The sequence below is a fragment of the Mustela lutreola genome, chromosome 5, assembly GCF_030435805.1.
Source record: "Mustela lutreola isolate mMusLut2 chromosome 5, mMusLut2.pri, whole genome shotgun sequence".
In the NCBI taxonomy this organism is placed as follows: Eukaryota; Metazoa; Chordata; class Mammalia; order Carnivora; family Mustelidae; genus Mustela; species Mustela lutreola.
In genome coordinates, this window is record NC_081294.1 from 2,017,968 (window position 1) to 2,089,520 (window position 71,553).

Sequence of the window (71,553 nt, forward strand, 5' to 3'; positions counted from 1 at the left end):
GCATTTAAATCAGTAGATGAGTAAGTACGGACGGTCCCCCCCAGGGTAGGAGGGCCTTGTTCCAGCTGTTGGAGACCTGGAAAGGACCACAGGCTGCGTGACGGAGCTCGATCTCTCGGCATGACTGTCTTCAAGCTGGGACGTCAGCCTCCTCATGCCTTCAGACCTGGGCTTGGGCTCGAACTGGGCTCTCCGCCTCTCCGCCCTGAAGGTTGGATTGCAGAGAGGCCGCTGGCTCTCCTGGGCCTCCACCCTGCCAGGTGAAGACGCTGGACTCCTCCGAGGTTGTGGGAGCCGACGTAATGGGACCGAACCCTTCGTGTAAGGACAGACAGAGTCCGTACGTCATTGCTTCTCCGGAGAGCGGTGACCCCCTACTCGGGTCACCGCGCTTTATAATCTCGGCACATGCACCCTTCCCTTGTTTCACGTTTTCATCTTTTAAGTCGTCGTATAAATAATTTGCAATGATAAGCAATTTCAATCACAAGAAAAGACTTCTTCAAGATGCAGTTTCATATTTCGCCCGCGGATGTCTATAATGTCGTCCTTGGTCCGTTCCCAAACCTGTGTCGGCATGGAGAGGGCAGCACACGATCCTGCTGCGTTTTTCTTCTAGTTAGGTTTCGAAGAGTTGTTTTCCCAACACGAAAGAACATTTTTCTCAATATATGTAACAAAAAATGAAAACCTTATGTGTATTGACTAGTAAATAGACACATTTTATTTTTTTATTTCCACATTTCACAAAAAGTTTACAAATAATGGTTTTTATTTTTATTTTGTTCACCTTGAAAACATTGCCTTGGTGACCTAGTCTGATGTAATGCTGATTGCGTGTGGGGTCGTTGAAAGTCGGTCTTGAAACCGAGTCTTCTGCTGCCGTCTTGTCGATGTGAGGAAGCGCTCGCAGTTTCGCGTGTTTACTGTTTGTGCGGCAAATACTAAGCCAAGGGATCGAGTAATCCTGCTTGTGCACAAACCAGGAGTGACGAGTTACTGTATACCGCAGGGTTTGCTGATCTTGCTACAGTCTTTGGTCGTGTGCACGTAGGGAAGTCACATGGGTCACAGGTTCTATCTGAGTCAAGTTTCGAACTGTAAACTTTGCGACGCAGGGTCTTTACCTAAGAGGGCCAAAGCCCTGATACTGTTCCTGTGCTCTGAAGACAATTGTAGGAGTTCTGTTCTTCTGATATTAAAAGTTACTTAATGCTTGTTTCCATTCAAGAAAAAGAAGAATTTTCACGTAGCAAACTCACATTTTGATTCCATGTTTTCCAAGCTTCAAGGTCTATACGCGAGTAAACCCTCTGAGTGCGCTCTCCGCTCCTACAGCGCCTGGTGCGGATCAGGGATGAGACTCCCCCGCAAACACTGACTTCGGACTGTCGACCCTCCTCTGGCCCCTCCTCGCTTCCCATCACCTGGTGTTCAGCTTGTTGTCTTTGTGTGGCACACGCCCTTCAAGCGGTTCTCCGCTTGTTCAGAAGTTGTCGGCAGCTCTGTGTTTTCAGAGTAGGTAGCCCTCTGCTTTGCTCCCTCATGGCAAGTAATTTTGATTTTCAGTCTTAGGGCCACTCGTTGACAGGATAAACTGTTTTTTCATTTCCACACCCTCTATTTCCTTCCCGGCATTTTGTCACTTGCCTACTTTTGCCAACTTCAGAACAATGTCAAATGAATTTAGGACAAGCATCCCGGCAGCATCGCAGCAGCTGGGAAGACTCGATCATGGGTCCATGTGGCAGGACAGGAAGCTGAAGGTCTGGTCCCTGCGGATCGTGGGGTGGGGATTCTCCGCTGGACGGCTGCCCCAGGGAGAGCCGCATGTTTCCTCCTCGTGCGCGGACACAGGACTTGTGACAGATTCTCAGCTCTAGCTACGCGGGGGCCTCTGCACCGGTTCTGAGGTCTCAGAGCTGGCGTCTGTGGCCCATCTCAAACAGACTGTTTGCAAAACAGACTCCCGTTTCAGTGCTCTTCTGTTTACCGCTTGGGGCAGAATCGGAAAAACTCCCAAGTATCCTGAGTCTTTCTCACATCCCCGGAACGGTGGTCCAACACTTTGGTGATGCAAAAAGCCCAACGGATGTCGAGGTGAATGACGAGACGTGGATTTCATTGCTTCTTATCCTGTGGGTGACCCCATCACCCCCGCGTTCTGATCGCGTCGGGTGTCCTGAGCAGCGCCGGAGACGGTGAGGACGGACGGAATCATGCCTGGAACGCTCAGATGGGGCAGGGCGTGCGGACACAGGGAAGCGGGCCCTAGATCCGGCTTTGGTGTCAGACTCGCGGAAGCAGCCCCGTGGCCCAGACAGTAACAGGAGGTGGAGCCGTCCCGCCGGGCTGACAATGGCAGTAAGTGCTGTGATGACGGACAGTGCAGCTGTTTCTAAATAAGTGTCTTTTCCTTTGTTCTGTGGGGGACCTGTCGCGACCACCGGCACTCCCGGACAGGGAACTGCCCACGGAAACCCACTAACGGACTGTGGGTGCATGGACGCTGGGGGCCCTGCGGGCTCTGAGCTCACGGCCCCCCAGGCCACTGTCCTGAGAGAAGCTGCGCTGGTTCCCATGTGAATTTTAACATGTGGAAAGCTGGGAATTGCTTGAAACGAAAGACGGAGACCACGGCCCGGGCGTGAGGCGCTCACCAAGGGCGGTCAGACGGGAAATCACCATCGCCACTGAAAACACGGCCCGTGCGGCAGTCCCTCGGTGCTGCGCCCGGACACCGAGTCCTCCGTGACCAGTTTTCCTGCGACCTGAGCCCAGGGCCCCTGGCCTCCAGGCCCGCCTGTCCACCCCTGCAGGCAGGACAGCTACGCCTTGCAGGGAGCTGTGAGCGCAGACCAGAAACATCTCACACTCTGGGATGCATTTGGTCTTAGTTGCCTTGTTATTGAATCGAATGTCAGCTCCCTGATTAGAAGCTGAACTCTGAGACAACCCACCACAGCAGCAGCAAAGAGCCCTTCATTCAATTTCTAACTCAGTGAGGAAAGAAAGACAAAAGACTTCTTGCTGGTGACACATGTGGCTCCCGGGTCCCGGCGACCCCCAACAAGGATGAGCCAGTGACAGCGAGGGAGCAGGCAGGGTTTCGGACGGGGCCGGATGGCATGGCACCGGCCTTTACAGCCCACAGGACCCCGGGCAGCGAGGAGGGGAAAGCAGAGCGGCCGCACGCAGCCTTGTGGGTCCCAGACCTCCGCGCCATCCTGCTGGTGTGCGCCCCTGCTCTGGTATGACAGGGCCCCCACGGCTAGCGTATACACAAGCAGTCTGGGGCGAGAAAATTGAGAATGTGACCCAGTTGTGCCAAAGAAATATTCTGGATGGGTCTCCCATTTGCTCCCATATAGCTCTGAATTCTGTCTTGTCTTGTGGGAGTGATGCCTCGGGGACAGCCACTCCAAGACATCGTGAGTTTAGCCTGAATTGCTTTTATGAATCAAGGAGCAAAAACCAGAGAGAGAGAGAGACAGAGAGAGAGAGAGGGAGCGCTAACATGTTGTTTTTATTAAATTGAGTTTAAAGGAGCTTCTTTCAAAGATTCATGTTTACCCACATAATACCGGGCGTTAAGACCGCCCTGCCGAATGGACCACCTTTGGAATTAGTATTCCTGGAGCAGAGGGCTTTAGCACCAGTGCGTCAGACTTTCTGGCAATGCAGTGCTGCTGAAGGGTGAGTGTCTTTATTCTTTAGGGCAGGAGCAAAGAGGAATGAGGTGGGAGCCGTGGGCATCGCGGCTGGGCTCCCAGGGCACTTGCAGGGCTCGTCCTTGAGCTGCGCTCCGCGTGCGGGAGACCGTCCCGGCAGCCCGGGTGATAGCCACACTGGAATAAACACTGGCTTTATGTGGAACAGAGCCGGAGCCCCCGCGACGTCAGCGACCCTTGTGGCCCTCGCACACCCGGCACCTCGCCCTCAACTGCAAGCTCCCACAGCCACGAGGGGCTTCGTTCTGGTTCAGTGAACAAAACCTTCATCTCAAAGTGATAATGCCTACATTTGGTTTACGTGTAACTTATCTTTTCTGATAAGCACAAACAAGTCATATTACTTTAGCATTAAAATAACGATTGTTTTATGTGCCTTCAATTCATTGTTTTATAGCATAAGCCCACACTGAACCGTGGGGATGCTGAACTTGTATACAAACAAACGGAACAACCATTTACTTCTCTGGGCTCCTGCTGTTTCCTTCTGGGTGTGTGTGTGTGTGTGTGTGTGTGTGTGTGTGTGAGCCAGACGTTACCCAAAACGGACAAAACAGACCCACATAATTAAGTAACTTATCATCTTGTATAATAAAATAATAAACAGGTTTATTTAGCTGTATTAATCTTTTATTTGTTCTTAAATGTGGTGTTTACATTTAATTTCAACAAAACATACAGCATGTAATTTCAACAAAACGTGTAACAGTAACATTTTAATTTATAAAATAAACTTTGTTGATTTTGTCTTTCTCCTGCCTGTTCTCTGGGTGCACATCTCTACCCATACCTAGATCGTGTATATGTATGTGCAGGTACATGTGTGTCTGTAGGGGTGTGTGTGTGTGTGTGTGTGTGTTATATGCAGATGGGTAGGTAGACAGATGGACAGAAAGACAGACAGACCAACAGGCAGACAGACAGACAGATAGATAAGCAGACAGATAGGTAAATAGGCAGACAGGTAGATAAGCCCCTACCCTCACCCGTACCTACACCGCCGTTCCTCCGAGTACCCTGTCAAAAGTGTTGAGCATCTACGCAGAATTACTCAGTTACCAGAGTTCCTGTGTTCGCCTCGCGGGCGTCATAAACAACCAAATACACTTTGCGTGCCTTTTCCAGGGTTTCAGAAGAGTTGCGCTGGGTTCCTAATGGAAGCCACTGTTTGCTCAGATAAAGCAAATCACTCTGGGGCTTCCCAGTGCCCGGACAGGGCACGGTGCAGACGTTAAAAGATAAAAGAAAATGGAGCTGTTGGCCGAGCATGTCAAGCCTGATGCTGTGCAGATAAGGTCTGGGTTCTCTACGGGGTCTGAAGCCAGCCTCGTGTGAGGAGCTGCAGCCCACCCCTCCGGCGCCCCCCTGAGCCCCATCTCTGCCGAGCCCCGTGCGGTTGCCGGACGACGGGCGTCGGCTCTCTAGTACTTGCCGGTTTTCCAGGCACGGCCGGTGCACTTTTACTGATCACGCACTCGCTCAAAAAGCTCCTTCACTGAACCAACAAGCCCCTGGGGTGCGGCTTCACCTTATGTACACAGGCCGGCCCTGGCAGCTCACCGTGGTCTCCACCCTTCTCTGGCGGAGTGAGTCGGGTTCGGAACTCATCGATGCCAGGAGGGCAGAAGAAGTCAGCGAGCATTAGGTCCGGGTCTGTATCCACAGGTGGGTCATTGTCACGGAGTCTACCGTACAAAGCTCCCGTCATAAAGCTGATGAGAACGAGACTCAGGAGAACGTGGCTGTATCTGCCCAGATGTCACTGGGGCCGTCCAGAGAAAAAAGAATTATGTGTCAGGATAGTACCAGCTCCTGCCTGACCCGCCAGCCTGCAGGCCTGTCTGCCCTGTATGGTGCAAGCTGTCCAGGAAACCTGGTCACCCAGAGGAGAAACGTGGTGTACCTACGGAAATTAAGTGGTCGCAAGTCAATGTACAACAGAATAATTTACATACAAGGAAACACAATGAAAGTACCGACATCCCCGCCCCAGAAACACATCCGTAGGCTTTCCTTATGGACTTCAGACTTGCTGGCTCCAGCACCGTGAGAGCCAACTATTGAAAATGAACTTGTTTTTCTAATGAAATCATATAGACCCCATAATGTTAGATCTGTGTGTATCTAGATATATAGAGAATACATAGAAATGTGTAATACATACAGATATAACTAAAGATACAGATACCGCATGGGTCCTATTTCCCTGGAGAACTTGACTGAGGGTCCTCCAAGGCTACAACTCCGTCCCTGGTGGGAAAGAGGGGTCCCAGAGGAGAAGTGGAGGTTCCTTACTGCTCTCAGACAGGTTCTGACCAGTTACAGTGCGAAGTAGCCTGTGGACTTCATAGTGGTCAGTCAGGACTCAACGAGGCCCAGGGAGAGCAATAAAGGCAAAGATGACCCATCCTCACGTCACCGTGGGCATCGACTAGATGACCCATCCTTCACGTCACCGTGGGCATCGACTACATGACCCATCCTCACGTCACCGTGGGCATCGACTACATGACCCATCCTCACGTCACCGTGGGCATCGACTACATGACCCATCCTTCACGTCACCGTGGGCATCGACTACATGACCCATCCTCACGTCACCGTGGGCATCGACTACATGACCCATCCTCACGTCACCGTGGGCATCGACTACATGACCCATCCTCACGTCACCGTGGGCATCGACTCCATGACCCATCCTCACGTCACCGTGGGCATCGACTAGATGACCCATCCTCACGTCACCACTGGCATCGACTAGATGACCCATCCTTCACGTCACCGTGGGCATCAACTAGATGACCCATCCTCACGTCACCGTGGGCATCGACTAGATGACCCATCCTCACGTCACCGTGGGCATCGACCATGCGTTTTCATCAGACAGAGCCTGTGAGGACAGAGGAAGTGTAAGCAGAGCACCAAGTGCCACTTCCATCCTCACAGACAAACAGGAGGCCTGCAGTAATGTCCAGGAGCCTCCACACATCCCTCCCTCTTGAGCTGGGATGCCTCAGAGATGCCTTCACATAGGATGAACTTACGGTTGACCAAAGGACAGTGTCTCCTTCCCCGTGTCCTCATTCTGGTGCACTTGCCTGGGCTTGTCAGGCTCAGCCCCCCAGGAAAGGGGCGTCTTGCCGTGAGCACCAGGGTTGACCTCCGGACGCGCCTGGTTCACACAAGTCAGACGGGTCTGCCGTCTCAAGCCTGGGCTGGTCTTACCTCACACACCTGAGAGGAACTGCAAAGGTATGGGCGAGTTGTTTATTAAGAGCAAAACAGTCACAGTGACTCCAGTTTCTGTGGCCGCTGTCACAAATGAGCTCAGCCTGGGTGTCTTAGAACAACAGAAGTTGTTGCTCCCACAGTTCTGGGGCGCAGCAGTTTGAAATGAAGATGCTGACAGGGCCACGCTCCATGCGGAAGCTCTAGAGAAGACCTCCTCCTCCCTCCACCTTCTGACGGCTGCTGCCATCCTTGGCACAACTTGGCTCGTGGACGTGTCACCCAATTCCTGTCGCGGTCAGCACGTGGCTGTCTTTTCCCTGAATGTTGGTCTTTTCTTCTAAGGACATCACTGGACGAGGGCCACCTAAATGCGCTACAACCTCATCATAATGGGTCATAACGGGAAAGGATCTGTTTCTAAATGACACCACATCCTCTGTTCCAGGTGGACATGACTTTGGGTGGGGGCAGGGACACTGCAGCCTGGAGAGCCACATGCAGTTTCCATAATCCCTACAGTGAGCGTGTGAGCCCAGAGGAAACCTGAGCACTGGGGTTCCTGCTCAAGCAGAGCCCTCAGTAAGGACAGGATGAGGGGCCAGTCGCCCAGTCTACCAGAAGTGAGGAGTTGCCAGATCATGGACTTCCAGTGCTAACCTTACAACCTGAAAATCCCGTCACCTGCAGGGCCCTACTTAAGCACACTGGCCACAGGTGAAGCCACCATCCAGCCCAGCTCTGCCGTCCTGCTCTTTGGGAGAACGTGTGCCTCTCAGACTTGCTCTCTCCACTTCTTGGGTCTCAGCTTTTCTCAGCCTTGGGTCTTCTCCGTCCACCGCCCAGAACTCTCCCACATTGTGCTTATTGGTTTTAGCACTTGATTTCCTTCCCACAGAATCCTCCGCCACTGCTGGGTTTTCTCCGCCCTTCTATCGTCCTACCAGGACATTCTTTTTCTTCAGGCTTTCTTATTTCCTGAAGGAAACCTGGACCCTAGAGTTTACAAACAATGGAGCTGGAACAGAACACAGTCTCTCAAGTTCGATACTTCAGTTTTTGCCTGTTCTTATGGACACTCCAGTCTCCGTCAATAACAAATTCCGTATTTCTCAGACATCCAATGTTTGGTGGTTCTAGTATAGACCATGACCAAGACCTCATTTCATAACTCGTGGAGCTGGACCAGAGCACCAAGAACTCAATGAGCCCTTCTCCTTTCCCAGAAGACCTTTCGAGAAGTCCGAATTTCTGACAGGTTCAACTTTCTGATGAAAGTGAGTTCCTACTGACCCTAGTTACTCTTCTGTCGGGAGAAGACATGTCCACCCCAGACCCTAAGTTACCACATTTGAAAGGACGACGTTGTCCATCTTTCTACACCAACCATTGTTGAGTGTGATTCATCCTTTTGTGTCTAAATGTGTGTGAGTCTGAGTGTGCGTGCCCAAACCCATGTGTGCATAGAGACCAAAAGCTGAGCCTTTACAGAAGACTCACCCTTGAACCTAAAAACAATAGTGATGAGAAAGTAGAAAGGACTGGACAAGGTGAGTTCACCCCCACGGTTCACCCAGTACATTGCACACAGGGTGTTGGTGGGTATTTTGCACTTGACCCCTTGGTCTAAAGGTCAGAAGTCAGGCCTGCCCAGGCTCAGGAACAGACTCCCTCCCCCAGCCCTGATCTGCTACGGCCCTCCTACTGTCAAAAGACTTGGCCAAATATATGCATTTTGTGCCTACTTTTCTGCATATAACTGCATTTTCTAAATTTAGACCGGCCTTCTGAGATTTAAAGACAGCTTTGACATTTTTATCTTACTTTTGTCTCATTTCTACTAAGTTGTGTAAAATATTACAGTGAAACACTGAGTGTCGCCGTTGAAGGGCTGGGTTGAATTGGCAGTTCTAGAAATGAGTTTGTCCTTTTGGGGAAAGTCTAATTATTGAGGATTAAATGCTCTGCTACTTTCTAAAAATACTCAGCAAGGATTCAGAAGGCAGATTCCCAGAGTAGTATGACAACAGCTGACAGTGGAACCGAGCTCTCCCTGTGTTCTTCAAGGCGTATTCTCATTACAGCGGGGCCTCGCGGCGGAGCGGGGCACAGACGCCCGGCACCGTGGTAGATGCGACTCAGCAGATCCTCACGAAAACAGAATATTCTATGGAGTTAAAAATCAATAGATTTTAGCCAGTCTTATGCTAATGAACTACTCAGTTTTCTTTATCAGTCTCTCGGGGGTTTGAGAAAATTATAACAGCAAACCTCCCCCGAAGTCAGGGTCAGCACTTTTGCCGGTGGGTTCTTTCTAATGCCCCCTTTCGAACATGTGCCGCGGCGGATAAAGCCTGGATGCTCAGTTATGCCGTATTGATTTAAAGACATATTTGTTCTCGTCTGTTCAGAAAGAATACCGAATCCAAATGCAGGATTCTTGTAATTGGATTCAGCATGTTTTGTATTAACTAATTAGGAGTTTCGCCTTTTCGAGCTTGCTCCTTTTTGCCCGCTCAGCTCTTTTAATCCTCTTTACTCCGTGAAGCTAGAACGTAAGATTCATGATTTTCTTTTTCAATATTTGATGATGCACTTTCAGCCAGATCGGGGTGACTAGGGATACATTAAAAGAAAAACTGATCTAATTCCTCCTTCCCTTTTGAATGTCCTTTTTGTAAACTTTCCTGTAATGTTGCTGTCCCTCCCCTGCCTCCGACACACGCACACGCACATGCAGCTCCTCCTGACCTCGGAGCTCACATGTGTGTGTCTGAAGGCTCCGATCAGATCTTTAACAGATAATCTTGTGTTCCATTAATACAATGCCCTGGATTGCAAGAGAGAAGGTGGCTGGCCCTTGGTGCAACTTGCTGGCTACACCAGCCTCAAATTAAACCCAGTTACTGAATGGCTGTATTTAACTTAGCATTCCAGAGGCATTTGATCTGAGTGAAGCAAATTTTCTGGAACCAAGAAATCCTGAGTCTGACTCTGCATCGCCTTTGTCCTGGCTGAGTTCCCCGAGCCCGGAGCGTCTATTGAAATCCATGGGAGCCCTGAGCCTGGGCCAGCTCTGCAGAGACGGGCAGGGAGGGGCGAGGCAGGCCGTCGTGGGGGCCGTGGAAGAGGTGAAGGACCCCTGCGACCGGGTCATGCAAGCCAGGGCAGGGGAGCTGAGCTGGGGGAGCCGTGTGGGGGCAGATCGGATCGAGCGGACTCAGCGAGCTTTGCCCGCCTGCTGGACTGTACCGACACGGCGGACAGTCAGTCTTAGACCGCAGAAATTACAAAAGCGTTCCTCCCTGTAGGTTATATCCCTCAGTCCTTTCTGACAATTCTGACCTGACGTGTTCATTTTAACTGAAATCTGATAAGTGGTTCAATTCGGGGCGCCCTGTCAGCAACGAGCCAAGACGTGGCTTCCTGGCGCCCCGCGGCCCGTCTCTCTCCAGCAGCAGGACGCGGCTTCTCTCCGGGCGGGCTGAGTGGGCAGCAAGCACGGCTGTGTTTTCATTTTGGAAGTTTAAAATAATGCACTTTTTAAATCAGACAGCGTCCATCACCACACCTCATGGATAATCGAGAACACGGGCCTGTGGGCGCGTCTGTGGTCCCTAGAGGTGGGAAGCAGGTTAAAGGTAGGCTCCTTGGGCCGGGCCTCCCCGCGCGGGCTCATCTGCCAAAAGGAGGAGATAGCGGGCTGCCTTCAAAGGAGTGGCACGGAGTCGTGCAGGCCTCGCTGTGCCCGCGGCGTCACGTCCGCCAGGCTTCTCAGCTCACCCGAACCTCGTACTCAAAGCACTTGGGACCAGACCCGTTCGGACAGCTGTGAGACACCGTGGTGTCCTCTGTCACCTGAGAAAGTGTCCTGGGGTCAGAAGACCAGCATGCCGGGGAGCCTGCTCAGCGCCTGTGCTGCCTCGTCTTCTGGAGCTTTCGAGTAACAGAAGCACCAGACATGTTTCTCTCACTTCCAAAAACCCACGTTGAGCAGCGTTTCGTTTGTCAGATACAAGGAAACTCTCCCCTCGTGAGAAGCCATCCCGTCTGCGGACGGCGCTCTTTGCCGGGCTTGGCTGCCAGCCGCCGGGCTCCAGGATTTCTCCTCTCAGCACAAGGTAGGTCGGAAACGGATTTGCTCCATCTGGTTTGTCCGCTCCGTCTCCCTCCTGGGACGGCGCCGCTTGCTTCTCGCGGGAGTGTCTGCGGCTCCGACCCCGAAGGCAGGGCCCTTCCCAGCCTCCCGGGAGGTCACCCTTGCTCTCTGGACCCCACTCTCTGGACCCCACTTATCTGGGACCCGGTCGGGTCGCCCTGTCCTGAGTGCACCTGTTCTGCTTCACTTTGAGCAAAACGACGCACGACCTCGCGGGGTCCCTCGAGCCCCGGGTCATGTGAGATCCCAGCGGTCCGAGGAACCATGTCGGCCTGGCTGCTGGGGCCGGAGCGGTGGGAGGCACGGAGGCCGGGCCGGCCGTGTCGGTGTGCCGTGAGGACATCGCATGTCCCCCAGGCTCTGCGCAGGGGTGTGAGTGTGGGTTGTGGCAATGAGCATGCCTCCGCGCATTCCATCGTGACGTCCTGCCCACGGACAGCTGAGAATCATGCTGGCCGGCTCTCCTTCGGCCCGGACCCTCCCGTCCAGGGCGGAGCGCAGAGAGGCACCGACGCCGACTTGAGGACTCAGCTGTGCAGGCCCCAGGGAGAGAGCTAGCTCTGGCCAAAGACCTCAAACTCCTTGCTCCTCCTGGTCCCAAGTCCCTCCGCGGGGATCATAACGACATCCTTTGCCCAGAGTTGCTGTGAAGGGCAAACGTGGTGACGCGGCTAGATTTGCCCCGTGTGGTCTCTCGCACAGAGCACATAGGCAGTAAATTTTGGCTATTACTGTCATTGCGCTAGAAGCTGACCTGCTTACCTCTGTTTTACTGGGAATTTTCTGGAATGGGAAGGGGGAGAGGTGCCCTCTTAGCCTCTTATAACTGTTTTTAATGATGTTTCTTTCTGTCACCCGATTCTTCCCTATGTGGTCCTTCTCTTGTCCTGAGAACACAACGTAAAGCATATATGAAATACTCATCCTCGCTCTTCAGCCTGAGAGAAAAAGGAAGGAAGGAAGGAAGAAGGAAGGAAACCCTGTCCTTGGCAACAGCACGGATGGACAGAGGGACATTGTGCTGAGCGAAATAAGGCGGACAGACCCAGACCAGCACTGTGTGATCTTACGCACGTGGGGAGCTTATGGAGTTGAACTCAGAAGCATGGGGTAGAGCGGGGCTTCCCGGGACGGGTGGCGGGGACAGCGGGGCAGGCTCGGACGAGGTACAGTCTTCTGGGTGTGAGATGAGTCCATGCTCGGGACTGAGTGTGCAGCGCGGCCGAGGTAGTTAGCAAGGCTGCTGTACACCTGGAACCGGCTGAGAGCGCAGATCTCAAGTGTTCTCACCACACACACACGCACACATGCACACTCTTGCGCACACTGGCACACACACGCACACACACTCACGTGCACGCACACACGCCGTGACCGAGCGAGCCGACGGCTGTGCTGACCCATGCGACTCTGGTAACTATTCCCTGTGTGTGTGTTCGCGCACATGTGACGGTCATCGCACTGCACACCTCGAATATATGTGATTTTATGAAAAAACAAGAGAAACAGATCCCATTCCTTATCAAACCCCGATGTCTAGGCCTATTTAACAAAATCCCAGCCAGGAGGTAAGACAGGAGGAAGACAGCAGAAGGTCCAGGTGGTGACGCGTGGGCCTCCGGCAGCTGCCACAGCCTTTGCCTTCTCGGGGCCCTGTGCTGGGGCGCACCGGGCTTTCCTGTGGGCGGGTTCCCAGGCGGGGGCCCTGGAAAGGTTGCCTGCCTCCTGCTGTTCCGCTTCCGCTTTGGGAGGTAAACGCCACAAGGCAGAACCAGCGTCTTTGTGTGTGCTTAACCTGGGACTGAAAACACGGACGAATCAGACGATAACAAAGTACAGGGACAGGGCCGGGCTCCCTGTGTAGTTCGTCTGTCTGCCAGGGAGGACGGCCTTTGCAAACCTTCTCCAATGGTCATGCTGCTGCCCCTCAGGGGCCTTCCTGTCCCCCATCCTTGGAGGCCCTACGTCCGTTCCCTGCACCTAGTGGCCCCGCTGGGGTCGGACGGGAGAGCTCGCTGCCTTTGCGTCCCTCTGTGCCTTCCTTCCCCCTCCCCACGTACACCCACAGGCCAGCCCTGTGCACATGGCCACTTCTGTCCCCGCCTATGAGGACCCCCCCATCTAGTGCAGGACACACGCAGGGAAGTGTGTCCTCATGACGGCAACAGGATGCAGGTGACAATCCAGACGCAGGACTCAGGAGCGGAGGACGGATTCCCCCGCGGCGTTACAGTGAAGGTGCTTCCGACCCGACTGTAAGGAAGGAATAGTAGCTTGACCGTTAAGGGGCAGGAGTAGGTGTGTGAAATGCCAAGGGATGAACCAGCACGACGGATGCAGGGGTACATGTGACCAAGTGTGTGCCTCGGGTGTGTACGGGAACAGTGAGCTGTCCCAAGCTTTCAGAGAACACAGAGCGAAATACAATACATGTCCACTTACCTACCAACTAAAGTTACCATTCTGTGACAGTTCTCCAGGGAGAAGAAGGCCGATGAGGTGTGTGGGCTGAGGTGTGCATAAATGAAAATTCCACGCTTCTCTGCTGAGAGTATCCGCGCATGAAGACCACTGGAGACAACCTGGTTGAGGCTCATGGAGTCAAGGGGTTCACCCAGCAACGTCCCTCTGGCAAGTCCATCTCAGTGATCCTGGCACAAATGCCCAGAAGCTCATGAAATAAGATGATAGGACTGGGTGAAGGCTGGCCCAGGTGAGTGAAAGGAGCATCGTGCCAGGCAGGTGGAGGAGGTCGTAGGACTTGCCTTGCTCCTTGTCTGGGAGAGCTGGCAGTTTCCAGGAAGGGCATGGCTTGGTCACATTTTGTTTTTAGAAGATGTACCAGTCAGGTTGTGCTAAGTTCAGGTGTGGTGACAAACATCCCCAAAAGCTCAGAGCAGGACAGGATGGTGGGGAGGCTTGGAACATGCCGGATCTTCCAATGGAGTGTCCAAACTCTCTTTAATCACTCCTAAGTTCTGTGCAGATTTTCCATCTTCTTTGTTGTCTATCCCGCACTCCCCTCCCTAGACACCCTTTGTGCCCGAGGCAGAACCGTCCCCTGGGAACTGACAGACCCTCGGGATCTGAATTGTGAGAGGTGTAGGAAGGAGCGGGGTAAGAAGGTTGGGGTCAGGGGTTACTTAAACCTTCCTGATCCTCACACGTGAGATCCAGATTCTACTCAAGGTCTAGATATATATACCCATTCACTTTCGAACTGCATCTGAAGGAGTGATCTCACTGTGCTTTAAACCCAGCAAACAGGTAATAATGATGTCCTCTAGAAGTGAGTGTGACTCCAGGGAGAACCTTCCACATTTCATACCGATGTGTTTACCACGCAGAGGACGCTAACAGGAAAGCCTCGCGCAGGTTGGAGCCGTGTGCTCCTATGCCAGGAAGTGGCCATAATATACCTATCTAGAAGACAGGGCAATTTTAAAGTTGATCTGAGGAGATCTTACTTTTGTGCAAAAAAAAATGAATTAATGTCAACATACTCTGAATTAACATCAAACAGTGAAGCAGAGGTATTAATGCAAAACCAAACTGACTTCTCAAAGGCTCAAGAAAGCACATACATTTTTTAAAAAAAATGTTTTATTTAATTATTTGAGAGAGAGAGAGAAAGATTGAGAGAACCAGCGGGAGGAGGGGCACAGGGAGAAGCAGGCTCCCCGCTGAGCAGGAAGCCCGATGTGGGACTCCAACCCAGGACCCTGGGATGATGACCTGAGCCGAAGACGGGTCCATTCTTCACCCCCATGAGTGCCATCACCTTCACCCAGTGTGTTTACCCACAGGTTTGCACTCCCACACGGAAGGGAGGAACATGCCGGACTGCCTCAGGTGTCCTGGGGAGCACCATGCTCGGCAGGAGAGGGAGCTAATCACGCTGACTGACTCAGGTAAGGTCTTGAACAGGTGTGTCTACTGAAGTAGAGCCAGGATATTTATGCAAATTCTTAAAAGGTGTGAGATGCTTATCACTTCTAATCCACCAAATGAATCATTTAAATAAACTTTTCAGCACATCGAAGAAGAAACAGCTCAAATGACAGCCAAGATTCAATGTACTCAACAGATTTCTGCCAAGTCAATCAACCAAGAGGAGAAAAATGTATTTACTCTGACAGAATGTCAGGAACGGGTTTATGACGTGGCTGCTTCCTGCTCTGCACCTTTTCCACGACATTTGCACAGAGGGTTTGATGGTCGAGGAAATCATTTCACAGATTTCATCAAAAGTGATTATCTAATAACATCCAATACAACTAATGACTTTAAAGGGGGCCTCATGTAAATGTATTAGCTAATACATTAGCTAATGTATTAGTTAATGTATTAGCTTAAATTAGTGAATTTAAGTGGAAATTTACTTAATATTATGTGCATATGTAAACATGAAGCCTCACTAGTTTTTCATAGTAAAGCTAAGACAATGTGCATTGTCATGAAATCTGAATTAGAGAATATTTGGTGATAATTTTTTGTTTATTTTATACAAGAATGTGTTTCTTAGGGACTTTGCTTTAATAATATATAAGAATGACTAAGAATGTACGAATTAAGGTGAATGAACTAATATTTCTAAATTAAGGGACTCTAAGTTATTTATTTTACTAAGTGCTTCATAAACTCTCTCTGATCTTATGTGCATTAATAATTTGTTGAATAAATTCCTCCTTTTTGTTGTTGTTGAAGATGGAAAACCCACCCCCTGACCACACCACTCTTTGGCGGGCTCTCAGGAAGAGGGGGGCTCGGGCGCCAGACTGCCCAGTGGGCGCATCCCTGGTGAGCTCCATGATGGCCAGTCCTACTCTGGTGGCCAGCTGCTGGTGGGGCAAAGACACTTCCTGGTCCCAGGACTGCAAGCCTTGGTCTCTGTGGAAACTGCCCTTTCTCTATCACAAAATCAGATCACTTTCCACCTTAAGGTTCCACTTCACTTCAACTGAGGGAAGACGGCTTCGACCCCGTTACGGGCTTCCTTCCTGTCCTCCTTGTCTGGGTGAAGGATCACAGTCCTAAGGCCTCCAAGCATCACAGCATGAGGAAAGCACCTGGTGACCACCAGTTCTGAACCCTGGCTCCCTTTCAAGGCATGCCCCTGTGTCCCCCAAGCCTGCTTTCTGCTTCAGGGAGAGGGACAACTCTGAACATCTCACCTCCATCTGGCCACCCGCGGTGCCCAGTGTCCCACCGAGTGCTTCATCCTCCCCCTCTACCCACTCAACAGGGGGCAGTTCGGGACCTGCACACCCTTGCTGGCAAGATCTTCCAGCCTCTTCGGGAGGACCGAACTGGCTCATCACCCTTTTCCCTGGGTCTGCTGGCTGGGGCAGGAGGGTGACCCCAACCCAACCCAATTATTGAGGATTTAGGCTGAAATCCAACAATGCAGAGAGCTTTACCTGTCACAGCTCTTATCTCTGGTGCGAATCTCAGAAGCTTACTTTGGAACTCCTAAAGCCCCGCTTTGTTATCCCTTCCTGAAGTGTGAGCCTGGAACGCCTCCCCGTCCGTGGTGACTTCTAATGGGGAAAAGGGCCAGGGGGTAAAATAAATTAGAGGGTATGAAACACCTTAATTCATACACTTATCTCTCACTTAATTTAACAACTTCGGCTTATTTCTGAAAATTCTGCCCTTAAGAGAAGAAGCAACAGATTAAAAAGAAAAAGTTTTCATTAATTTCAATGAGATTAATGATGATGTGTCCAAGCTTAACCCAAAAGACTCAAAACAACATTCACAAAGAGGAAAAAAAAAAAGTAGTTGAACACCAAATGCAAGCTTATGTAAACAGTAAACAGCGACGCCGACGTAGGTCCGTCCAGTTTGCACATAAAATACGATAGATAAATGTACACATTTTTCTTCTTCCTGCCCAACATTCTTTACCAATTTAAAAATCTTTTTAAACTCATGGTTATATTGCATTCAACATGTGGTAAAAGCAAAGTGAGTGCAAAAAACCACTTGTAGGGGGTCATAAACTGTCAACACAAGAGCAGCCTCCACACCAGTGGACACAGGCAAGTGAGCCACGAACCCAGCAGCCTTCCAGGAGGGTCATCTTCACCTCCCGCACCCATAAGCGGAGCAGTGGTCCCCGACATGAGAAGGAAGGTATCTCCGGCATGTCTGTGTTAGGTAGTCCCAGCTGGAGAGCATGGTGCTCCCCAGAACACTTGTTTCTTCTCTGGAAACTCAAAGCTTTCGTGTCATCTTCCACGTGAGAACCCATCCAGCACCTGTTCACCAGCTTTCCCTGTCCTGGGCAGAAGCACCCGTGCCTACCCCACGAAGACAAGCATTTGCTTCCTGAACAGGACAGCCTTTGATTCTCTGGATGAGGCCTTTTCATTGCAGTTAGTCCACAAAACACAGTGCGCTTACGCAACCAGAGCGACCTTCCTTCAGGAGAGCTCTCCACTGTTGTGAAAGGCATTCTGATTTCTCTTGGAATGTCAAGTAAACTGGCAAGGATTTCTATCTGAGAACATACCATGAGATGTTACTTTTCATAGCACACCTATTTTCTGTGTTTTCTGTTGAAGGTGTCACTACATAAGGGTCGTTATCCTGAGACCCTGTTGGGAAATGGTGCTACCCAAACACTCCTCGTACCAGAGAAGTGTATATTCAGATGCTCGGGGTTGCACTGGCAAAGTTGTCTTTCTCTATCGCCCAGTTCTTCCTGCTCTAAAACATACCCTTACCATTCTGCTTAAGTGAAGCAAAGACCTAGTCTGACCATCTTACCCACTTATACCATCGTATTATGGTATAAAAATTGTGTTGAGATACAAGTGAGGACAATTCAAATAAATTAATTGAAGTCGTTGCTCTTGCTTGAGTAAAGAAACCAGTATTTCATGAAGTCAGTCTTCAGACCACACCTTCACGGTCAGGAGATGCCTTTGCAAGGACCACTGCTGGAGACGTCCACTCCCGTGTGGAGGGTGTGGCACCATCAGCCGCACCACGTGCTCACAGGAAGGTTCTCGTACTACATACGTGGTCTTCTTGTCCAGGCAGCATCGGACAGCTAGGAGGACACACTGTGCTTTATGCTGAGATGAACATATCACCTAGCCACTTCGTCCTAAACTAGTCCTAACAGTACATATCTGAGCGAATGAAGTATCCATAGGTATGGGACAAACACAGTTTGGTAATGCTAGCTAGAAAAGCCTAAGACCCCGGCTGCATTTCGACCATTCATAACCGTTTTCCCAGGAGCGGTCCTTCAGGCTCTCCAGTGACGCCAATAGGCAGCTCAGCCCCAGATGAAGAGCTTTGGGTATGTGGCTCTAGCTCAGTGAGAAGGAAACTGTCCCCACAGGAGGGTTAGGAAGCAGAAGTGCGAGCAGTTCCCAAACTCCCTTCTCCAGGCTAAGCAGCCAAGTGTAGCCTCGGTTATGATGTGGGTGGGATTATGCACCAGAGCCCTGGTCTAAGCCCTCCAAAGAGGGTCTGGATTGCTGGGCCCTCTCTTGAAGCACCTGCCCGATGCCTGGGGCTTAACCACGGCTCGGCTGCTGTCGGCATCCTTGTCCAGGTGCAGAAAGTCGTTCTCATTCCTGAACACAAACCTCCCAGAAACAGAGGCAGCAAGCCACGCTGTGGGAAGCTTCATGCTAGGAACTCCTTTGCTAACATCCTGTGAGCCATGTTCTCCTCTATTCACATGTAAAGAGGCTAACACAGCAGACAGCAAGTGACTTACCGTGGAGAGAGGGTCTCAGAGCAAGGCTGGAACACTGCAGCTCCTCTTGACGGTGCTCTACCTACATGGCAGCAATTAGGGGGATAAATCCACTTGTGGTGGACTAGCTAATCGAGGAATAAAGACCCGCCAACATAATGAAGAACTTGGGCATTTCCAAGAAATTGGATTAACTCGTCATAATACAGAGCTTGGCACTTATGCAGTGACTGTTCCAAAAATTTGAAAACGAGCCACAGAGACACACGTGGTGTCACTCAGCACAGAGCATCCTGGGGGCTGGGGAGGAGGAGGCTGCTATTGTCACCGCTTTGTGTGTATGGGGTGGCACTGAGGCAACTTCACTAGGAACCGACACACTGACTTAGTCAAAACTGGATCCTGTGAGCAAAATCCGCTCTCTTTAACGTGAAGTATCTCATCATGTCATTGCAAATAAACTATTTTTTTAAGATTTATTTGTTTATTTGAGAGGGAGAGAGAGCAAGCAGGGAGAGGGGCAAAGAGAGAGAGGAAGAGAGAGAGAGATGGACCCCCCAATTGAGTGGGGATCCTGACGTGTGGCCGGATCCCGGGACCTTGAGGTCAGGACTGGAGGCGAATGAAAGAGCTGGATGGTTAACCAACTGAGCCACCCAGGTGCCCCACAAACAACTTTAAATCATTTAATGCATTTTTAAAAGGCCAATGTCATATTACACTGGAAATGTGGTTGGTAATGGTGGTCAGCGGAGTTTCCAGAGATGTACCTTGTTGAGGATGGAATGCAGCTAGGTCCCGTATGATGGTAAGTCTTGAGCATCCTAATTCCAGTGACCTGTAATGAGATCAGAAAACAGAGGACAGGATCATAAGTGCTGTTGTTGGAAAGTTCTGGAGGCTTGGAATAAGCTGGGCTGTTGGGATCTGTTCTAGGAATAGGAGACTTAAGCAAACAGAAGATGAAATAGTTTTTTGCTGACTCATCAAACTGGAAATTTTAATGACACAAGGGGGTTATCGTGGATTATTCAGAGGGGCCCAGTCTAGGCCCTAAAGGTGTCATAACAAAGCACAACTTCCTGGGTGACTTTAACAACAGGAATGCTTTCTCTCATAGCCCTGGAGACTGTGGGTCTGAGATCAAGGGGTTCACAGGCTGGATCCTCTGAGGCTTGGAAGGACCTCTTGCAGGCTTCTCGCTGGCCATCCTTGGCATTCTGGTGGCTGCTGGCCATCCTTGGTATTCTTTGGCTTGTAGAGGCCCTCCCCCAATCTCTGACTTCATGTTCACATGGCATTCTGCTTGTGCGTCTGTGTCTGCGTCCAAATGCCCTTTTCTTGTAAGGACTCTCATCGTATTGAATCAGAGCCTGCCCTATGACCTCCATCTTAACTCAGTCATCTGCAGAAGTCCAATTTTCACATAAGGTCTCATCCACAGGTAATGGGGTTCAACAACTTTTGTGGAAGACGGGACACACTTCAACCCATTACAAGCCCCTAAAGCAGAGGACTTTCTCTGGCTGGCATCACAGAGCTGTCGTAGAGCGGAGGTGAGAAGGCCAAAGTCCAATGCGGGCCTGATGCACGTTAGTCCTAAAGACAGAGGACGCGGACAAGGAATGCTAGTGAGGGGAAGGTGCTGGGGGTGACTACCTCCTTTGTGGTAACTTGCCACAAAGCAAGTTAGTGTCAACCCTCCTTCGTGCAACAAATTAAAAGGTCCACGAGAGGCTGAAGGCTTGGGGAGTGCCGAGGAGCCTGCTAGAACCGCAACCTGAACTCCCTTGTACTTCCTCCTCGGCCAGAGCCCCGGCAACACGCCCGACCCAGAGTCCCCAGTGGAGTGGCTGGGTTTTGACGGATCACCTCTAGGAAGAAAGTGTTGCTGAAGGTTGCCATCCTGGGAGATTCTGGAGTTGGTAAGACATCACTCAAGAACCAGTATGTAAAAAAGAAATTCAGTAATCAGTACAAAGCTACCACAGGAGCAGACTTTCTGACAAAGGAGGTGATGGTGGATGATAGACTAGTTATGAAGCAGATCTGGGACACAGCAGGCCTGGAGCGGCTCTAGCCCCTCAGTGTGGCCTACAGAGGCGCAGACTGCTGTGTTCTGGAGTGTGACGTTACTGGCCCCAGCACCTTCAAAACTCTCCACAGCTAGAGAGATGAATTCTCATCCCAACCAGTCCCCGGGATCCCGGAAACTTCCCCTTCATTGTGTTGGGAAACAAGACTGACCTTGAAAACAGACAAGTGGCCACAAAGTGGCCACAGGCCGGGTGCTACAGCAAAAACAACATTCCCTACGTCAAGACCAGTGCCAAGGAGGCCATCAGTGTGGAGCTGGCATTCAGACAATCGCACGGAATGCACTCACACAGGAAACAGAGGTAGAGCGGTACAGTGAGTTCCCCGAGCTCATCAGACTGGACAAGAACGGCCAGGCCATGGCCTCAGTGGAGAGCGGCAGGTGCCGAAGGGGCCGTGAGAGCAGGGCAGAGTCCTTCGGCAGACAGAGAACACACTTGGGCCCTTCCAACACAAGCCCCTCTCCTCTTCCAAACAAAACATAATTCGTCTCTCGAATCCGGCTGCCTAAAGAAGCCCCATCAAGCACACCCTTACACACACACACAACCCTGACGCAAGCAGACAGACCCAGCCCAGGCCTGTGATGCGTCCATCGGGGTCTGCCCACCCACCCCATCAGCCCTCGTACGGCAGCGGGACAGGCAAGCCGTAGAAATCGTTCTGGTGTGCAGTCGGCATCGGAAGATTATTCTTTTCGTCCACTGGGGAGAGGGAACTGTTTACAGTTAATCTGTGTCGAATCAGTTATCCGATTTTTTAAATGGTCTTGTGGTCCCTTTACCCCCTCCCTACCCCCGTCCCATGACGGCTACCACCCGGGAAGGCTGGTGCCCCGCGCTTCATTGCGGGCTCACACCCCACCTGGCCAGGCGGAGTTTTGTCTGTGTCTGTTGACGCTTGTGACTTTTAACTGATCAGGTTTTCTATAGTGCCCATTTATTATGTAATCCTTCTTAGAAAAGAATCTTATACTACATTGATATCTGCAACCAATTAAAAATGTATAAGTTATTTCACTCAGCATCATCTCCTCCAGTCCCATCCATGTTGCTACAAAAGTTGGGCATTCATCCTTTCTGATGGAGGCATCATACTCCATAGTGTATATGGACCACATCTTCCTGATCCATTCGTCCGTTGAAGGGCATCTTGGTTCTTTCCACAGTTTGGCGACCGTGGCCATTGCTGCTACAAACACTGGGGTACAGATGGCCCTTCTTTTCACGACATCTATATCTTTGGGGTAAATACCTGGTAGTGCAGTTGCAGGGTCATAGGGAAGTTCTATTTTTAATTTCTTGAGGAAAATTAAAAATAGCCTCCAAAGAGGCTGCACCAACTTGCATTCTCACCAACAGTGGAAGAGGCTTCCCCTTATTTGTGGAGCATAACAAATAGCATGGAGGACAAGGGGTCTTAGGAGAAGGGAGTTGGGGTAAATTGGAAGGGGAGGTGAACCATGAGAGACTGTGGACTCTGAAAAACAATCTGAGGGGTTTGAAGGGGCGGGGGGTGGGAGGTTGGGGTACCAGGTGCTGGGTATCAGAGAGGGCACGGATTGCATGGAGCACTGGGTGTGGTGCAAAAATAACGATACTGTTATGCTGAAAATAAATAAATTAATTTTTAAAAATGTATAAATTAGTGTAAAAAAAAAAAAAAAGGTCCACTAGACTTAAGGCCACAGTGTGCCACACCAAGTCAGCCTCGTTGTTAATTATGTGGACAGCTACATTTATTGAGCACCTACTGTGTACCAGGAATTAAGCTCAGAGTTTGTTTCACATTATTTGATTTAATACTTTGAGAACATGATCCTGCCTCTAAGAGCTACACCACTTCCTCTTTCTGTGCAAATACTGGAACCAGACATAAGTCACTCGGCTGTTTGTGCTAGGAAATACCTGCTCCAGGAAGATATGACCATTAAAGCAGTTTACTTATCAAGGCTGATCAAGACTTTTGCTCTTCAAGACCTCCCATTGCTGAATGGATCAACCAGACTATCAGTTGCTGCCTTCCAGCTCTTCAGTCTCAAAAGAGGGTGATGGCAGATAACTCCCTCACTGACAGGTGACGCCATGGCCCCATTTCACAGAGCTGGAAACTGAGGCAAAGAGAAGAAAGTTGCTCACAAAGGCAGAGCCTCCTTCTCCCCGACCTTATACATTGGTTTCTGTAACTGGGTTCTTGTTATTCTGAGCCCCTCTCCGATGTGTGGGTCTCCGTGTGGATTCTCATGCCGGGCTCTCTGCTGCAGACCTCAACGGCTGTCCCCAGGACTTGAGTCTGCCTCTGAAGCCGGTGAGAGGGCCAAGGACCGCATCCTCTGGGCCTGCAGAGCGAGTCCCCTGCCTCCTCACCACACTTCCTGGGACCGATCCCTTCACCTTGTCCCGCTCTGGGGTCTGTCTGCACCCAGCGGATAGCCTTTCCCAGCCTGACCCGTCCTGCCCCAGACCAAACCTTGGTCTTGATGTTCTTCACCTCAAGTGAATCCGTATTTAAAACACTTGAAAATATTCGCTCTCTGGGTCTCTAATCAGATTACCTCGTGCCATCAATGACAAGAAAGTTCAAATTGTTTATATATCCTTAAGTTAAGTATTTCAGGATGATTTCCGTCTTATGCTTATTTTGACCAGTCGTTCACTTTTGTGTTGGTGCTAAACAAATCACCACAAAGTCAGCAGCTTTAAATAACATGGTTATTATCCCTCTGTTTCTGGGGATCAGGAGTCAGGACATGACTTAGGGGGTCCTCTGCTCAGGGCCCCCCCGTGCATCACCCAGGATGGGCTCCCACGAGAGGCTAGACTGGGAAGGTCTCCTTCCGAAATCCCCAGCCTGTTGGTATAATTCATTTCCTTGATGCTATAGGATTGTCCTGACTGTGTTTTCTACAAATATATTTGTCCACTGGGCATCCATTCCTCACAGGACCAGCTATGCTAACTCTATTTTCCTTTTTTCTTTTTGGGGGGCTGGACTTATTTATTTATTTGAGAGAGAGAGAGCACAAGTGGTCTCGGCATTGAGCAGGGAGCCTGATGCGGGGCTCAATCCCACGACCTTGTGATCATGACCGGAGCTGAAACCACGAGTCAGATTTTCAACGGACTGAGCCACTGCGGCGCCCCATAACGATATTTTCTATATTCTTGATACTCTGGAGCCCTTCCAGGTCTGGGCAGGGACGGGCTCTCCCAGGGCTGATCCCCGGACACAATGACTTGTCCAGGAGCACACCTTGCTCTCCCAGGGCTGATCCCCGGACACAATGACTTGTCCAGGAGCACACCTTGCATTTGCAAAGCAACCCATCCCAGGCCGGCAGCCCCAGCGGCCTCCCTACCTGAGGGTCACACAAGAAACTAGAGTTTCCCCATCCCAACTCAACCAGGGACAGGTATCCGGCAAAGGAAGACACTAGGTGACAGCACCAAGGCTCACCGAAACCGCTCACACTGGCCTAAGCTGTTCATTTCTCGGTCGGGGGACCCCGAGAAAGGCCCTGGCCTGAGCCTGCCTCCTTCCCGCTTCCATCCCTGAGCTCTGCGTGGCCGGCGGGGTACGGCAGGGCCTGCCCTCTTCCCTCAGAGAATCTACGTAATGGGAGATGCCTTCCAAGGGCCTCAGCCTCTCCGCATCATCAGCGGTCATACCTCCATAAATTAAATCCCAGCTAGAGCTTAGAACAAGGACTTGCGGCCGCTTGCTTCTTCCAAGACAGCACCAGGGAGACAAAGGCTCCAGAGTGAGCCCGTCGGAGTCCTATGCAGAGCCGTGCTGCCCCGAGCGACCCCCTCCCCGGCTTTCACTGCTTAGACGTCCTGCTCACAGGTCCTGCCCCCACTCGCGGGGAGGGCGCACTCGGCTCGAGGGACCACCTTAATGGTTGCCTGCCCTCATTGCGTTCCTAGAAAGACCACGGGAACTGAGGTAAAGAGAAGGCGGAGTGATGTCTACAGTTTACCAGCCAGCACTTTTCCCTCTTAGTGACAGTGGCTCGGTAAATATGAGCTCTGCTATATTGTGCAATCGTCGATTGCTGGAAATCCACGGGAGCTGCGGGAGCCTGCAGGGTGGCGTGCCGAACCAGCTGGCACGCCCCGCTCCGTGGGTCTTCACTGTGATGGAGCAGATTAAGTGTCTGATTCAGCAGAAAATTTGTGTTGTGTCAACAGGTCATGATGTATATGGCTCAACTGGTGATCTATTTCTTTTTAGTTGGTGTTTGTTTTTCCTATGAATGATTTATCTGTGCTAGTATGAACTGTGTCAACTACTGCACGCGGCAGATTAATTTCCGTGTGTTCTGCAAACATTTCCTTGGTAATATACCTTATTCCGTCTTTATTTGCTCTCACTGGCAACATCATATCCTTTCTTTATTTGAATTAAATAGCTTTTTCAAAGTAGGCTATTCTCCTTGGGGATGGGGAATGCATAACACATGAAAAGGTAGTTTTTGTTAAAAAAAACTTTTTTTATTAACTTCTGCATGAGAGTGCTTAACACATTAAACATTTTCTCCAAATAGTCCAAGAGAGGCTGTCATTTAATTCCATAAAGCTGGAATGTATCTTTTTCTGTAGTTACAATAAAGATATCATATTGGAACACTAACTGAGTTTTATAAAGTATTTAGAAATAACCTCCTAACACAGCATGTGGCTTAATGCAGTCGGGGGTGGGTCAGTATGACTGTTCACATTGCAGAGAGACAAATGTGGTTTCCCAGATGAGGGAACAGCCACGGACAGAGATGCCAGGTGGGCTTGTCCGAGCACTGGTTCTCTTCCATTGCAGAGAAACTCTCTGGCTTGCTTCCCAATGCTACCACGTGTTTTCCAGATCCTTACTCCAAAATCCACAATCATACTGGGGCTCAATCCAGAACCATCAGTGCGTACCAGGGTAGTCCCTGGTCTGGAGCCATCACTGTGCACCAGGATAGCATCTGGTCTACAACCATCACTATAGTGGTTGTTGTGTCGGTGATCTCTCAGAGCAGGCTAGTGTCTGGTCTGCAACCATCACTGTACACCAGGTTAGCATCTGGTCTGGAACCATCACTGTACACCAGGCTAATGTCTGGTCTGGAACCATCACTGTACATGAGGCTAGCGTCTGGTCTGCAACCATCACTGAACACCAGGTTAGCGTCTGGTCTTGAACCATCACTGTATACCAAGCTAGTGTCTGATCTGGTTGCATTTATGAAACATTAAAGGGGTTTTAAACTGTTTGAAAATAGTCTTGAGGGTAGTCACCTCACTTTACCACTTTTACCACCTCACTTTACCACTGACAAATGTAATGTAATGTAACGTAACGTAACATAAGTAACAACAGAATAGTGTTGGACCCAGACTATGACTCTTCACAAGACAGTACCTGGTCCAGACCATCACTGAATACAGGGTAATGCCTGGTGTGGAACTCTAGCTATACTAGGCTAGTGCATATGTGTCTGTGTATGTAATTTTATAGTATAATATGCATACATGAAATGTTCAACTTTAGATGTATCATTTAATCAGTTTTTGTAAATGTATTTCAAGACACAGAACACATCTATCACTCCAGAAAGTCCTTCCCTGCTCCCTCCTGGTCAATGCCCTTTTCCCTGGAAACAATCACGACCCAGCATGAACCACCATATGCTAATTTTGCTTAGTCTAGAGAATTTCATGTGGGGGGAGTCGTGGAGCACTGACCTTTCTATGTCCAGTTTCCTTCACTGGGCTTCCAGGTCTGATGCCCGTCCGTGCTGTTGCACGCATCAGTATTGTGCTCCTTTGGACTCTGAACCATCTTCTGTTGTGTGAATACAGCACAGGTGATGTACCCACCCTCCAGGAAATGTTCTTTCTGGCTTCGATACCATAGCATGGATTCTTGTAGAAGACTTTTTGTATATGTAATGTCATTTATCTTAGACTAGTCCTTAGAAGTAGGACGGCTGGAGGGACGGCTTGGTGGCTCCGTCAGTTAAGCATCTGACTCCTGGTTTCGGCTCAGGTCATGATTTCGCGGCCGTGAGTCCGAGCCCCACCCTGGGCTCCCAGCTTAGGAGGAGTCTGCCTAAGATTCTGTCTCTCCATCTCCCTCTGTGCTTATCCTCCACCCCATGCTCCAAGGTGCTTTCTCTCTAAAATAAGTAAATAAATCTTAAAGAAAAGAAGTAGAACTGGTAGATCATAGGACAGATCCATGCTTAACATTTTAAGAAACTACCCCAAAGTTTTCTAAAAGATGTTTTAGCATTTTAGGTTCCTAACACCAGTAAATGGGACTTCTGGGTCTTCCCTACATTCTCCAGTATTTTGTGTTGCTAAACTTTTTAAATTTTAGCCTTTCTAGTATATGTATAGTTGTATCTCATGATGGTTTCAATTTGCATTTCCCTGAGAATGACATTAAACACTTATTCATTCACTATTTTTATATGTTCTTTTCTGAAACTCCTGTTTCGGGCGTCTGGGCCTGTACTGGGCTGTTGGTCTTGTCTTTCTGTTGAGCTCCGGGGCTTTCTCATACAACTAGACATGGGTCTTTTCTGATACTATTATTTCAGTATTCTCCTCCAGTTTATGATGATATTCATGGTAGTATTTTCTGGTGAGAAGACATTTTTAACACCGATGAATTTTCATTTATCAAAATTTTACTTTATAATCCAAGCTTTTTTTTTTTTTGTTTTGTTTTGATTTTTAAGGAATCTTTACTTGCGCCAAGATGTAGAAGCAATTTTTCCAGATCTTATTTCATTTCATTTCATTTCCAGAAGATCATTTCATTTCATCTGTACAGTCTCTCATGACTTCACCTCTCTCATTCCTGTTATTAGTAACTTGTGTTTTCTCTCTTTTTCATTTACCAATCTTGCTAGAGGTTTGTCAGTTTTATTTATATTTTCAAAGAAATAAATTTGCACTTTTTGTTTAGGTGTGATCTGCCTTCAGTTGATCTGGGGCACCTTGTAGGACAGGAAACAAGGCTATTCTTTTAGTGTGTGGATATTCAGTCATTCCAGCACCATTTGTTGAAGAAATTTTCCTTTTCCACTGAGTTTCTTTGGCACTTTTGTTGAAATCATTTGATGTTATAAGTGAGGACCAAGTTCTGGATTTCTTATATTGTTCCAAGGGTTTAGTTTTAATCATTACTGTAATACCACACTATTTTAAGGAGGTATAGTATATATAGTGTATATATATATATATAGTATATATAAGGTATAGTAATACCTCCACAGCAAATCTTGAATTCAAATAGATTATATCTTTCATTTATGTCTATATGTGTACTATTTTTCTTCCTTCTTCTTTTTAAGTTAATTTCAAGTCATCTTGTTAATTTCTAGAAAAAATCTGTTGAAATTTTAATTAGAATTGCTTTGGTATAGATCAATTGAGAGAAAATTAATATCTTAATAATACTGAGCCTTCCAAAAAACAAACGAACATAATTGGATCTTCCAACATATGAACATGGTACATCTCTCCTTAACTTACATATTCTTCAATTTCTCTCTTTAGCACTTTATAATTTCCATTGTAGAAACTTATACTTCTTTTGTTGCTACTACAGTTGATATGTTTTTGTGTTCTTATAAGTGATATAGGCTTTGCAATTTCATTTTCTAGTTATCCATTTCAGGTACATAGAGATATAATTTCTTTCTTTCTTTTTTTTTTTTTTAAAGATTTTCGTTTATTTATTTGAGACACAGCGATCACAAGAAGGCAGAACAGCAAGCAAAGGGGGGGGGCAGACTTCCCGCTGAGCAGAGAGCCCAACTCGGGGCTCGATCCCAGGACCCTGAGATCACGACCTGAGCTGAAGGCAGAGGCTTTAACCAACTGAGCCACCCAGGCGCCCAGAGAGATATAATTTCTTAAAATTGAATTCTGCAATATTGCTATATTTGCCTACTCTAATGATCTTCTTAGAGGTTCCTTAGGCTTTTCTATCTACACAATTATGAATAAATACAGTTTTACATCTTTCCTATCTGGATTCCTTTCTTTACTGTATTAAATAGAGTCTCTGTCTTCACTGTTGAATAGTAGTGAGGAAAGAAGATCTTCTGGTCTTGTTCCCCATCTCAGGTGGAGAGCACATCAATATTTCACGGTAAGTATGGCACGAGCTGTAGATCTTCCCATGTGTGCCTTTACCATTACGTATCCCCTCATGGTCATTTCATCTGTACAGTCTCTCATGACTTCACCTCTCTCATTCCTGTTATTAGTAATTTGTGTTTTCTCTCTTTTTTCTTTTACCAATCTTGCTAGAGGTTTGTCAGTTTTATTTATATTTTCAAAGAAATAACTTCTGGCCCTGTTGAGTTTCTCCACTGTGTCACACTATTGGTTCATTTGTTTCTTTAATTTTATTTCACTGACTTCCACTTTTATTTGTAAAATTGCCTGTCTTCTTATTTAAGGTTTAAGTTACTCTTTTTCCTTTTCCTTGCCAATTTAAGATGGAATTAGAAGGCATTAATGTCACAGCTTCTTTCATTTGAATACAGGCATCTAAAGCTATCAATATTCCTCTCATGACTGATTTAGCTGCATCAAATTTTAATGTCTTATAATTTCATTATTACTTAATCAAAATATTTTCAGCTCCTCTTGTAATTTCTTTGATTTGAGGGTTGTTTAAGGTTTTTTTTATTTAATTTTCAAATACTTGGAAATGTTCTAGAAATCTTACTGGTACTAGTTTCTTTGTTAGTACTAGTCTTGTCAAAGAAAATATGTTGTATCATCTCCACCTCGAATAGACTCTATCCAGCCAAATGCCTCATGTAGTTTGAGAACAGAGTATACTCTCAACAAGTAGAAGAATGGGTGCCGTGTTCCATAAATGATAGATCAAACTGGTTGATAACTTACCTTTTTAAACTTATGGGAAGTTTAGTGACACAAGCACTGTCGTATTCTTTTGTTGAGCGTTACACAAAAAACTAAAGAAAAGTTTCATAAGAGAAGACATCCTAGTCTGGTGAAGACATCACTTATGAATGGAAATGTGTGGTGAAGAATGAATCCTGGTGGGAGAAACTGAGTCATGGAGTGACATCCTGCCCTTGGGAGAGAGAGAGCCCACTCTGTGGAAAACGGGTGACCTCGTCTTCCTCCTCAGCCTAATCTAGGGTTTGGTGATCTTTTATTTTAAAAGGTCAAGTAGTAAATGTTTTAGGTTTTGTAGACCAAGAGGAAAAATCAAGGCTATTCTGCAGGTGCTAATATAACATATAAAAATGTAAAAGCTATTCTTAACGTTGCAGGCTGTGACAAATCAGGCTACTTCTGGGTTTGGCTCACAGACCCCAGTTTGCCGACTCCTGCATCGTGTCCTGAGTGCACTCCGCTGAACACTGTGGAGAGTGGCTAGAGCAGATGGCACTGGAATGAGGTCCCGGGTCAAACTGGGGGGGAGGGGGGGTCTCTGCATGAAACACACTTGGGCAAACCGTGTTACTGCTGAAATTCACAGATGCTTCTGCATACAACGTGCACTGAGAACTTCCATACGAGTCCTGTGAAAGGAGGTCCTTCCTGGAAAGGTCTCGCAATAGAACAAGTTCATTTTGCTCCGTCTCCTGAGGGTCTGGAGGGCCTTCAAACACTCTTCAGTGAACGCCGGTCTGACCTATTTTTCAAAAGCCGGCTCTCCTTTTCACTCCTTGTATTTCTAAGGTGGAAATTTCTCTGATCCACTGTGTTTCACAAGTATTAGAAATTCTTCCCTTTCATTTCTAATAATGAAGGAAAGACATGAAGTTGCCAGAGGGAAAGCTGAATTCACATCATCATTTTATCTGGACAGATTCAGAACATTGGGCAGAGCTAACTCTTTTGTGTTGTGTCTGTCACCTCACACTAGAATGTAAACTTCTTGAGGGAAACTTTTTTTTATTTTTCTGTTTCCATCACTGTGATGCCCTTAAAACCCTGAAAAGTTTCTAACAGGCAGAGAGTGCTCAATGAATGTGCACTCGGTGAACAAATGAGGCCTCCTGACCTTCAAGAAGCTCTAGTAGGATGTGGCATCAGGTTTATCTGGGAGCAGTATATTAACAACAACCTCAATGGACTAGGTACCCCTGGTATTCGCAACAAACCAGGGGACTTCAGACAACATAAATGAACTATCTTTCAATTCCGGAGTTTGCACGTCGGGAATCCAGGTGTCTGTAGGTGTGTCCCTTGGGAGAATGGGGGAGGACCCATTCCCGCTTCTTGCCGACTCTGCTGGCTGCAGGCGTCCCTGGGCTCGTGGCCGTGTCTTTCTCAGCCCCGTCCTCTCCCGGGTTTCGTCCTGGTTGTGTCTGTCTCATCTGCCTCTCGCTTACAAAAACACCTGTGACCCCACTGATGACCCAACCATATATTTCAGGACAAGCTTCTCATCTCAAAATCCTTACCTGAACTACACCTTTAGCCATAGAAGGTGATACTCACAGGTTTGGGGATTCGGACGTGGGGTTTCTGGGATTCCCATCATTCAGCCACTACATTGGGCACTGTGGAAAGTCTGGAACCTTGATTTCCATCTTGGTTTCCATTAGGAACTAAGTTTGATGCAGAGATAGGCAGCTCCAAGAAAATCCCACTTCACGCTGCCTGTGACAAAACTATGTGCAACAAAGAAGTCTGGCTCTTCAAAATTACCAACCAGTGATGAAAGACCAGCATGCTGTCACATTATCAGCTCCAAATTTGTTTTACATCCTTTTAGATGGAGTGTCTTACACAGCAAAAAGCAAGTTATTACTGAATACATTAGTAAAGAAATAAATAAAGCTGGTTCTGAATTGTTTAAGGTGGTGATGTAAAACATAAAGAAAATGATAAATCCTTGCAAAGTGGGTTATAGAAACATAATGCCAGAGGTCTTGAATGTTTCTATCAGTTCTCACTGTCTGTATATCACGTGGGGTTTTACATTTTGGAGCAGGTTTTAAGGTAAACAGAGACTGAATTCCAAACGGCTTCTGTACTCATGATGACCCTGACTTTATTAGTAATGAGATCTAATGACATCATCTTTTGACAGTCATGATCTTTAACCTGGTTTGATCTAAACCAGACTCCTCAGGAATGATATCATTAAGGTAAATCCCTGAAAAGAGACCCAGCCACTTCAGTATAAACCGTTGAGAGGGATTGAGTTACTGAGAATGACTTCACCCACCCCTCCATTCTTCCTTGGGCGATACAGAGCATATCGAAACTGCAGAGGAGGGCAGCGGATTAGTGATGTTGTTTTTAGTAATAACACTCAAAATCATACCAGAATTCTAATTATGCATATGGGCAGGCTTATTTAAATACGGTTTAAATCCTTTTTCGTTAGACAGATTTTAACTCTGAGAGTCCATACTTCTCTCCGTGTTTGAAAAGAATGGCTGGCATTTATGCAACGGTAATTTTAAATAAACCTCATGTCTGGAGTGCAGGATAAGGCAGAGGTTTCTGCGTGAATGTGCCACCTAGCTGTAGGAACAAGTTGTGAAAATAATCTATAAATAACATTTGCATGAGCCAAGAGCTGTGCATGCAAATGAAGCCTGTCTGTGGGTCCACGTCTCTCCGTCTCCAGCAGCACTGCCCCAAATCCTGGCTGTGACACCTGTCTCCTGCCCTGGGATGGCCTCCCTGCTGGTCTCCTGGCTTCTACCGGCCCCCTTCTAAAAGCATTTCTCTGCGGAACCACAAAGTGCTGACCTGGATGTGTCTAGGCAGAAACAGCGCCATAGGCGCAGACGACCACGCCCGCCCGCCTAACAACCCTCATCCACGATTACACACGAATGCTTGCACAACCACAACACGTACCATCGGAGTCAATAACTAACTTGACAAACTATTTCCAGAAAGAACTAACATGACTTTCTTGATCTGACTTTGTTCATACACGTGATTCTCCAAAGTTATCAGTGAACTCTTCAGAGGCAAAACACAAAAGATCTCAAGTCACTAGAAAAAATTCTTAATACTCAGGATAAACGCAGGCTTAGTCCCGATAAAGATACGTTTGAACCCACAGTAGATTTTCATGTCTGTCTTTGCAGAGCTACTGAGAGAATTAACATCCCAACCGGACAAAACCCTAAATCATTTGGCTTAGGCAGAAACGAGCTGACGAGCTCACGGGAGACCTGGGTTCCAGAGCACGTGGCTATGTTCCCAGGGGTGTCCTCCAGACTCGGGGCTTGACTTTCCGGCCACAGTGTGCTCTGCGTCTCCCCACCTCAGCTCCGGGGCTTTGGAAGATGGTACGGAATCTCCAACCCCTGGTTTGAATTCTGGGCAGCAGCAGGAACCCCCACCCCAGGAACCTGGGTGAATTTCCCCTTCTACCCCCACGTTCTGATTGGGTCCTGGCCCATTTCTGAGCCATCAGTCTGTCGGTGCAGCTGGAGCTACCCTGTGGTTGTTCTCTGCAAGAAACTGGCTGGGGAGTGGACCATCCCCAGGGACCCGGATCCAAGCAGGCCGCATCCCAAGGGCATGGGGGCTCCGTCCACTGCCCTGAGCAGCTGTATCAGATGTGCCACGGAGGAAAGCCTCGCCTGTCCCTGAACTGGAGGGGGGCAACAAGCAGTTGCTCATTGGCTCCAGGCAGAAGACTGGGTTCCGTGGCCGTGTCTTCCTGGGGGGGTGAAGGGGTGGCAAGGCACCCAGCTTCTCTCGGCTCAGTTTCCTCCTCTGTGAAATGGGAATCACCACGCGGATCCTTCCTCCAGGAGACGTCGTGCCACTCGGAAATGGGCACATCCCTGACTGCCGCTTGTACCCGCAAATTCAGAGCCTTCCCTTTGATGCCCCAAGCAGAGCCGGCAGATAGAGGGGGTGTGCGGAGAAGGGGGTGAGGTTTGGTGTGGCTCCTGAGTCCCAAGCTTGCCCGTGTTACCATGAGCACCCCCCCCCCCCATTAAAGCAGGAGTTCCCAGCACTTTGAAACACTGTACCGCGCGGTAACTTAATAACATGTGATTTATGGAGCCTCAGAAGGAGTATCAACATCTCCATCCTGGAAACAAATCAAAGTTCAGACACGGGCGCAAACACTAATTACTTTTAACAAGTGCAAGCGAAAGGTGACGGAGGGCAGGGCGGCGTTTGGCCCCTCCGGACAGCGGACAGCGAGCCGGGTAAGCGGGGAGCACAGCCGCAGGGAGGGGAGCCCCGGGCCGTCCGCTGCCGCCGCCCTTTGAAGTCTCCTGTGCGCGAGGTGACCGACATCCATCTTTAAAGTGTGCTGAGTCCTGAGGGCTGCTTTGGGTTAGTGAAGGAATGTGCACTTATTTGAAACCTGACCCCAGGGCCCCTAAAAAGTTAGGCTTAGGCGGGGCCAGGGGTGACCTTGTGAATTTAGACAGCTGCCAGGCCACCGCTAGGAGCAAATTACCAGGGGCCGCGGGGATTTTCCACACTCAGAAAGCAAAGGGAACCTCTGCAAGCTCCGCAGGGTCAGCTCCCGTCTCTGAGGCCTGTGTGAGAGCTCGAGCCAGAGGGCCTGGCCGATCCGGGTCGAGGCTGAGGGGCGCGGCGGGGCGGGCCCGGGGAGCGCAAGCGGGTTCCCCTGCGCCCCTGCCCGTGCGCCCCTGCCGGTGCGCCCCTGCCGGTGCGCCCCGTCGGAGCGCGGCCTCCGGGAGCCGGCGCCAGGCGCAGGTGCAACACACCCACCGAGTGGGTAGTTCCGGTGACTCTGCGGGGACCCGAGGGTCGTTGGCTTCCCAGAACGAGGCCCGGCCTACCCGCACCCTTGGAGAAGCCGGCCGCTGTGTGCTGGTGACTCAGGCTGTCCTCGCAGTCCAGCCAGGCGCGGCCTCAAGTGGCTCGTGAATAGAAGGTCTCCCTTTATTCAGGCTTACAGAATGAGGGACAAGGGAGATTCTGCGAAGACGATTAAAGATTGAACAGTGTAGGAATGGAAGTCAGGTTTCCCCTGGGATCCCCCAGTGAAGAAAATGCATGCGGGGAATTCAGATTTATTCCGGGGGTGTTGAAAAAGCTGCGGCCATGGAGCCGGGTCAGAGCTCCTGGGCCGCAGCCTGTGCGCAGGGAGCCAGGGTTCCCCCAGGGGCCCTCACCAAGCACTTCCAGTCCGCCCTCCGCACCCTGCACCCGGTTGGTGCAGACGGTGCCCCCGGGCTGAGGCGCGGATCCGGGGTCAGGTCGCGCTGGCACCAGCGGTGTCTGCTCTCCGCATTCTTCGGTTTGGGTCCTGCGACAGTGAGAAGCCCTAAATACTGTGAAAAGTCGGGGCTGAAGCAAATGGCTGTGGAAACAGGTCCCGCCCACCTGTGCACGGCGGCTCCCTAGAGGCTTCCGGCCCTGCCTGAGCCGATCTTTACTGGAACATTCCGTTCACGGTTTCCACCCCAGATGGCTTGTGAGGCAGACAGGGATGGGGCTGGGGGCCGGCGATGTGTCGTGGAGGGGGTCGAGCCCACGTCTCCGTGCGGATCTTGTTCCGCCGGCGCATCTCGCCACCCCAGAGGCACACAGGACCTGACTTGGTCACTGGGGCTCGCCAGCCCCGGCTCCAAGCTCCGAGCTGGGGGCGGATGGGGCGTCCCCTCCGTGTCAGGCCGGCTCCGCGGCAGAGCATTGCTCTCCTTCTTCCGAATCGGGGTTTGCAGTGTGGGTGGCCGGTCGGGCTGTCCCTTCTCTTGTGGACGGTCCCTTGAACCAGTTCTTTCCCCAGAGTGTTCGTGCTGGTGTCTGCTGTCAGGCCTGTCCTCTGTCGTTTCGGGCACATGCACTGTGTGGTGTGGAGACGCCTGGCAACACGGGGAGATGCAAGTGGCAAGCTTGGTCTGCAGGCGAGTCAAAGAGAATGACCCAAACGGCCCACGCTGGGTCGCAGGAGGATGTCGGGGCCTGTGGCCTGTGTCGCCCGCTTTCTGCTGATAGACGCAAGCCGAGCCCCCAGCCCCTGGTGACGATGGTGCGGGATGACGGGCGCCGTGACCCTGGGTGCAGACGGAAACACTGAGCGCTGGGAGCTCTGGGCGCATTCCCGCCTACCTCCTCATCTGTGTCTCCCTTCAGTCAGTTCACGTTTTCAGGTCTTCCACGGAAAACAGAAGTTGGAGGTCAAGCTCGCTTCCTTGAATTACGCTCCAGGGCTTCCCCATGAGTGCGGGTACAGTAGGCACCGTGGGGTTCCTGGGACCCATGCGTCCTGGGTCGCCTGAGGGGAGAGCTCCCCTCTCAGAGCACCCGGTGTCTGGGGGACCGCTTCGGGGGACAAACTTTGGGAGGTGCGGGCCGATGCATCTCCTGGGGTTGCCGCTGAGGGACCCGCTTTGGCTGATCGTGAGAAGAGCCATTTCCTCAACCACAAAGTAGTTTGAATCACGAAAGCTGGTCTTCCCTAATTCGGTCTCCTAGTTGGTTATGCAAGAAACGCATTTCACCTTCCTAAGGAAAACTCTCAAACGAGGGCCAGTACCTGACAGAGACACGCGATAGCTCCGACTGTGGGGCACTGGAAGACGGGCTGAGGGTGTCTGCGTCCCCACCCCAAGCCACTCAGAACGTCCTTGCGGCTCAGTGCTGCTGCCAAGGGGGACGCAGGACGGGGCGGCAGGGTCGCCATCGCAACGACGTCCAGTGACGGCGTCTGAAGGCTGTTGGACGGAGCCGTCCAATGCAGCCCGAGCGGTCCCTCGGCCGTCCTCGACAAAGGTCTGGAAAAGCCGCTTCCAAGCATGCAGACGGGTGCCTCCGTTCCTGCCACTGTGGACCTGTCCCATGTCGCGTGAGCCTTAGCCCGTGCTGGACCCGCGGGGAGAAGCAACACCAGCCTGCCATGCAGGTCCGTGCGCGCGACGGGCACGCGTGTGCGGTGGGGTCCGTCCACCCCCGGGGTCCTTAGCGGGGTCCTGCTCCTCACCCCGCCCCGACACGCCCGCCCCCACTGGAAGACATTTCCACTCCAGACCCGGGAGGTGATGCCGAGCGAGGGGCCCCCTCATCTCCGACCCCGCCTGGCCCCTGCCACGGGGCCTCTTCTCCGAAGGGGGAGGCAGGGCTCCCGTCGGGGTGCTCCAAGCGGAGAGAACCACCAGCCCGGAAGAAAGTCCCTGCAGCGGCAGAGCAAACCGCTGACGTCAGACAGGCGTTCTTATCCCGCAGGGCCGGTGTCAGGCGGGGAATCGGGAAACAGATTCTCCCAAATGTCAGCCACGCCGGTCTCCCCCGACCCCTCACCCCTGCGCAGAGCGAGCCCAGTGCCTGCTGGCGGTGACAGGGACCCTGGGCCTGTCTTGGCGCCATCCAGGGGGTGTCCTGGGAATGACACAGGCCTTTCGGTCGGGGACACATGTGATGTTTGGGGGGAAAGGGAAGGGTTTTGTCTTTCTCCGGCACCCACATGCCCACATTTTTCTCTTCAGAAGAAGGAAAACGCAGGGACACAGAACCTGGGCCCACGTACTGCAGAGCAAAACACGCAGCAGAACCGGGGCGGCCAGTGCCTTTCTCTGTGGCCTCCACGCTGCGCCCATGGGCAGCCGGACACAGCCTTTTGGGTCCTGTTGGCTGCTGGTGGGTGCGGGTGCCTTCCCTTCGCTGCGGTAAGACTCTCCGCCCCTCCGGGCGCCCCTTCTGCCGTGTCCTAGTGCATGGCTTGGGGAGGGGACGGGCCGGACACCCCGAATCACAGCCTGGGTGTGTGTCATGTCCCTGGGGAGAGCTTTAATCCTAGATGAGGCACAGGTTCGCTGTGCTTCCAGGTGGACCCCAGGCCAATGGCCTGAGTCCACTTTCTGGCCCTGCCCCTCACCAGAACACACTCTGTGGGCCTTTCTGTGCCTCAGCGTCCATACTTGCCGAACGGGGCCGAGACGGTGCCGCCAAGGCCAGTGGCTGCAGCGATGGCTAGTGGCGACCCTAGTTGGAGCCCGATGCAGAGCGAGTCGGGCAGGCGAGGAGGAAGAGAGAGGGGCCCTGGGGGAGGTGACCGCAGGATGGGACAGACGTGGGGGACAGACACCTGGGGGACTGGAGGTCTTTCTGGGAAGGGGACATTCATGCCCTGTGGTCAGCACGGCTCAGGAGAAGACATTGGGGCTCTGGATTCTGGTCCGCACTCTGAGTTTCATTTTCGGGTGGAGTTTGTGGCAGTTTCTTCTCCCGCTTGCTCAGTTCCTGGGACAAGTAAGAGTGGCCGGACTGAGATTAGGATCTGCTGCGGACGCCATGAACCTATAACCGTAAATCAGAACCTTAGACAAAAACATAGTTATTGCAGGGCTAGACCCAGGCCCTCCCGGCAGGGGCAGGGGCAGGGGTCTTCCTTCTTCTGGGGAAGTCCCGTCTCCCAGGCACTAGAGGAGGCACCAGAGGGGGGCACCGGCTTGGTCATGACCTCCAGCTTCTGTGTCCCTGACGGCTCCTCGTGGGGAGATGACCTGTTAGGCAGTGGCCCGGTCCCCAGAGCTGTGAGGGTGTGGGACTGCGTGGGTGTGAGGACAGAGATTCATTCCCTTGCCTTCTGACGACCTCCCTGGCCAGTGGTTGGCCCCTCCCACCCTTAGTCCCTGCGGGGGCAGGCAGACATTTCTCTGGAGACGATGGGGCTCGGGGCAGCTGAGGGGACAGGAGCAAAGGCAGTGGCTGTTACTGGGGTTGGGGGAATAGGGCTCTCACTGTGCAGACTGTGGGTGAGGGTCTCGGCCCCAAAGCCCGGGAGCCCAGGGGGGAACCGTGTGCAGCAGCCATGAGGAACCCTAAGCTGGCCGGTGGGGCTGGGGAGGGAGCCGTGCCGTCTCTTCTCTATGGAGGGTCAGAGCCATAGAGGAGATGCTGGGAGAAATCGCAATCCAGGACTCCGAGGAAGGATGCCGCCACGTCCCTGAGACGTTGTCTTCTGAGACAGGACTGGCCGCTGGAGGGAACACAGCCCTGCTCGCTCTGGTTGACAATGGGTGGTTTCCGGCAAAGCTGAACACACTCGGCCACACAAGCCGGACGTTGTACACCTCGGTGTTGGTGGGGGCGGTGGGGGCAATGAGTAAATACGCTGGGGCCCACCCCGACAATGGGGTACTTTTCAGCACTAAAAAGAAACGAGCTTTCCAGCTGTGGAAAGATGCGGGGTGAACTAAATGCACGTTAAAGGTGAAGGAAGCCGGGCTGGTCTATGTCCCCTGGGGTCCCAGCTTGGATGACTCGTGTCAGCTTGGCCGAAACGCCAGACACCGGACATATGGCCGAGCATTCTACTGGATGTGTCCACAAGGGTGTTTCTGGGATGAGTTTAACATTTGAATCAGGAAATTAAAGAAAGCAAATCGGCCACCCCAAATGCAGGTGGGCCCCATCTAATCAGTTGAAGGCCTGAATGCAGCAGAAGCACCCAGTAAGAGGGAACTTGTCCTGCCTGACCACCGTGGCCTGGGGCATTGGTGTTTTCAAGTCCCTGGACTCAAACAGAAACATCTCCTGCACTCGGGCTTGGGCCTGCTGTCATCTGGACACAAGTATTCCACTGGCACTCTGGGGTTTCCCACAACTGATGGCAAAGCTTCAGACTCATCAGTTCCCATAATGGCACGAACCAGTTCCCTATAATAAACCTTTCGTTACGTGTATGCGTTCCCTTGACCCTCCTTCTCTGGAGAGCCCTGATTCCTGCAGCCAGGGTACGGCATTCTGGAAGAGGCAGAGGGCCGGAGAGTGTGGGAGCCTGGGGGTCGCAGGAGCTAGGGGAGGGGAGGGTGCATGGGGACATCACAGTGGACCCGCGGGGCAGCCCTCACATGCACAGCCCCAAGAGTGACCTGAAGAAAGCTGCGGGCTCTGGTGATGTGGTAAATCTTTGTAGCTTCCCTGCTTTTAATAAAGACTTTTCAGTGGACGGGGTGTTGACAGGGGGAGAAGGTGCATTCGTGGGGTTGGGTGTGGAAATCTGTACTTTCTACTCGCTTTTACTGTGAACATAAAACTGCTGTAAATATCATTTTGATTTTTTTTGCAGTTTTTATGTTTTGTTTTGTTTTGTATTTTATGCTGCTCCTTCCAGCCCTGGATCACGGGCGTCCTGTGGAGTCGGTCCCACGGCATCTGGGAGGCAGAGGGCGGGCCCTCCCTGGTCTCCAGGCTCACAGCTCTGACTGTTTTCACATCAAGGTGGAGACAATCAAATGCCTTAACGTTGCTTCAGAGATGCTGGACTGCCTCGGACCTCCCGCTAGAGCTCTGAAATCCGGAGAAAGTCTGGAATTCATTTTTCCATTAATCTAGACCCAGGGATCCCCTTCGTCACTGCACGCTCCCTCCTGTCTGTGAGCAGTCGTAGAGAGTCCGGCTGACATTTCAGAAACGTGTCCCAGTAATTTCATTAAGATGCATTTGGCTTGTTCTCTTCCGAGAAGTTGAGACCTCAAGTCTTGCACTTAGGTTTGCCTCGGCCCCCAGAATTCCCGGCTGGCTCATCGTCCCTGTCAGCTTGCAGGAGCACCCTTGTGCCGGGGGCGTGACGAGGGAGCCTCGCGTTCCTCCACTGGGCATGGAGCGGAGGCCCGACACCGTGAGCAGGGGGCACGGACACAGGTCTTTCGCTCTAACTTACGTGCAAACAGTGGCGCTCAGACCAGACCCGCCCACGTGTGTTTCCTGCCCCCCCCCCCCCGCTTTCTCTATCTGGGTGCAAACGGTGCCAGGACAAGCACTGATTTTCAGCTTTTCATAGGCCGGGCTCAACTACCTCTGTTAGTGAGAGGCTCTTGTGCACCGTGCTGAGAACTCGAGGAGACCCCTGGACGCCGAGGCGGGACAGAGGCACAGGGAGCCTCTGCAGTCCCCAGCGCACACTCACCTGCCCGGTCCCGCGGAGCTCTTCCCTTGCTCACAGCTCTGGCTCGGTCAGTACACTGTGTACGGAAGTACACGTGCTCGCTGCTGCCTTCAGATTCATTTGCACAGGGAATGCTAACAGCAGACGTGCAGTGTCCCCTACACCCCAGTGAGGGTGCGGTGGCCGGCCGGGTGGGTGGGAGCAGGATCCACGGTGTAGCTGTATCAGCAGCGGATACCTGTGGCTCCTCACCCCATGCCCAGGCCCCAGTGCTGAACCCGGGGGCTGGCCCTGAATTCATCCAACTGCAGGGCTGGGTGCCGGTGGCATTTCTTCACGGGCTGACATGTTTCTTGCATCCTAGTAAACACCTCCGTGGCTTGACTGGTGGCTCAGGCAGGACCCTCCTCCCCGGCTTGCAAGCAGTTTGCAGGTTGGCAGAAGGAGCCCACACCCTGGTTCTACCGTTCCCCGGGCCCTGAGGCCGCTCTCCTTGTCCCGCCTAAAGAGGAAGGGGGTCTTCAGAGCTTAAGCAGACACCAGGGAGCCTCCTCCCGAGGCCACACCCCTGCCCTCTGACCTTTAAGCCAGGAGGACATCTATAACCATGTCCTTGTGGTCCCTTGTCACAAGCCAGTGCACATTTGCTAAAAGGATCAAAATAACGTTTGAGAAATGTGGCTGAGAGTTCAGCATGGAGAGTGAGCGATGACCGTGGGGCGCGGTCCGCAGCGGCATGCAGGGCTGGCAGGGACCAGCAGGGCTGACACACAGGTGCGGCATGGAGCTGCTGCCACCTTGGACCCCGGGGCGCAAGGTTCTACGGAGCTGCAGCTGGGCCAGGCTCATGGCTCATGGAGAACCGCTGGACAGGGAACCCACGGTGGGGACGCTGGGGGAGGGGAGCGGGAGAGGCTGACATCAACGGAACAGCAAACACGGTCTTCCTTGAGGTTGGGAACCCACGTCTCACATCTCGGGCTCAGCCACCCGTGGAACTTGACAAACTGAGAATCTGTCTTGTCTGCAGGTCATGCAGTGCGGAGAGCCCTCGCCAGTGTGAAATCCACACCCTGTTCTGGAGTCCACCTGTCGGGTCGCGTTCCGCAGCCCAGGACGCTTCCTGCAGCCGGAAGCGCTGGATGCCGCGCTCAGCCTTGTCCCGTCTTCACGAGAGTCGTGGGTCATTTCAGCCTTTCGCGTTCGACATCGGATCTTTTCAAAATAACTGTTGAAAGTGCTTATGATATTCGTCCGGATTCCCCACAGATCCCGTGGGACTGGGAAGCCCTCCCTGGGCCTGGGTTTTCTCCCCACCTTGTGGCCCCGGGCAGCGTGCACACCCTCGTGCACTTCCCTGACTTCACGCCATACCGCGCTGACCCCGCACGTTAGTCTCAGTACTTGCCTGTCCAGCCCAGCTAGCCTCCGGCAGAGGGACCCTGGGTCTGTGGCCGCATGCTCTGGCCGAGGACAGGAGGTCCCGCTGGGACTGAGTCTCTGCTTTGACGACTTCTCTTTGAGCAGCGTGTGTTGGAGGCGAGTGGAGTGCAGTGTGTGGCCCTCCTTGGCGTCGGAGCGGCTCTGTGTCCTGCGAAGACGTTTGTGGCAGCGTTACTGCTCTGCTACCGAAGGGTCCTGTGCTAAAGCCAGGCTTTCGGAAATATGGAAAGCTTGAGTAGAGTTCGAACAGATTATAACGAAGCTCGGGCTGTTCGTAGGGCAGCCGCGGAGGAGCTTGCCGGGCGGCTTTGACAGCATTTCCTGCCGTGGGGAGCTCAGTCCCTAGGATGGGGGCCGCGGACCAACACGGGCCGGCGTGTGCCGCTCGCGCGTGGCTGCTGGACCGCGGGTCCGGGACGGCCCTTCCAGCCGCACTGTGCCTCCGCAGCTCTGAATTTTTGGCGGCCGCGCGGCCGAGCGCCCCTCGTCCGTGAGGAACCGTGGGATGTCAGCACAGGGAACCGGAACCACCAGGCCGGACACAGGTGCCAGCTCGAGGGCCGCCCCGCTGGGCGCGAGAGCGAGGGGCTTTCAAGCAGGAGGGTTTCAACACAAAGGACAGAAATACGTACCGGGAGGCCTGCCCTGCGGAGAGCCGCGCGGGGTCTCCCGTGGCCGCTGCTGGGGGTCCTCCCACACGGAGAACCCCCAGGAGCCCGGAAGCGCCGCGTCCTGCATTCCGACTTGTTCATCTGAAAACCAGCATCCTGTGTGGAGCCGACGGGGGCTCCAGCAAACCCTCGGGAACCTAACGGCAGCGGTGGCGAGGGCGACGGAGGCCCCGGCTTCTGTTCCTTGTGCTGGAGCAGGGGACACAGCTGTCCCTTGCCCTCCAGCAGTTTGTTCGCTTGGATGTCCCCAAGGGGACTCTGATGTGAGGACGTCGCGTTGGAGTGGCCTTTCAAAGCTAGAACAGGCACGTCCCAAGGGATGCTGAGTCACCTCTCCCGGCCTCGGGGGAAGCACCCTTCCCGTGCCGCAGGGGAGGCAGCATCAGGGTGAGGGCAGCTGGGTCAGCGTTCAGTCGGTCGTCCCGGTTATATTCTGGCAGCGCCACTTGTCCACCGGCCTCCCACGGAACGATGACCACACGTTCGCTGTTTTCCTCAAGAACACAGGACGGGGCAGGGAAGAAGGGGAGGCCCTCAGTGCGAGGGTGCCCAGCGCTGTGGGCAGGAAGGAAGGGCCATCTCGCTGTGCTCGGGAAAGCCTAGTGATATCGGAGGCCGCAGCTGGAGGAGGAGACCGACGGGGAACATTCTAGGCCAAGAGAAGGCAGCAGGTTCCCCAAAGGTGGGTAATGCACTGAAAACTGTGTAAGTAACGTCGCCAATTATATTTCTGTCCAGAAAAAGTCAGCTGCGGAGCTGATCCGTGGTTCTTGATCTGGGGAGTAGGGCTAGAAGACGCCCTCCAGAGAGACGGCCACCTCGAGCATTGGGGGTCGCTGTGGACTGAAGGCACTGGCAAGGGGCTGGTTGCTCCAAGTTCAGAGAGTGAGCAAAGAGAGCAGAAGACTGTGTTCTGAGGAGCATCGGGACGGACGAGGTGGAGCCAAGACCGGCAGCTCGGTCAGACGCGGAGGAGAGTGTCCCCGGGTCATCGGGACCCCCGAGCCACCCAGATGTTAGCCCCACAGGAAAACAAGGCCAATAAAGACAGCAAAATAATGGTGAAATGGCCCAGCGTTCTGCTTCCTGGTGTGTTGACTAGTATTCTTTCACGTTAGTTTAGGGCTTTCAAGTTCATAAAACGCTTTCGTGTAAATTCTCTCATTTAAATATTGAAATACTTCAATAACCCTAGGAGAGACACTGAGAAAGCGTTTTTTCCAGGTTTTAACAACCAGCAAACTGAGACACGGAGAGTTGAATGGAAGGCGCTTCCCGTTGACGGTCTGGCTACGGGAGCAGCTGTGGTCCTGCTGCTGAGCTCTGAGCGGGGCGTGCAGGACAGGGCAGAGAGGGGCCCAGCCCGCGCACACTGGCTGGGGGCACCCAGGGCCAGGAGGGTCAACACACTCACAGGCTGCAGGTCACAGAGAGTCCGTGCCAGGAGCTGTAAGCAGAGGCAGCAAGTCCACCCGCCTGCCAGCGAGAGAGAGAGACCTTACCAGAGCCCGAGTATAAGCGGAGACCTAACAGAAGAGGCCGCGTGAGCCCTGCCGGGGAGATCCAGTGGGGGAGGGGTCCCAGCGCAGGGAAGCTGGGCAGACGCACATGTGGGATGGGCACGTCCTCGGGAAGGTGCAGACGGATGCCCCCAGTCACACGGTTGCAAAAATCCGTGGTGGCTTAGACCAATGACTCCCCAGTGCCTGCCTCGGGGTGCTGGTTGTACCTCCCATCTGGCCCCCTGTCCGTCTGTCTGTCCATCTGCCCGCCCACCCATCTCTCCTTCCCTCTAGCTCTATATTTATGTGCTCACTCCGCCCAGCTTCCGTCTGCCACGTGTCTCTCTACTTCAGTTTTTAAAACTTAAACTTCCGACGTCAAATGCTGCTGCTCTGTGTGGAGCAACAGGAATCGTCAGACGTCATCGAGAGTGTAAAATGGTTCAACCATTTGGGAAACCTCTTTTTATTTTTTTTTAATTAAACTGTATCTATTAATGACCCCAAAATTCCACTCCAAGGCATTGAACACGGAAACATGAGAACAGTTATGTGCGCTGTGACGTGCCTAGGAGTGCTGGTGGGAGTCTGACCATCCCGTCGCGTGAGCAGGTAAGTCCCCAGAGCTCGTCGTGGGGGAAGGCTGACACTGGTGGTTCGTGCGTACGAGGGACACTGCTTGGCAGCAGCCACAGAGGTAGAGACATTCGGAGCCTCCCCTGGAGGACCAGAAGCCGGTGTCCTGCAGTGTGGACATGTGCTCGCCCTGGCAGAGAGCCGGTGGCGGCGCAGGAGCGGTACTGGCAGGGGAGTCCCTGGGCTGCAGGGACAGGGCAGCAGCCCCGTCCACACGGCTCCAGAGGGACGCCTGCGACTGCGTGCTCACGAGCAGTACATTGCCCCTCCGTGCACGAGAAGCTGGACGTGAGGATGGCTCCGGTTGTTCTGTCCTCAGAGAAAACCCCCGCAGCGTGGCTCCAGGTGTGAGCGCCCCGGAAAGCGCCGGCCCCAGACGGGGGGTGGGGAGGGGACAGATCAGCCCGGTGAGGCTTTCAGCAACCGTGATTATCCGGTCTGCATTTTCGGCAAAAGCCCAGCTTCTCCTCTTTTGTGCCTTCTCAGTGTCACAGAAGTTGCCCAAAGCATCATCTGCAGGAATGAGCCGAGTGCTTGGCGCAACCTCGAAGTCAGCATTACAGTTTTCCTGCAGACGCTGATCTGTTTTTCCTAACTGGTAGAGGTCACTATGCGTTTGCTGCTGACGAGGTAGGAGTTCCGGGTCACTCACTGGGCAGGATGTGTGAGGGCAGAGCAAGGGGAGTGGGTGTCCTGGGAAGCAGAGCCCCTGCTCTCCACGGAGCCACAGCTGCGCAAGCCCGGGAAGGGGTCCGTCAGCGCAGTGGGGGTGGGGAAGGCGCGGAGCTGCTGGTGTTCGGTGACTTTACCCCCAGATAGGTGCCATGTATTAAGGGAAATAGAAATAGATGCCTTAAGAGTTTTTTTTTTTTTTTTTTTTGAGACTTAGTCAGTTTTGTCTCAAGACTTGCTAAGTATAAGAGAGATGGTATTTCCACCTTACACAGAAAAAGGTCAGAAGCTTTCTCCCAGGGAAGCTGTGGCATCTCCCTGTGGCCTGTTCTCCAGGAAGCAGCTCCCCACGTGTGCCAGTTTGTGGCAGGCACCAATCAAGGGGACTGTGTGTGCAAAGGTGCCCTGAAGAGGGTGGGCCTTCTAGCATTTTGTTTGGACAAAGCAATAAGCGTGCACACAGACAGACCCCAGGAGGATCGCAGACCCAGAAATGCTGGCGGGAAACTCTGGGTTGCAACATTTCGTAACTGTCCCTCCTGTGCCACAAGCTGGGCTAGCAAAAGCTAGCAGACCCGGATAGAAACGGGCCAGCATGTCCCGGGGGGGTCAGCTGCCCGTGCCTGGGACCAGCTCACTGTGTGCTGTGTCCAGGAAAGCCAGGAGACCTCTGATTAAGGACCACACGGCCACACAGAAGGAATCCTTCGGAGAGAGCCAGCGCTCGTCCCGCACAGTGAGCGCCTGTACTAGGGTCATTCCCGAGGATTTCTGTTCATGGTTGGACAAAGGTCAGTTTGTCGTTAAAGTGGACACATTTCAGTGGTTTCTGTGTTAGGGACTGAAGGTTTGTGTCTCTTCCAGCCAGACTCACGTGCTGAAGCCCCAGGTCCCAGGGGGATGGTGTTTGCAGGTGGGGTCTGTGCAAGGTAACAGGCGATGAGCAGGGTCATAAGGGCGGGGCCCGGGATGGGGTTTGTGCCCTTCCAATAACGCTCTTTCTCTCCACCCTGTGAAGGCCCCTGCAAGCAGGCGGCCATCTGCGAGCAGGAGCAGGCCCTCTCCAGACCCATCTGGCAGGTCCATCTTGAATGTCCTAGCCTCCAGAACCAGGAGCCGTGTCTATGGCCCCAGCCCACCGTCTGTGGGACTTTGTACGGCAGCCCAAGCTGATTCATACGGTGGGCTTACGTGATGTGCCACTTGGCGATCAGAGTCGGGAGGCTCACTGAGCATTTGGAGTCAGGATTCTGGGTCCAAATAGCCCTGGGGTGTGTGTGTGTGCATGTACGTGCATCTGCACCTGTGTGCGCGTGTGTGGGAGCCCTGTGCACACCTCCCTGTGTCTACACCACCACCCAGCTGGCCTTCCCAATGGAGGACTCAGTACATCACTATCTCTTTTATCTCCTTCCCTGATGCACACAGCCAGTGCTGTCCGTTTTGAATCATGAGCCAAACCTTTGACCCCGTTTCTGTCCATCAGGGCCCTCGCCGCCACCCCTCGACGGGCCCTGCCTGGGAGCAGCCCCGGAGCTCCCTCCACCTCCACCGCCTCCACCTCCTCCCTACTTGGGTACCGCCCGACTCAGAAGGGCTGCCCGGACGTCCTGAGCAAGGCTGGGGCGGTGGAGGGTCGGTGTGTCTCTTGGGCGCAGGTGGTCTCACACTTGGAGAGTTTCTGGCCTCTTAGAGACGGGGATAAGAAATCAGAGCGAGCCCGTCACACCCAAAAGGGCCTGAAGTAACACGGTGAGGAAGAGCGTGGAAGATACAGCCATCCCTGCCCACGTGGACATCTGCGAAGCCCAGATCTGCACACGGCAGGCGGAGACGTGCGTGTAACACGCGGTGCGGAGTTTTCCTGAAAGCCGAGATGATGGAAAGAGACACCTTGGGTTCAGTCGTCCGTGCGTCCTCCGTCAGCCGCCGACTCACGAGCCTCCGTGATCAGGCTGATGGGTTCACAGAGAGCCCGTCCTCCAAGTGGGACAGAACAGTACGGAACACGTGCAAGGTCAGGGCTGGTTGGAGGCCACGCTCACTGAAAATAAGTGGGGCAGAGCCACACCGGGTCGGGGCAGCAAAGGACACAGCGGCCCCGCAGGTGGAAGGGCAGGCGAGGCGTCCAGACCAAGGAGTGTGTGCGCCCTGGGCACAGCGGTGGGGGCAGGGTCTCAGCGGCTCGCTCAGGGCTCTGCGGGACAGTTGGCAAGGGTGGCGGCAGGGGGCTCTGGAGCAACAGAGAGGCAGTGGACGTTGGGCCCGTCTGGCCGGTGACCACTTCTTGGGGCATCATGAAAGCCCGGCGTATGGCGTGTTCCCTGGGTTGAGCCATGTCCTGAGCACGGAAGGGAGAGGGACGGGGAGCTTCTGGGCATGGTGGACATGCTGGCCCGGGCCCACACAGACGCTCAAGCAACGGAGACTCTTCCCAGACTCTTCCCTCCTCAGGGGCCTCCTTGGGAGGAGAACAGGTCAGCATGATGTCTGCAGCCGGCAGCTGCGTCTATGGGAGAGAGCCAGAGGCAGGTGGAGACAAACACTGCCATGTGGACCCCGAATACATGGGAAACGGGATTCTCCTCTGGGTGAGAGATTTGGGATCGGGTTCCTTTCACCTTTTCCTTCCTCCCCGTCTCTCTTGTTGTCTGAACTTTCTGCAGCCACCAGTACTGTTTCTCTAATAAACACGCTAATTTCTTACAATTTGGGAAGGATATTTATTGTACTCTGATGAGCTCTTTATAATTAAAGAATAAGGAACAGACTAAAACTTGGACAGATTTTGAATGTTTTATTCTCAGACACCGGATGGACGGGGAGGGACAGCCACTTGGAAACCGTGATGGACCCTGCGGTTCTCCACACAGGCCCCTCGTGCTCTCCGCTCCCACACCTGGATACAGCCCTAGCCCCCATGTCCATGGGCAGCAGCGTCTACTGTGGGGAGCTTAGGGTGACCAAGAACTAGGCATGTCATAGAGCAGATTTGAGGCAACAGAATCAGAAACGGGCTTTGTTTGTGTCTGACCGAGATCTGGTCGGGGAACAGAAGGAAGGAGAGACAGAGCCGTGGGTCATGCGCGTCCTAAGGAGAGTTCAGGCTTCTCCGGGAGACCCGCGGCAGGCATATCTGTCCCGGGTAGCGTGCTACTGCCTGACAGATCTGTCTTAGCGTCTTGTGAAGGGCTGAGGCATCAGGAAACACCCAATCGCGCCTGTAGGAATTCCGTACACTGGAAATGACTGAGATGCGTCCGGTCGTTTTAATTAAAGACGGAGCCCCTTGGAAGAAGTCAGTCACTGAACCAAAAGTAAGTGTTCCCCCACGAGGTAATTTCCCTGTAACGCTCTTTATTTCGTATTTGCTGATAGGAAGGGACTCCTGATGAACATTTATGGGCACTTCAGGCTTGAGCAGGGTTAATCTCTTTAGTTCAGGTGAGTTCATTTTAGCCGTGATTCACTTCATTGGCTATCTGTAATGATTATTAACAAGCTTAAAGACCTCTGGGAGATTGTGGATAAAAATGCAGCACCAGGGAAGTAGGCTATCATTATGCTAATAGGGTTAGAATAATAATTACCAGGCACGCACAGTTTCCACCGGAATCCTTGGGACCGGGATGGGTCACCGGGTTAGACAATCTCTCCCCGCGGTGGGTACGCCCCTCCCCGCGCACCGGCGCGCATCTCCTCTTCCAGAGAGGGCTGTGAAATATGTATTTATGTGCATTGCCTTGTCATTGGCTTTAAATGAATTCAGAGCGAGATGAAGGATGGTGTAAAGAAATAACATTTGTGCTTTTCATGCATCAGTGACACGTTTTAATAGTCTTAAGTGTGGATTCTGTTAAAATATTTTAAACCTTTTTTTTTTTTCCAGATCTGTCACTTGTGTTCCAGGTGCGGATTTGCTGGAAGGGCTTCGATGCTTTCTTCGGGAGCGGAAGCGGGGAGTTCACCGCGGTCCTCGTTTTGCTCCCAGGAGAAGCCTCACGCTGCTGCTTTTCCTCTCCTGCGTCTTTCTTCCACGCGCACAGACATCTCCATGCCTTCCTCCGTCACAGTGCAGGGTCCCTGACCGCCCGTCTGACTCTGGGGTCTTGAGGGCAAGCACTGCTCCCGGTCAGCATTGTGCCTTCCTGTCCTCCTGCAGTGTGTTATGCAAATGCTTGATATGAAAGGGAATGTTGACATGCGTGGACATGTGGTGGTGGACATGCGCGAGTTAATGCCCACGTTTGCCACACCGGATCCATGACCCGTCTCGGGGCGTGCCAGCCCCTGCACCATCCTCGGAGGCCAGCAGCTGGGGCCCCCCGTGGGGAGGACACTGGGCTGCTTGCACATGTCGCCTCGTTAACCTGACGCAGTCCTCAGGGTGGTGAGGCCTCCCCTGTCCTGCCGGGAGGCAGAGGCGGTCACCCAACACCAGGCTCTATGCACAGAGCAGGGATATGACAGGTGCTAGGAACGCCAGAAACAATCTCCCGCCTCACAGACCCGGCCGCAGGTCCTTGCTCCAGGAAGGAAGCAGGAAGCAGGTGTCTCCAGCCGGGGGTCCCGGCATGGACAAGCCATGTGCACCAATGCACCGGTGATGGTCCTCACTGGGAAGACGGTTGCTACACCAATGCTGGGGCGGTGGCAGCCCTGGAAGCAGCCTCCCTCAGAACGGGTTGCTCCAACAACATGCTGTCACCATATAGACACTCTGGTCTCAAAGCCCACGTATTTTAGGTTAAAGCTGAAAAACAAGCAAACGAGCACCCTCCTGTTTGTGACACCGTCTCTGATGTTTGCTCACCTAGGTTGTCGGCAAGTCTGAGATGGGCAGCTGGAGGGGCCCCTGCACCTCTGGACTCTGGATTCTGTACAGGGGTGTTGTGCATGGAAGCCACGGCTCTGCGCCTGGGGCCAGAGGAAACAGCCTTGGGCCAGCCCTGCTCCAACCTGAGGCTGTGGGCACCTCAAGAAAGTGACCAGATATGCGATGCTCTGGCCTCCTCTGGAGCCCTCCCCTTACCTCCTGTGCACCCATCCCGCTCTTAGGCACAGTCCGCAAAGGACGTGGGAGGTCTTCCTGATCAACTGCTCCTGCAGAGGGAAGGCGGGAGGCATAAGTGGGGGGCCATGGCTCAGGGGCTTGGGTGCTCTCTGCTGGAGCACTTCACCTGCGTGAGGTCTGGGGCAAGGGCAGGGACTCGGGGGGAGAAGGCCTGCAGCCCTGGGACACACCATCCCCAAGAGCACAACACTGCTACAGGCCAGGGCAGGTCCCCCGGCCCCCGCAGCGGCGGTGGATGCGTGTGAGGAGACAGAGGCAGAGGGTCTGGGATGCAGCCGCCGGCGGGCCCTGGCCCGTGTGCAGCAGTGAAGCCGGCAGAGCCTCCGAAGACATCGGGCTGGACAGGGCTCCAGCCTGGCAGAGCCAGCTCGGGAGCTACGGCCGTGGCTTTCTGCAGTATCATCAGCAGAGGGTTTGATTCTGATCCTACAATCCAGGAAGAGTTGAGAAAAAAAGGGACGGCCTTCCAAGGCCTAATTTTTATACTTGATTTGTTAACACTTTGATATCTCAGATTTGATGATATTAGCGATCGGTTTCATGGATGCCCCCCAAAATGCCCAGGAAATGTAACAAATCCAGACTATTGGACAGTTGGTTTTTTCCACCTCTAGATTTTATTTATTTATTTGAGAGAGTGAGAGAGAGAGAAAACATAGCAGGAGAGCGGCAGAGGGAGAAGAAGAGGCAGATCCCCGCTGAGCCGGGAGTCGGACACGGGGCTTGATCTCAGGGTCCTGGGATCATGACCTGAGCTGAAGGCAGACGCTTAACCAACTAAACCACCCAGGTGTCCCAGTGCAGTATTTTAATACCTAACTAGCTCCCTTGATCAATAAGTCACGTACATCAACCTGCGAAGGGTTATTGGTGCCGATATTTTACCTGGGATCTTGACTTGGGCTGCTACGTACCAAGGCAATTTGTTCCGTATTCCCAAATCCAAGTTTTTGGTTTTGTTTTGTTTTTTAAAGCACCTGGCAGGACAGCAAAATGGAATTAACTTCTTGCCTCATCTTGATTTAAATACTTTAAATCAGCATTTTCAGTGAGTTCTTCTTACTTCTCTTACGATGCCAACCTGGGAGAATTACTGATTTCTGACTCCGAAGTGGAGACGCGCTGATGCATGGACAGTAGGAAGGAGGCGGCTGCCGGGCGGAGGTCAATGGGGCGTTCCTGGAACCGGCTGGCCTGAGTATGTGCCCAGCACCTGTATGTCTACACCAGTGGATCTGGCTCTGTTTTCAGCACATTCTAAAATGCAGCGTTTTCACAAAGTCCACAGCTCGAGCATCGATCCTAACGGGAGCACTTTGTAGAATAGGGGACTGTGCAAGTCAGCAGCGCAAATTATGCTAAAAACAACAACAACAAAAAAAAAAAAACGAACAAAACAAAATGCACATGACTGGCAAATTGCTGGTGCTTCCCCGGGGAGACGGGGAAGTGTAAACACGAACTTGTCATTACAGCAGGCTCATCAGAGTCCGCTGCTGGGGACCCATAGTCTGTCCCCCCAAAATGAATCTTAAACTTACTGTTAATGTTGTGCTAAAGTCTTTGCAAGGGCCATTTCTATACAAACTTGGAACTTTTACCTAAAAGTTTTCATTGAAAATTTAATACACTGGATTAAATGGTCACAAAGTTTCTCTTCCAGTAAGGTTACGTGTTGCCAGTTAGGGCGCATGGAAATATAGACTGTTTCAATTTGTCTGCATTGTACAAATGCATCCATACAGACCTTCCTCTTTATCTCTAGACATACGTAATCCCAGGGTCGGGTGGAAAGTTTAAAAGCTTTTTTTTCAAACGTATTTTCCTTACTGTCAGGCCCATCTTGGAGACTCCAGGTGAATCCGGCTGGAAGAGGGAGAGAAGCCAGGCTTGTCTATGGGGCTGGGGTGGCCACGTTGGAAAAATGTGGGAAGAAGATTTTCCAAAGCTCGTTTCTCTCCCTTCTCCGTATCTGCGTAATAAATAGATCAATCGGTGAATATTTTCCATAAATTTGTTCCTTATGTGTTTTATGACTCCGCAGTATAACAGAGTCCTTTTGACGGAGTGACAAGGGTCTTAAATTGCGCGCCCGCCTGCTGGCGTCTCCGAAGGCATGCCCCTTCTTTAAAAGCTTCCCCCCCACAGCACAGCTATGATAAATTTCTCCTCTAATATAGAGTTGCAGGGGAAAGCTGAACAAGATGAAGACGATTTTAAGTGGATGTTCGTTATATCTGAACGGCCCTGTTTCCCCATCTGGCAACCATCTTTCGTGAAGATCAAAAGGCTTTCAACACAGGCCTGTTCATCCTCGCGGTTCGAGCCTGTGAGATGGGCCTGCTCGTGGGCCGGGTGGGGCTGCCACGATGCCCGTCTCAGCATAACCCCACCTGCCTGTGAGAAATCCAAAATTGGGTCCCACCAACCGGGGCGGCCCTGCCCGGGGAGTCACCCTACAGAGTTTCCTGAGTCGGAAGACGGTTGCTCCTGGCCACCAGCTTCCTGAGGGCTTCCCTGGTTACTCGTCCAAGGCTGAGCAAGGACACTAGAAAATCAGTCCACGAACACCTACAGTTGCATCCGTGTTCCAGAGACGCGTGGCGGGGTGGCCCCACTTCGGCAGGTTCCCGCCCCAGCTCAGGTCCGCAGGCACCGGCCCCTGTCAACCGCCCATCCCTGGGGTCTGAAATGCAAGAACCACAGCTCCGTGATCAGTGCCAAGCCACTGGAGCTTGGCTCCACACTAAACCTGTTGGCGATGTATGAGAAAACCGTGTGTGAATAGTGCCAGTTATCACAAACAGTCTCCACTTTTAGAAAGTGCTGTACTGGTTTTTAGGTGCTTCCCCATGGCTCTCTGTCTTATCTGAAGACTATGTCCGTGGGATGTGAAGCATGAGCACACGCACGCACATGCACGCAGGCTGGCTTTGAGGGCTTGGGGGGCTCAAGTCGTGCCTTCCTTGCCCGTTCCTGGGATTGGGAGGAGGGGGTGGAAGGGGGAGCTCCAGGGGAGCAGGTCTTGTCCAGGGGCCTCGGGGCTCCAGGAGCAGAGAGGCAGAGGCGCCCGCCCGCCTCACCGCAGCCCTGCAGAGGACAGGACGGAGCATGTCGGCATCACAGCGGGAGCGCCCGGGACCACTGTGACCGGAGCACGCATCCCCCACTGAGGAGACCAGCGCACCCTCCTCTTGTGACACCTGCAAAAGGGGCCTCCTGGGAGCCGAGACAGGCACACACGCAGGGGAGGGGTCTACGCGGTCAGAGTCCTCTCCGAGGGTGACACGTCTGCGCCGTGTTCGTCCCCCTCCGTTTGCAAACCGCCACGGGCGAGTGTGCTGCGCCCGCCGAGTGGCCATTCTCCTCTATTGACCGCAGGCACCCGCTGTTCGTATTTTGAAAAGAGAAAGATCCCCCGTCAATTCATTGGGTTTCAAAAACTTAAACATAAAACTAAGTTCTCTCCTGTGTCTGGCCATGCGCAAGAGCGAGCGCTTCTCGCCACCGGTCGCGGGAACTCCTCGCACTCCTGGTCCGGGCCGAGCCCCCGGCAGCGCGGAACCGGCTCGCAGGTGCGGGCCCGGCTCGCCGCCTGCATGATGCACGGCCGACCGGCTTCGTCACCAGCAGTGTGGGGGGTGCAGCTGGGAAGCTCGGAGTCTGGGGTGCCAGGATAAAAGCCCCCGAATTATAGTATCACATTCGATTATTAGAGCACTCTTCTCACCAGATAGTGTTCATGTGTCAGACGCAGAAAACCCACTTTGTTTCTGCTGCGCCAGTGGGTTCTGGGTTTGCAGGCGAGTAGGGGAGGCCTCGGCCATGCGGGGGGCCCTGGGCTGAGCCGCGGCCCGGCCTCTAGGTGACCCGGGGCCCTCCGCTCCAGGCGGGGCTCCAGCTGGGTGCTGGGGTCTCAGAGGCGCCTGCCGCTGTCCCCGGGACCGCGGTGCGAGCGGGACAGCACCTTCAGTGCTCGGCTCCCGTCAGGCACCCGCCCGGCTGTCGCTCGATCTTCAGATGTGCCCCTGAGTGCGCCCCCGGAGGAAGCTGCCTGAGCACAGCAGTCCTGCGGACGGGCCGCCCTGTTTATGAAGGTCAAAGCCTTCCTCCCAGGGCCACCAGCAGCCGGGACCGCGCTGGGTGCGGACGCCGTGGCCGCCCTGACACAGGACGGAAGGACGCAGGGGCAGGACAAGGAGGGGCTGGCCTGAGGCGGCTCCGGATCACAAATAGGGTTTCAGGACAGCGACGTGCGGACATGGGGTCCCTTAGGCCTAAGTGGGGGCACGACGCTCAGGCTCCTCGTCCTCGTCGGTCAGGTGGGACCAGCAGGGTTCACAGGGCACCCCAAGTCCCTGCAGACACGCTCTCGGGGCTCCCGCTGCCCCGGAACGCGAGAACACGCTGCCGCAGCTCTGATCTCTACTCTGACCTCCTTGCCCAGCAGCCGGACCGTTGTGATGTCATTAATAACAGCAACAATTAAATAAAGGCTGCTCTTGATTTAAAAAAAAAAAAAATGAAAAAAAAAAAGGATGGGGAGAAATGGTGGGAATGAGGAGAAAACTGTTTTCCACATACTTTATGCAAGAGTTGAGTGAAGTTGACGGCTCTGGGTGAGCAGAAAATCACGGAGGCAAACTAGCAGTGAACCACATTTCTGACAGTTTCTAGAACACAAGGTCCGCTCGTTTGTGGGACTGGAACAGGAAGCCATAAGGCTGCGGGCATGGTGACTGGAAGTGGGGTTTCAGACGCCCTCCGTGGTGGTGGTGGGGGGTGTCCGCGGAGCTCCGGCAGCGCTGTTCTTACTGTCCGCACGGGGTGGGGTCTCCACCGCATGCCGGGACAGAACAGGCCAGCCTGGCCCAGCGGCCTCGAGCCTCAGGGACACGGACTTAGGGATGCCCCGTGTCGCTCCCAGAGCCCCCTCCCCAGAGCGCGGAAAAGGGGCGGCCCGTGTGCCCCAGGGAGACCGCGAGGCTCGCCCACCAGCTGTGGTGCCTGCAGGGACAGCCTCCAGATGTTCCTCCACACCCAGCCCCCAAAACCACCCCTCACCGCTGGGTGCTACCCCCACATCTTTATGTCAACATTTAAAACTCTCCATCCTCTTTAAGCAGTTGTGGAATATGTCCTTTTTGGTGAAGTAGAAATGTTAATGTCATAAAATAAAATGGTCATATCACCCTTTTCATTGATTGGATCCACATTAACATTGATTTCAAGACCCTCGAGCAATCTTGAAATTTCAGAGTGAGGCTGAACGAAGCGCTTTCATCTCTGCCATGCACGGGACTCAAACGTCAGCTGTGTCCCTGCTCGGACACCCAGCCCTTCCATCACACATGCGGACCGTGTCCTCGCGGACACTTGGGACAGGTCCCTCCCTTCCCTTTCTGTAACTCCTGCTTCATTATATTCACAACCTAATCTCATCTACCACTCTATTACCACTAAGTCTTTTCTCCTTTGCAATGACATTTCATATACAATTGAGATTGGATTTTCTTATAGAAGTTTTGGGGTTATCTTTCCTTTTGAATTATCATTAGAAATATTCACTAAAAACTAAGCAAAACGGTAAAAATATAATTAATTGTACATTCAGAAGTTTTTAGTCATTAAATAATCATCAGAATTGAGTCTTTAAAGAATGCGGATGTACACTGATACTACTACTCATTGCTAGAGTTAAACAGAGTTCAAGTTTATTCATTTTGTTATGGTCATTGAAGACACATGCAGATAACTGGGAATAGAAGAAACTGTGCTCGAAAAGTAGCTCTCAGTTATGTAAAACCCCAGCTACAGATAAAAAATCTCACAGCAATCTATCATCAGAAATTATTCTTGGGGCGCCTGGGGGGCTCAGTGGGTTAAACCTCTGCCTTCGGCTCAGGTCATGATCTCAGGGTCCTGGGATCGAGTCCCGCATCGGGCTCTCTGCTCAGCAGGGATCCTGCTTCCCTCTCTCTCTCTCTGCCTGCCTCTCTGCCTACTTGTGATCTCTGTCTGTCAAATGAATAAATAAAATCTTTTAAAAAATTATTCTTGATGATCACCTGAAAACGTGGTATATTCCCCCTTTAGATTTGATGACTACAAAGCTGTGGCTGGCACCAGGCTTCTGGGAGGTTTTGTGCCCATTTTCAGTTCCAACCTTGACCTCCTATGGGATCTGAAGAAGGAAACAGCGGTGGGCTCCGGTGGCAGGAGGGCGCCATCCTTGTGAGAAGCCGGGAACGCGGGAGGAAGGGAGAAAAAGCACGCGGCGGGCCGGTCGTAGCCAGGTGGGTTCTAAGACAAGTGCAGGAGAAGATGAGTCAGAGAACCCGTCTTCTCGCTCATCGAGCTGCGTTGCCCTGCACTCTGCCGTCCTCGAGCAGGGTAAGACTTTCCCTCCAGGTGACCAGCAAGGACTTCAAGGCATTTAGCCTTTCCATATTAATTTTGGCAGGAGGGAAAGTCAGCTCCGAAAGAAGGTTCAGCCACGACAGCATGGTGGGACAGAAGCTCTCGACACACACGTGCTGCCGGACAGCTGTGGGGAGGCCCAGGGACAACACACACCCAGCCTCTGGCCACCGACGGGTGACCTCAGCGGTGCTTCGTGGGAAGCCACCGCACCTGTGTGCCAGGGCGCTCCCACCGAGGACCCCGGCTCCGCTCCTGCGGGCGCGAAGAAAATCCCGGTGAAAACAAGTCGTTTACACGCACGTTTCCAGCCAGTTCATAAACACGTGCGCCATGGCCGTTTGGGCCATAAGGACAGGTTTGCCTGAAAATCTTCTGTCCCTGCTTACACACGCTGTAGACACGGCAGAGATGCTATTTTAAAGAAAACATTGTCATCTCTGATGTAGCTTTTCTACACGGAAGATAGACTCAGGGAGGTTTTCCACTGTCCATTTCCTTCAGACTTTCAGAACCAGCCCACGTTTCCATAAATGATTGTTAATAGCTAGTGGTCCGGAATCCAGAATATTCTCCAGAAGGAAAGCAGTGGCGGCCTCTGAAGTGTCCTGGTCCGTCAGGGAGGCTGCCTTCCATCCGGGGCTGGGGTCATTCCATCAGCAGGAGCAGGAGGAGGAGGTGAGCAGGGAAGCTGCGCCGGCCGCTTCAGGGATGCTGCCTGAGCCCCGGACAGAGGCTGAGTAGCTGGCTCTTTAAACTTACTCATTTGGGGGTAAATTCAGGTTTACAGAAAAGTTGCAAAGATAGCTCAGGGTGTTCCCATGTACCTTTCGCAGCTCCCCCTGCGGGTAACATCTTCAATCACTGGGCTACACTCGCAGAAAGTCAGAAATCGCCGTCTCCCCTTGGACACCCGGTTGGTGGAGCACAGACCTCGTGTGGACTTCAGAGGTTTTCCCCACGGTCCGTTCTCTGACCTAGAACACCCGTCGCCTCCAGCCCTGTGCCCCTTAAGCTCCACTCACCCAGGACAGGGTCTCGGACTTCGTTTTTCACAACCTCAGCAGTCTGAGGAATATTGGTCAGATATTTTGTAGAATGTCCCTGAATGCATGACTTTGAGGTTTTGCCGTGATCCTCCTGCTGTTGCAGGTTCGAGGGGAGACACCGTCTCGGTGCTGTCTCTGGGCAACTCCACTGTCGAGACGGTGGGAGGGAGGGTATTGACAAAGGTTATTGGGAATTCCTCTACAAAGATTGCCCCTGCTTTTTCTCTAAGTATGGAATATTTTCTAGCTAAGAAGGTCTCTATACTGCTTGGTGCATAAAGTCAGTGAAACCTCCTCTATCTGTGTATGTAGAAAAAGTTAGAAGCGCTTAGCTCTGCGATGTGGCCGAACATGCTCCTTCTCACAGGGCGGGCTCCCGTGGGCACGCCCCCTCCCGCACGTTCTCCGCCGCGCCCGAGGACACGGACACGACGTTCAGATGCCGTCTTTCGGACAGAAAAGACACATTGGCATCTCTTGGAGAGAACGTGACTGATCACAGTATTTTCAGTGGATTTCTCTCTGTCTCTGTCTCTGTCTCTCTCTCTCTCTCTCTCTCTCTCATTTAAGCACAGGAAAGTCCTTTTTCCATGCAGTAATGCTTGTTTTAATTTGCGATCCTGGCCCTGAAACGCAGCAAGCTTCTCCCGTTTCCGGCTCCCTCCTGGCCCGTCGAGTTCTGCTGCTGGAATGTCAGCCCGAGATGAAAGTAAGGTTATTGGGATTTTACTTCACAGCTCAAGGGTTTTCCTAAACGTTCACATTTCGCTGGGAGGTTGACACAGCCGCACAGCCTCCCGGCCAAGTGGGGCTTCGTGCACAGCGTTCTCCGGGAGGTGTAAATGAAGCAGGAGTGTTAAAAACGCAGGCCCTGGTCCGGGTGATATTTTAAACAATTGCAGATGGTGTGGGGCCGGCTGTAACTGACAGCAGTATCACCCTGGAAAGGCCCTTGACAGGCTTCCCCGTGCAATGATTAATTACCGCGAGCTGTCTCTGGGCATTCCGATTTCCTCCCGCGCAGCGCGCAGCTCGAGTCCGACCTGCAGCTCTTATTACACGGCACAGCACAGGAAATGTCTTCTCACTGCCCTACCCAAGGACCACTCACGGCCCGGAGAGTTGCTCAAGCAGGTCTCCCTCTGACAGGTTGGATCTGGGGAGGATGGTCCGGGGGCCCCGGAGGGGCTGCAGACGACGGGGCGCCCTCTTCTCTGCACTTCTCCATGGAGAGTGACTTAGCACTTCAGACGCCAGTGGCTGTCACCGAGACGGGCCTTACCCTGAGCAGAGGAGCTGCCCACACAGGGCCGGCTTCGAGAACACGGGGTCATCTCTCCATCTAGCGGTTTCCGCCGGGCCCCATGGCCCTGGCCTGGAGCAGGGACCACTCGGTGGCCGCGGACTCGTGGCAGGAGCCTGGGGAGACGTTGCTTCCCCTCCGACACCAACTGGCAATTTCTCCCCTTTGCCACGAGGCCTCAGCACCTCTCCAGCCTGTTCCCGCAGGCAGCGCCAGGTCAGGGGTCCCAGCGGGGTCCCCGCGAGTCGCGGCTGGACGTCAACGGCCATGGGCGAATGGGGGACCAGCCTGCTTCTCTGTCTGGTGGAAGTCACCGTGACGCTCTTTACAGCTCCGTGAACAGAGCGCTCGGACAAGTGCAGCTTCCCAGGCAAGTTGCTTTGCTTCCATTAGCGTTCACAGTCTTACGAACACTTACAAAGTATCCAGATCCCCCGCGCCTGGACTCTGTGGGAAGTCGTGGTCCCAAGGGGACTGTGACGCGGTCAGCCAGCATGCCAGACCAGAGGCCACCTGAGGCATGGGGAAGCCCACTGAGAACGGCGCCGGGCTAGCAGGAGCACTGGGAACACGGCCTGGGAAGGACATGGCTGATTTGCAGAACGTGCAGACTGGGAACAGCCAACAAACCACCTTTGCTGTCTGTGCTGTCTGTGCTGTCTACCGCTGACCGCCAGGCCAGTGGAAGCAAAGTGGGAAAGAGGCAAAGCTTATGTCTGCACCTGGCTCAGGGCTGAGGGTCTCACGTGTCGGGGTCTCTCTCCTACCTCCTCCCTTCTGGACTGGGTCCCACACTGTCCCCTCGTCTCCCCCTGATATGCCCCTGTGGTGTTCCCTGCTTTGTTCTGCAGCCTGGTGCTAGGTTCCTTCATGTAGCGGAGCGCGAGGAAAATGCCCGACTCTGGCGGGCCAGGCGCCCTGGGACACCCACTCTGGTGCACTGTCCGGGCTCCATGGGACGGAGCTTTAGTTCTGTGTTGGGGTCCAGAGCCAAGTTGCACACGGTCTACTCTAACCACCACATTTGTGGGACAGAGCGCCTCGAGCAGGTGCCCGCAGGGTGGGACCTGGTGGGCTGCCAGCCTAGAGATGGGTGGTAAGCTCTCTCACCCCGGGGCAAGCCACGGAGACGAGCACAGAGGCCGAGCAAGGGCAGCAGCCCAAGTCGGCCTCTCCCAGCACCACCAGCCTCTGCAGAGTGCCGCCACCCAGGCCGAGTGAAAACTCCGTCCCAGGACCGCGAACCCAGGGCCGTCCGTGGAGGGTGGTCAGTAGGACAGCAGACCCATATCCAGGACAGAAGATTGAGGAAGGTCCCGACTGATGGGGAGGGCGCCCAATCCTATCAGATCGGTGCCCCCACAGATTAATAAAGATGATCAGCCAGAGAGACGTGGGCACCCGAATAACCAAAAACATGAGAACAAAGACATTCCATTGCACTTATCAGGGAAATACAAATTACAGTAATTTCCAAATATGCAAATCTGCTGAGCCCTGTGGTGGCAGGGAACTGTAGAAGTATGGGGCGGGGAAGTCGGGTCCGGACCGCCACGTGGTCGGCTCCCCCAGGGGAGGTGCGAGGGGCTGAGGGCACAGAGACCCTGCCGGAGCCCGCCCAGGACAGCCGGGGGCCCCGCGCCCGCTCTGTCTCTGAGCGAGGACTTGGGCTCATCCACGGGGTTTGAGCGATAATGCAAGATGACAGCGACACACAGTCCACGGTGGCGGCCAGTGGACACAGCCTCCCTCCGTCTAGACTGCTTCAGACACTGGGGAGTCTACACTTTTATTATTTTGAGGAAACGCACTCCATCGTGAAGAAAGTCTTTTTTGATCAAATTCTAACGTCAAACTCTCCATGGCTCTTTGGTTTCGAACAGCGAGAGTCCTGTTTCCTTTCGCTGACAATTAGCATGCAGACTTTCACGTCAGGGTCCCCAGCGTCCCCGGGCAGCGGCCGGACGCCACCGCGGGGCAGGAAACGTAAGGCTCTGGGCCTGCCGGAGCCCGGGGCCCAGCCCTGCCTGGGCGGCGCGGCTGCGACTCCTCCCGGCCACCTCCCGTCTCAGAGACGCACCTCTGTCCCCGACCCCTCTCTGGGACGAAGGTCATGTCCGGCCCGCGGGGCCACCCCATCAGGAAGCTGACAGGAATGCCCGCCCCCTGGGCCTCTGGCAAGAAGCATTCCACAGCCCTGGAAAGAAAACAGGCATTTTCTTGGCCCGTCTCCTGTACTCCGCCACGCAGGATGACCGGATTTGACCGAATCTTGTGATTTTCATCTGGTTTTTGCAGCTTCGTTTTATTGTCCTTACGTGAGGTGGGAAAGGAAACTCACGCTAATGGGTTGCAGATTGCAGTCCCCTGTCCCCCTTCCTCGGCCCCGCATGTGGGAGGAGACAGCTCCGGCCGCTGGCACGTGCGCGTGAGGGAAGCCGGCTTGCACACTCAGGGACGCTACCTGGACACGTGAGACATGACAGTCCCGAGCGAGACAGCTCAGAAACCCCGTCCGGGGCTCCTTTGTCCACACGTGTCCCTTCCGTTCCCAGTGCTCCGTGGTGTTGGGACAACGGCCTAGGTGACCAGATGCTCCCAGCGAGATTTTCAGGACTTAAAGGAACTCACACTTGCATGAGCTGGAAAGGCCTGGCGGACGCAGGGCACTGAGCAGAGCTGGGGAGAAGGAATGAGTAAGGCACACGGCAGCCCCAAGGCAAGCGCCCTCGCTGCACAGCAGACGTTCTGACAGGAAAGTAAGCAAAGCTCCTATGCAGACAGTCCACCAGGAGGAGGTCAGCTTCAGCGGGACACGTGAGGGATGGGCTGCCCACTAGCAACCAAAGTTCATTTTCCGTCCGTTGGAAAGGAGATAGCATTTTCCGCCTAGTGGTTCCGTGAAGATTCAAGCGACGATCTCACCTGTTCTGCTGAAGCGTTTGCTCACCTCGGGGAGCGCGAGAGCTGGTGGAAGCTCTCGGAGAGAAATTTGGCAACATTTCTCCAAAGCTTTAAAATGTGCCTCCCCGGGACACCTGGGTGGCTCAGTGGGTTAAAGCCTCTGCTTTCGGCTCAGGTCGTGATCCCAGGGTCCTGGGATCGGGTCCCGCATCGGGCTCTCTGCTTCGGCGGGAAGCCTGCTTCCTCCTCTCTCTCTCTGCCTGCATCTCTCCTACTTGTGATCTCTATCTGTCAAATAAATTAATTAATTTAAAAAAAAATAAAAAAAAAAATAAATAAAATGTGCCTCCCCACCAATGACTCCATTTCTAGTAATTCCCCCGAAATCACTGGACAGGTGTGCAAAGGATCTTACTTTAAGAGAGTCATCTCAGCGATGTTTGTAAGAGTAACAAGTCAGAAACAACTCGGCCATCCAGAAATACGTTCTGGGTAAATAAGGTGTGCGCGGATTCTAACGGAATTCATGCCTTCAGATACAAAGATCTTTACTTTTGGACATGGAGAAGCGTTCTTGGTTTATTGCTACATCAAAAGTTGCAAAGTAGTACTATCTCATTTTAATAAAATTTGTGATTATAGGGAGAAGCAAAACAAAAATTCTGAAGGAAACGTGGTGTGATTCAGGGCTTTACATAGATTTTCTGTGGGAAATTTCTTTTTTATATAGGTTTCTGTGTTTGCTGACACTTTTCATGTGTAATGGATATTAATTACTTTCATAATAAGGAAGAATCTTTACTTCAGTCTTACAAAACACGGGCTGCCTATCCGTAGCTGATGAGGCCTCGGCAATGACCAGCAGCTCTAACCCCTGCTCACCACAGCCCCTACCTGCGTTCCCAGAGAGCCGTTCACCGTGAGGCCCCCGCGGCTCCTTTCCTTCTGAAGCATCCGGGCTCTTTGCGCTCCCGATGCGTCATGCGACCTCGACCCCGAGCAGTGAGTTACCGACACAAACATTGTTTACTTTGTTCTGCAAGGTGGGATGTGGAACGTATTTTATCTTTCTTTTAACGGGTGATAATACATTCCACTTTATGGTAATAGATCCTTTTTGAGTGGTCCATTCTCAAAAAGCCACAAAATGTTTCTATAAATATCCGAAATTCTTCATTTCCCTTTCAAAAATTTTCTTCATAAATGTTTTCAATCACGAGTCTTTTTAAGCTTTGTGAGGCCGGCCTGCGTAAGATGTCACCTGACTCATACACTAGCCTCATTTACCCTTGTGAATTATGTTTTCTAAGAAACACACAGGGGGACAATGTCCAAGTGTTACTGACTTTAACAAATCAAACTTTCGTCTTTCGCCAATGTTTGAAATGTCCTCCCTGTGTCTCCGGACCCAGGCTGGGATCCCGTGCCGCACTCAGTGTTCACACCTGCTGTGGGTGGAGCTGTGCCCCTTCCCATCTGACAGGTTGAAATCCTAATTCCCAGCCCGTCCAAATGCGACCGTGTTTGGAGACAGAGTCTTTACGGAGGTCATCATGTTGCAGTGAGGCCGTCGGGAGATCCCTGGGCCGCCCGGATGTGGTGTGTCAGAACAGGAACCGAGAACAGAGGAAGGGACCCCAGACGTGTGCGCAGCGGGGGAGGACCCCACGGGGCCCCACGGGAAGGCGGCCATCTGTGCGCCCCAGAGACAGGCCTGGAGAAACCCAGCCTGCCCACCTGCATCCTGGGCTTCTGGCCTCTAGGACTCGGAGAAAATAAATGTCTGTTGTCGAAGCCCCCGGCTTGAGGTACTTTGTTCTGGCAGCCGGAGCAGAAAATAGGCTTACCTTTCACGTTCTCGACGTGTCCAAAGTGTCCCAGCTAATTATTTGTGGAATAAATTAGGTTTGTTCTCAGGCTTAGAATGATGCTGGGAACTTCCGGCAAGAGTCCCCGAGAAAAGAGCCTGTGTCGTCCCCAGGGTATCATGGTGACGACCTCGTGGTCCTAGCTCCTCCCCGCCGACGTATCTGCCGGGCCCCCTGGCTTCTGCGGGTGGCAGGGCTCCCCAAACCCTCAGCTGTGACACCTGCGTGACAGCTCTGTCAGGTGCTCGTGGCAGCAGAAGCCCGCGACAGGTGAGCAGGGCTCTCAGAACTGTCCGTGTGACTTTTCTTAAGTCTAATATGGGCCAAAACAAGTAAAAACCAAAACAGAACAGTAGAACTCTACTTATCAGAGAGCTCATGGACATTTCCTGAAAAAAAATGGATGACTCTCTCAAAAGTGCTTGTCAACACAGACATCTCCAAATCCAGGCAGTAAGACGGATGGAGGGACAGCATGGGGGGGGGGAGCGCATTCTAGAACAGGGGACGGGCCGGCAAGCAAGCCCTTGAAGAGAGCGACACCGACAGGGGCGCCCGAAGCGGTTTGGAAGATTGGTCTTCCCTCCTCTGGGTCTGGGGACCTGAGACCGAGCAGCCTCAACCTGGACGAGGACCCTGTCGGGTTGAGGACCTGGGGACAGTCGGTCCAAGTGCTGGGTTGCGGGCCCGTGTGTGAGGCCTCCGAGGAAGTCCAGCCCCTGCGGCGGGACTCAGGCCCCCCGGCTCTTCAAGCACCACAAACAGAAGGCAGAACCAAGGGTCCGGCTAACCTGAACTCTGCGGGAGAGGAGCCTGCCGGAAGCTGGCCGCAGGAGAGGTCTCCGTCCGGGCTGAGACCCAGAGAGGGAACAAAAAGGGTTATCACCTCCCCAAATCTCACCTCCCTCCATCGAGGGGCTCTGGCTTCCACAGCTTTGGAGGAGGCCGGTGGGGGCTGGCGCTGCCAGAAGGACCCGAGACTGTCAGAACGACCAGAAGAGCGAGCTGGCCTTGCAGGGGACAGGTTCCAGCCCTGACAAAGGTGACCCTCTGGTCTCCATCCCACTCACCACCAGGATTTAGCATTTGACTAAATCCTAGATTGCCTTTGAGAGTCAGCGGCCCCGAGGCTCCAAGAAGAGGTCCGGTCCTGTCTGCATCGGTGCCTGGAGACTGGGCTTCCTCACAACAGCAAACGCACTGTCCCTGCCGCGGGGATCCGTCAATTTGGAGTTTTGTTTAACTACTTTGTTATTCAATTATTTTCTTTGCTTTTCTAATGAAGGAGGTAAGAAGTCCCTATCTCCCCGATGGTCTTGGCCATAGAAAGGCATGAGATAGAGATAGGGAGCTGGGGTCTGAGGAAGAGGAGAGACAGCAGTGGTCCCCGGCCAAGCGGAGCAGGGCGCGCTGTTGACTCGGCGGAGGGGGGCCGCAGGCCCTGTGCTCTCCGAGCCCTCGCGTTGTCAGCTTTGACTTAGAGAATTCTCGATTTAATCATTTACGATACTCCCCGTGACGACCCACGGCCAAAGCTGTCCTCACAACCCAGGGACCGTGAGACTACGCACAAGCCTGATGTCAGAGACCCCAACCATGTGGGGGCAGAGAGCAAAGTATTTTCAAAGAGGCTTCATTCAGCGCCGGCCAGAACGCCTTTGACATTCCCCCTTCGGGTACCCCGCTTCTCCCGGTCCCCAGATACCCCAGGCCTCGACTGGACAATAGGTCCACTTTGGCTAGAGTTAAGAACAGGACTGGTCCTATCTTTCTCATTTATAAGAACCAGAAAGATAAAAAAATGATCAAAAAGCAAATAAAAACTGTGTCATAGTATCAGTTAGGGAAGGGACAGGAAGTACAACATGTGCAGGTTATAAAAGGTATTATTTGATTTGAAGTTTTCCTGACAAAACTCAACCCACAGAATTTCAGGCTATTCGTTGCCTCCCGCATCCCGGGAAATTTGATTTCCTGGAGATTAGGCAGAAAGTGAGACCGGGTTCTAAACATGGACTCAAACAGTGACATCATATGTTGTCTTAAATGTTCAGCCCTCTTTCAAATCACATTTTTAAATATTGCAACGTAATATTGATTTAATTTTCACGGATTCCAAGCCTGGGGTGATAGACATACAGACAATATGGCGGCTCTTCAGAAGCATTGGCGGCATATTGAGACCAATGGAACCGTAGAAGCAGAGTGACGCGGGGGCCACTTGTTCCCCACAATGACATCGTGGCAGCTGACATTTTTCAGCACTTCCTCCCTATTAGGTGCGTTGCTAGATGACCTTTATATACAAGGTCGTCACCTTCAGTCTTTACAGTGACACTGAACCTTATCGTTTCAACCTGCAGACTCCGCCTTTTAGAGACAGCTGACGTGGGGCTCCAGCTCCCCCGGGTGTTTCCCCCAGGGCGGGAGCCTCCTGTCCCTTCTCCCCACCCTGACTCCTCACCCTGGAGGGCGGAGTAACCGGCGGGTGGGTCTGGGACCGGCCGACTGTGCCTGGCCCTGCTCTCCTTCCCCCTCCTTCCCGAACTGCAGAGCGACCGGGCGTTTTGTCTCTTTGCACCTGTTCTGGAAACTGCACCACGCGCGAGGCACATGGCGAATTTGTCTATTTTTAGGACGAAGCCTTGGTAAACCCCTTTGGTTGCTGATCTGAGGTCCCTTGTCTCATCACCTTCATCAGAAATAGAAGCATTCCCTTTCTTCTAACTTAAATGGTTTTGAGAATGGGAGGGGAAAAGTGGGTGCCCATGCACTGACCTATTACAATTCCAACAGACGGCTGTCCCACGAGAGAGGGGAGTATTGGGGCGGCAGCAACCCACACAGGACAGTGCACTCACCTCCCAGAAAGGCCAGAGTACCGAGGGTGCAGAGCCGATGTCACCTATCCCTGGTTCCCTGATTACATCCCTCAAGAAGGCTCCAGGAATCTGATTCAATTACCCTGACCATCTTTGTTCCTGAATATCTTGTTCTTTTTCATAGATTCCAAAGTCTGGGTGAGTTTCGAGTGACCTATTAGATTGTCTTCCTTCAGTTGGACCAGCAACTGATCTGGTCCCAGATCAGACCAGCAGATACGTTTGTGGAGACCTCAGGCAACGCGTGCCCTAGCTTTCCCCATAATCTCTCCCAGGGTCTCCCCCTGAGTCCACAGAATAGGAAAACCACGGGGCCTTGCAATTTCCCCGGCAGGTGTCCACGTATTTGTCTCCAGACCCCATCCTGCAACCTTCTGGTTGTCACAGCTCTGCCATAAGCATGAAGAAACCCAATGCTGTGTCTTGGTCACCAACCAATTCAATGCCCAACCAAGTTTGCCATTCCGAGGAAAAACCTGTATTCAGGGCTGTCATGTCCCATCCAGCCCCCATCAGACTAGCCTCTTCTGTGCCCTGTTCAGATCATGATGCTTATGGGCTCTTGTCAGTTGTTAAACTTTACCTGTGGGTGGGGAGTGGTGGTGAGCGCGCTTTTTGCCCCGGTCTTCAGTGAGCACACGCATCTGAGGTGAGGGCACGTCCACCCAGCCCGGTCTTGGTAGGTCCTCGGCAATCTTGACATTGTCTCATCAACAAAGCCTACAAGATTATGTTATTCTGAGAAAGCAATTGTGCCCCCCACCGAGTGAGCAGTGCCAATGCTACCTCCATATCGTAGTGCAGCGAGTGAATGCACCTGCCCCTCGTTTCCAGAGTGGGCTTCTCGTCAGCCTGCAGGCCCCAGAGCAGCGCTCGGTCTGAGCTGCGGAAGGAGGCCTTGAACTCCTGCTCATACCTCCGTCTCTGATCCCCAAAGAGTTCTGCCCCCTGCCCCCTGCAACTTGCATTTCTGGGTTCTGTTTGGTTTGTGGGTTTGTGTGGGGCACAATCATGACATGAAGACACAATGGTTAAGCCTGGGCCAATGGGGAGTTATTTTGTATTTTAAATCCTTTGCTTGGCTGGTATCACCATAAGATCTAGTCTGCCTTCTACAGCGATCCTGTCAAGCCCACATCGTGTTCTTTCTCAGCTTTAACACCCCGTTAGAGATTCAACTACCTTCCAGTTTCCAATCTGTGTTCAGCTCGCTTGCCAAGGAGAGGCATCTGGTAGACCATGCATCTCCAGGGCTTGTAACGGAACACCCTCACAGTTGCTGTTCATCTGATTCTCATCATACATAAAATGTACATAAAACACTTTCCTGTGAAAACTTGGTCTTTCTCAGCCCCTCCTACTTAGGAAAGGATTTTCAAAATTATCTGTAATGGAAATCTTGCAAGGAGTGCGTGTCTTTTCTTATTTCCTGTCATCAATGGAACAAGTATCTTTCCCTTACAAGGAATTCCCCAGTGCGGGTAGAGTTCAGGGACCCAAAGTCCCTCCCACAAAGGGAGGCAACAGGGGTGTCTTTCTTCCGCCTGCCTCCTGGAAGTCAGACTTATGGCATGTGACCCGCCCACCCAAGAGCTTGCATTTTTAAGGGAGACCTCAACATCTGCTTGGCACTTTGGGGCTTCTCCACTGGGACTAAGGGAAGGCCAGCGTCTTCATTTCCTGTCCGTAGCTCCTGCTCCTTGTTCCCTCGGCCTGCTCATGTTTCTCTCCGGTCTGCCACTGACCCTGGGCCACCCGTCTCCTCCTTCTGCACTCCTTCCTTGCCTAAGCTGGGAGGACTGACCACAAACCCTGGGTGAGAGACACATGACACACTGCAGTAAGTGGAATACCGATCTGGGTCTCTATCTCCTATGACCCCATACCTCACCACATGGCATGGGGTTACCTGGAGTGGGGAAGCCCATTAGTCAAAACAGACCATACCTCTGCAAATCTAATCGCAAATATGATATAAAACCAACATGATAGACTTTATAGAACTGGCCACGTCACATTTCTCATGTTTATTGTTGCCTATGAAGGCCTATGTTAACAAACAAAAAGTTCTATTGGAAATTTTTACATTATTTTCCATAAATGTCTACTTGAATGTTGTTTCTTTTATCTTAAAGTGGGACAGAAATGTTCATCTTGAACAACATTATCATCGTATTCCAGGGACATCCCATGCCTTCTCCTTTGGTGGCTTCGTATCACCAAATTGGATATATAACATTCTCGGATGTTTCTACTTAGAACCTTCAGAAAATTTTCCCTACATTTTGTATGAATGTCGTGCTGACTTTTGTCTTAAAATTGTTTTAAAGTCTTCTCAATTTGCAATGATCCTGGACACGAATTAGTATTATTGGGAAGCTGTTCACCACCTGCTATTTTTCTCATCCAATGAGATGCTGATTCCTTATGCCTCCTGCCTGAGCCTTACAATGTCCTTCCTCTTTTCAGGTCAGGACCAGTAGCCCCTTGTCTGCAGGAGACAGGGCATTTCAGGTCCCGGCTCCAAGCCCCCTGTCAGACGGGATGACTGCTGCATTCCAGAGTCCGACCCCAGGCCTGCTGCAGAACATTCAGATGCCATGACAGGAGCTCAGTTTCAAGCGACCTGCCCACAGGAACTTGGAGTAGGTTTCCTGGTCGTGTCTTTCTTCACGGAGGCCCCTGCAGGAGCCTGCTACAAACGATCCCATCAAACTCTTAGGTGCTGGGAGTTCCAGACTGAAGACTCCCTGGTTGTAAGGAAAATACACATGATTAACCTCAAGCTCTCGTGCTGCTAGTAAATGTTCAGAGAGGCAGAGAGGTAGCCTGACGATGGCAAAAAGCAGCCAAGGTTCGGGGAAATACAAACCAAACCCACATGAGATGCCACCTCACACTGATCAGAACGGCTCAAACGAACAAGTCAGGAAATGACAGATGCTGGCGAGAGTGCGGAGAAAGGGGAGCCTCCTGTACTGCTGGTGGGAATGCAAGCTGGTGCAGCCACTCTGGAAAACAGCGTGGAGGTTCCTCAAAAAGTTGGAACTAGAGCTACCCTACAACCCAGCAACTACATTACTAGGAATTACTAGGAATTCTCCATTGTAGTGAAAAGAAGGAACACATGTTCATAGCAGCAATGTCCACAATAGCCACACTATGGAAAGAGCCCAGATGTCCATCCACAGATGATGGATAAAGAAGACGTGGTCCATATCTACAATGGAATACTACTCGGCCATCAAAAAGAATGGAATCTTGCCATTTGCAACAAGGTGGATGGAACTAGAGGGTATCACGCTGATCAAAATAAGTCCATCAGAGAATAATAGATACCACACAATTTCACTCCCCTGTGAAATTTAAGAAACAAAACATGAACATAAGAGCAGGAAGGAAAAATAAGATGAGGTAAAAACAGAGAGGGAGACAAACCATAAGAGGCTTTTAACTCTAGGAAACAAACTGAGGGCTGCTGAAGGAGAAGTGGGTGGGGGTGGTGCTACCGGCTGACGGGCTGTCGTGAGGACCGGGTGTTGTATGCAACTGATGAATCACGCAAGTCGACCCCTACAACTAGTCATACATTATATGTTAGCTAAATTGAATTCAAATTTAAAAAAAAAAAAAAAAAGGAAGAAAGCAGCCAAGTGTCCTTCTAGTCCGCGGATGTCATTTCCTGATCACATGGTACATTACAGGGCAGTGTCTGATTTTCAAGTCTCAGAGAACATGCTGAGAGGGCCTATGCTTTTAACGTTCTGTGTATTTATATGGAAAATTAATTGCTAAATTTACCTGGAAACCATATAGTTGGCAAGTGGGTGAATGTGGGCAACATGTTCTAGAACGTCCGTGGGAGGTCATCACCGACGTCCGTCCTCGAGACCCGGGTGGGAGGTTATCCCCGGCTCTCACCGCTGTCCTCATACGATGACGCCCCCACAACAGTCCACTGGCACGTCTAAGAAAGGGCACCGTCCCATAGGGTTTCCCGTAGGGGCTGACAGGAGCCCCAAACTCACCCTTTCATTGGGAATCACTGAATTATAATCGCTCCCCCTTCTGTGAATCGGGGCATCACATCAAACCATGGAATGTCTGTCTGAGGTCCCAAAGGCACCCATGATGGACTAGTTCTGAAAGGCAAATGGAGCATGAAATGTGAACAGTGGTTCATCGTGGGCTACCAGTGACGACCGGTGACCCTCCTGAAAGAATAATTGTCCTCGAACCAATGCATTGCTAGCCAGACAGTAAGGATGGACCCGCTCAGGGCTCCAGTCAGTCTGCAGACTCTGCCCAGCCTGGACCACGACCGAAAGACCCGTCCCTAGTGGGCAGGTCGG

The 71,553-nt window shown here is 52.4% G+C and overlaps 1 pseudogene; it reads left to right on the forward strand.

Moving 5' to 3' along the window:
- Positions 1-6,565: 6,565 nt before the first annotated feature.
- On the forward strand, positions 6,566-42,424 carry LOC131831502 (ras-related protein Rab-7a-like; annotated as a pseudogene).
- The last annotated feature ends 29,129 nt before the right edge of the window (positions 42,425-71,553 follow it).